The 72,089-nt window shown below is 37.4% G+C and overlaps 5 protein-coding genes across 6 annotated transcripts; 3 read left to right on the forward strand and 2 right to left on the reverse strand.

The window, feature by feature from the left end:
• Positions 1-5,018: 5,018 nt before the first annotated feature.
• Positions 5,019-7,197, forward strand: LOC145087239 (putative protein phosphatase 2C 47). Its single transcript, XM_079025159.1, has 4 exons — positions 5,019-5,698; positions 5,792-5,977; positions 6,062-6,267; positions 6,361-7,197. The coding sequence occupies exons 1-4, from the start codon at positions 5,495-5,497 to the stop codon at positions 6,914-6,916; spliced, it is 1,152 nt and encodes a 383-aa protein (XP_078881285.1). The 5' UTR covers positions 5,019-5,494; the 3' UTR covers positions 6,917-7,197.
• Positions 7,198-12,857: 5,660 nt separating this feature from the next.
• Positions 12,858-16,071, reverse strand: CHX15 (cation/hydrogen exchanger 15). The gene is made up of 3 exons (XM_079025160.1): positions 15,864-16,071; positions 14,461-15,456; positions 12,858-14,353 (listed from the first exon to the last, which is right to left on the reverse strand). The coding sequence occupies exons 1-3, from the start codon at positions 16,068-16,070 to the stop codon at positions 13,049-13,051; spliced, it is 2,508 nt and encodes an 835-aa protein (XP_078881286.1). The 5' UTR covers position 16,071; the 3' UTR covers positions 12,858-13,048.
• Positions 16,072-23,959: 7,888 nt separating this feature from the next.
• On the forward strand, positions 23,960-26,043 carry LOC145087241 (amino acid transporter AVT3C-like). The gene has a single exon (XM_079025161.1). The coding sequence runs from the start codon at positions 24,319-24,321 to the stop codon at positions 25,615-25,617; it is 1,299 nt and encodes a 432-aa protein (XP_078881287.1). The 5' UTR covers positions 23,960-24,318; the 3' UTR covers positions 25,618-26,043.
• A 3,628-nt stretch (positions 26,044-29,671) lies between these two features.
• Positions 29,672-33,971, reverse strand: LOC145087242 (uncharacterized). Its single transcript, XM_079025162.1, has 11 exons — positions 33,494-33,971; positions 32,541-33,267; positions 32,226-32,429; positions 31,864-32,138; positions 31,609-31,779; positions 31,453-31,521; positions 31,262-31,376; positions 31,090-31,158; positions 30,738-31,002; positions 30,580-30,661; positions 29,672-30,521 (listed from the first exon to the last, which is right to left on the reverse strand). Exons 1-11 carry the CDS (start codon positions 33,632-33,634, stop codon positions 29,841-29,843), a joined length of 2,799 nt encoding a protein of 932 aa, XP_078881288.1. The 5' UTR covers positions 33,635-33,971; the 3' UTR covers positions 29,672-29,840.
• Positions 33,972-54,643: 20,672 nt separating this feature from the next.
• Positions 54,644-57,214, forward strand: LOC145087243 (uncharacterized). 2 transcript variants are annotated; one of them, XM_079025164.1, is made up of 4 exons: positions 54,644-55,140; positions 55,506-56,294; positions 56,537-56,584; positions 56,696-56,879. In XM_079025164.1, exons 1-4 carry the CDS (start codon positions 54,961-54,963, stop codon positions 56,735-56,737), a joined length of 1,059 nt encoding a protein of 352 aa, XP_078881290.1. In that variant the 5' UTR covers positions 54,644-54,960; the 3' UTR covers positions 56,738-56,879. The 2 variants fall into 2 exon arrangements, with proteins under 2 accessions (XP_078881290.1, XP_078881289.1); XM_079025163.1 differs by having other exon boundaries at positions 54,645-55,140; positions 56,683-57,214.
• The last annotated feature ends 14,875 nt before the right edge of the window (positions 57,215-72,089 follow it).

The following is a 72,089-nucleotide window of genomic DNA, read 5'->3' on the forward strand; positions in this document are numbered from 1 at the left end:
GTTTAAGCTTGCCGTGAGTCTCTCGTCTAACGAAAGCTTCACAACCCCAAACCTTGATATGTGCCAACGAAGGAACCTTCCCTGTCCACATTTCGTGAGGTGTTTTGGCAACCTTCTTTGTTGAGACTAGATTAAGAATGTGGGCAGCAGTCTCTAAGGCATACCCCTAGATTGAGATCAAAAGTAAAGCTCAACTCATCATGGAACAAACCATGTTCAATAAGGTTCGATCACGCTTCTCAGCCACATCATTAAGTTGTGGTGTCCTAGGAGGTGTCAATTGTGAAACAATTCCACATTCCTTGAGGTAGTCGTGGAACTCGATACTAAGATACTCACCACCTCTATCAGATTTGAGCATCTTGATCTTCCTGCCAAATAGATTCTCGACTTCATGTTTGAACTCTTTGAACTTTTCAAAGGTTTCTGACTTATGCTTGATTAAGTAAATATATCCATATTTACTATAATCATCGATGAAAGTCACATAGAATCGATTTTCATCCTTTGTGGTGGATCTGAAGGGCCCACACACATCCGTGTGTATCAGATATATCCAACAATCCTTTACCTCTTTCACAAGAACCAGTGAAAGGTGATTAGGTCATCTTTCCAAGAAAACAAGACTCGCATGTATCATTGACCTTAAGTCAAATGATTCCAACACTCCATCCTTTTGGAGTTGGACAATGCGCTTCTTGTTGACATGTCCAATACGACAATGCCACAAGCATGCTTTGTCTAAACCATTAGACACATCAATCTGCAACACACTATTTTCTAAGTTGTCTACAACCATCACAGTTACATACACATCATCAAAAGGTAATGTTTCAAAATCTCCGGGATGTAGGCGTGCCACATCCCTATCGTGCTGAAATGTAGACGGGAACCCAACTCCTCATGAAACTTCTTCCAAAACTTGGAAGTGAACCGAACATCCCTATCGGAGACCATTGAAACTGGCACCCCATGTCGTGCCACAATCTCCGGGATGTAGGTGTCTGCTAGCTTCTCCACAGAGATATTCTATTGAATCGGGATAAAATATGCTCTCTTGGTCAATCGATCCACGATAACCCATATCGAATCAACTTCACGCGTCATTCAAGGCAACTTCATAATGAAGTCCATCGTGATCCCTTCCCATTTCCATATGGGAATATCCAATAGCTGCATCTTGTCGTGAGGTCGCTGATGCTCGGCCTTCACTTTCCTACAAGTCAATCACCTCTCCACATACCAAGCCACATCGCGCTTCATGTAGGGCCACCGGTAATCAAGTCGGAGATCTCTATACATTCTTGTTGCTCTGGGATGAATAGAGAATCTTGAATTGTGTGCCTCCTCCTTCAAAACTTGACGTGCACCACCCCGGTATGGAACCCACACCCTCCGATGAAGGGTTAATAAGCCTTGACTATCATAATCAAAGGAAGCCACCTGACCCACTATGCGGTCACTCTTCCGGTTCTCTTCCTTCAAAGCCTCAACCTGATCCTTTCGAATCTACTCTAAGAGTGGGGTAACCATTATCATCCTCAAACACAAATCCCTGATTGGGGTAGCGATCGTCTTGCAGTTGAGAGCATCGGCCACTACGTTGGCCTTCCTCGGGTGATAAAGGATCTCATAATCATAATCCTTCACCTCATCCGACCATCTATAATGCCTCATTTTTAGAATCGGTTGATCCATCAGACACCTCAGACTCTTGTGATCCGTGTAAATAGTACAACAAACCCTATAAAGGTAATGTCGTCAAATGTTGAGGGTGAAAACCACCGCCCCCAGCTCCACATCATGTGTAGGATACCGCAGTGGCCCCGACCCTAGTGTCCCCTCGACCCCGAGTTGAAAACCGTGGGCCTCTTGCCCGAACCCTCAAAACTCTGAACCTGGTATGGATTCCTATTCTTCTCCATCTCCAGATCAATCTCCCTTTCCCTAGCTTGCGTCACCATATCATCCAATGTCTTAGAATTGGATCTGCTCACAAACTGTCTAATATCGCTCCCAACATCTCGTGGTATCTAGCCCTCTTCATCTCCTTGTCCACCATATACTGCGGAATCAGTAACGCCCTCTCTCGAAACATAGCAGTGATCTCCACCACCATCTCAGTAGTCTAGCGAAGGTTCTGAAACTCCCTCACCAACTGTTGGACCTCAATCACTAGTGCAAACTCAGCCCAAAATCTCGTCACAAAATCATCCTAAGTCATCGACTCAACCGCCTCGCCTCCCAAGGCATGTCCAACCTCCCCCCCCCCCATCAGTCTCGAGCTCTGTCTTTTAAAAGACAGGATGCAGGTCTAACCTTTGTCCCCTTGGAGCAACAACTAGTACGAAAGGCATTCGTGACATCCGCTAACCAACGTCTGCTCGCAATCGAGTCCTTCTTCCCGAAGAACTCTAAGCCCCACATGCCCAGAACTCACGGAAAGTTAAAGTGCGAACTCCTATCTTCGCCACTATTTTGTTTTCATACTTTAGTTTTATTGGCATATGTAAGATTAAAAAATTAAAAAGTACCTTGACATACGATATCACCAAGTATGTCTCGTTTTATCAACATAAAATGCTACAAGGTAGTAAAACTTAAAATAATAAATATTACAAGTCTTTTATTTAACATCCAAATGATAAAATTATTATGTTTATAATTATAAAAAACGATAAAAATAACAAATGATCAATATGAATTTAATATGTAATAATGAAGATTAAAATGGTAAAAATAATCAGATAAACATTATAAAGCTTTAAAGTTAAACAAAATAAAGAAGTAAACATTGAAACATTGTTAAATAAAAATGGTTAAATGTGTTAAACTTAAAACTAAAAAAAAAATCATTTAATGGAATATAAGATGTTAATATTATTGACCGAAAAAAACATGTCACTCTAATAGTTAAAAATAGAAACAAAAAAAAAAATACACTTTGAAATCGATTATTAAAATTTGATCCCTGGATAAAGTTTTCATTGAAGATGTTCCTAATTTAGATGTTTGTTTAGGTATTGTTATGTATAGTCTCGGTACACGACCCATTATCTTAGGCACCATTGAATATTGTATTCCTATATTGGTTCGATTCATTTCTTCATGTGCTCCGGCATTTGATATAAACAATGCTTGAGCATGACATCAGTCGCACTTCCACTATCAACATATAGTCTACATATAGGTTGAGAGTTGGTGATTAAAAAGAGATTAATGATCGGGAAAATAATATAAATGTCCTATGAATTTTTTAGGGTTGATCCATTTAGTACTTAAATTATTTTCGTGGTTTTATGAGGAAACAAAGTAATTTTTATCGTGGGATTACATCATTTTGGCTAAAGTGAAGGGGTCACCAGATTACATTGACCTTTGTTGACCAATTCTCCCATATTGACTTTGAATTTTGCTTATGCGTCAATATTTTTGTTGTCTAGGTATAACCTCTTGAAACATAGGACCGCTTTATCCCTCCAACATCCAAGCTCACAAACTCCCTCTTAAACCACCATTAAACCATCCTTACACCACCCCTGCTAAGCCCAAGAACTTCAGTCGAACTCCACCCATTAAGCAACACTACTACCACCTCAGATCAACCGAACCCCACAACTGACAACCAACTCGACCCACCTGCTCCGTATACCACCCCCATCGAAACCCATTTAAACCGAAAACAATAAACACCGCTTCAACCACCAATACTGCCAACACCATCGACGAATCTTCACCTCGCCGCAACCCTCCTTATCTCACCCTCGTAAACCACCATAGCCGAATCCTACCACCTCTGGTTCCACTCACCTCAACGAACACAACAACCGAATATCTCAGCTCCATCGTTTCACCCAACCACCACCTTTATGGCTCCCTTAAACCACTGCATGTGAACCCCGAGAACATCTTTCATCACCTTCGTGAAAAACCACCACCAACACCATAGCCAAACCTCCAAACAGGAAACGACCATCTTATACCACCCGTTATGACCAGAAACAAACATCACCGTGAGTTCTACCTCCGCCAAACCAACACCGGTAACCACTACCACCTCCAGTTTAACCCAAAGCTACCACCACCAATAAAGCCACTTGTTGCATTTGTGTTTCTCACAAACCGAAACCACCACCTCGACATTCGTTTTCTCACAATCGGGCATCACCAGGCAACCACCACCCATTCTATTGTCTTTCGTTCACATAACTGAAAACATAAGGCATCGTTTTGTTTTTGAGAAAAATAGAAGAAGAAAGAAGGAAATATTTTTCCAGTGTGTGAGATCTCTTTTCGAACCAGAGAAAAGGAAGAAAATGTTGAGTGTTTTTTGTTGACTACATAAGAGATAAAGAGAGGATGATGGTAGTGAACAGTTGTTGTCTGTCATCCAAACCGACTAAAACAAGTAAATGGACTAAAATGATACGTTGTCCACAACTTAGTTCCCTCATGAAGCTACGAAAAAACGTAAGTGACTAAAATGGTCAACCTTAGAAAGTTTGTGGGTTATATGTGTCATTTTCTCTTTAATGATCATATCAACGGAAACAAGAGCAAGAAGATAGTTTCTAATTTTTTTAATCCGTAAGAAGTTTAAATTCGGTTAGAAATAAACTAGATCAAAAAAATCAATCATAACATGTTTAACAAACATACTCAAATAATTATATGATTCTTTGATGTTGTTGGAGAAAAAAAATACAAAATAGATAACTTCTTTAGTGATCCATACAAAAGAGAAATAAACATATTGCTAGACTAAAAACAAGATCAACACCTCATCTACATTTTTCTCTTGCCTTTAAACATTTCCAATTTACGAAAGTCTGGAGCTCTTGTCTGCCTCGAATACATTTCCCCAATTTTGGTAATGGGGCCTACTTTGAGGGGAAAAAAGTTCTTCATGTTGGTTGGTTACATAAATACATTCAATCCACGCGTCAGATTTCCCTTTCCCTTTCCTATAAATCCGACCTTCCATGAATGAAAAAGGGATCCAATCTTGGTACTTTACGCACATAAACGCAAAAGCGCTCTTAAAGATCCTTCGTTTTCTGCTACTTATTTTCCATAATCGATTCACCTCTCTCCACTTTATTTCTCCATTTTCTTCTTGAATTCCGCAACAGTGCATCTTCCCGTTGTCGGCTTTTTCATAATTTCGATTGACAAATCTGATTTGCTTTGATCTTCAAATAGAAAGATTGATATTGGCTAAGAATTTTATGATCTTTGGCATGTGGCTGTGCTTGACGCTTTACGAATTCCGGGAAATGGAAGGCTATGGTCTAGGATTATCTAATGAGTTCGATTCTTGGGCCTGTGTTATCTTTATGATCAAGGGTTAGTTACTTCGAGATTAAAAAAAGAAAGAAAATTGATATGCTTTAGAGACCGAAATGGGTTGTTGATGAACAATTGTCCAGATTGAATAGGAGAAGAAGACTTATTGTATGCATACGATCGATCATGGATTGAGTGCAAGGGAGAAATGGGTCCTGGGACTGATGTTTGGCCTCATTGTACCTCATTGGATAATCGACATTCAAGAGAATGTATGCCTGCTATGATAGAAGATGAAGATCCCGAGGATTTTGATCATTTAAGCGAAACAAAGTTTGCTAAGCCTCCAAGAAATGGTCCACCTGTTCGACATAGTCTCAGCGAGGCTTTATTGGTTGACACCTCTAATCTCGTGAGTAAATAATTGTTCATTGTTCATCACATTTTTTCTATCTTGATCAATCTTTTAGACTTTCTGATTATTTTTTATTTCCTCTTTTCATAGAAATCACCAAAAGGGCCGTTGTCACCACAGAATGTAAGTTGTGTGTTTTTACCTGTGTTTCGCTCAGGAAGTTGTTCTGAGATTGGTCCAAAACCATATATGGAGGATGAGTTTATCTGTGTTGATGATCTTCAACAACATTTACATGCAAAACCGGATCACCTTTTAACTGGAGCATTTTATGGGGTAATAATTAATGAAACCTTCTTTAACTTCTTGATTCCTGGAGAACATTAATGTTCAAGATGGATTTTGATCAATTTACTTCAGGTGTTTGATGGACATGGCGGCGTTGATGCTGCATCATTCACAAAAAGAAATATTCTTGAGTTTATAATCAAGGACTCTAATTTCCCAAATGGGGTACAAAAAGCTGTCAAGAATGCTTTTGCGAAAATCGATCACGAATTAGCAGATCATAGTTCTCTGGATAACTCATCTGGAACTACTGCGTTGACTGTTCTTATATTAGGAAGGTAAGAAAAACATTCAAAATCCAAATATTCCAATTCATTCACATAAAATAACACTTTTTGTACCCATTTATATATATGTTGCGATATTGACAGAAATATGATAATTGCAAATGCTGGTGATTGTCGAGCTGTTCTTGGAAAACGAGGAAGAGCAATTGAGCTTTCAGTTGACCATAAACCAAGCTGTACATCGGAGAAAATGAGGATAGAGAAACTTGGAGGTGTGATATACGATGGGTACCTCAATGGTCAACTATCAGTGGCACGTGCACTTGGAGATTGGCACATGAAAGGACCAAAAGGTTCAGATTGTCCGTTAAGTTCTGAACCGGAGTTGAAAGAGGTAACCCTAACTGAAGAAGATGAGTTTGTGATAATTGGGTGTGATGGGTTGTGGGATGTGATGAGTAGCCAATATGCTGTGGCAATTGTAAGGAAAGAACTTATGGTTCATAATGATCCTGGGAAATGTTCTAGAGAACTTGTTAGTGAGGCTCTGAAGAGAAACAGTTGTGACAACCTGACGGTTGTCATTATCTGTTTCTCATCAGAGCCTCCACCAAAGATTGAAATACCGAGATCACGAAATCGGAGGACAATATCGGTTGAAGGGTTGGATGTTTTGAAGGGTGTTTTGCATCATGTTTAAATGTTTTGAAGGGTGTTTTGCATCACGTGTGGATGTTTATGTGATTTCTTATGTAAAGGTTTAGTCCTAGGGTTTTGGCGTTTGTTGATTTCGGTTGTTTTAGGTGGAAATTAGTCAAATTTCTATGCCTAAGTAGCTTCATTTTGTTATTCTTTTATTGTGTTAATTCTACAAAAGCCTTCTTTCTTTTGCATGTTAACTTGTGATATAGTTTCTAAAGGATGTTTTATGTAAAAGATAAGAGGTTGTTTTTTCCATTAGTCATTGATACAATGGCTGAACCGATGAATATAGTGTTGTATGTATAATATTGTTTATTTTTGGATAGGATAAACTGTTTGACTCTGGGTAAATCATTAGTTAACATATCTATTTGAACATGACCAATTTTATAGTTTATACCAATCATCATACAAATCAATCCAGTTTTACACTTTGTATGGATTATCAAACAAATCTGAACCCAAAAAATAAAAATATAAACCCAAGTCTATAAAAAAAAGTAATAAAAAAATTAAACTAATTAAAGGTAAAAAGTTAGGGCACCAAACATTATCGTTTGGATGAGAACTCTTATAAAATCAAGCAACATACAAACTAGGGCTTAAAAGGTATGTATGTTGGATGAATTTTGGGTGAATTTAAAACTCCAACTTTGTTTATGAACCACAATTCATTCAAATTTGAAACAAATTGGGCCAACTTCATTTTAAAGTGTTTTATACTAAATGATCACCATTATATTATCTTGGTAGTTAATTTAAAACTCCAACTAATGAAGAGTCAAAATTCTATATATAAATTGAAATAATTACCTCAAATCTTATGATAGAAGTATGTATTCAAGTGTTTGTATCATCAAAAAATTATCATTCCTCATATTGGTTATATTGATACATCTCCCTATGATATAGTACATTAGTACTCATCATTAGAATTCATTTACTTTACTTTTTCGTCTTAATACAATCATTTGAGAGATATGTATGCTACTTAGTTTAGTTTTATACTGATGATATTATGGTTTCTAATAAAGCAAATATTAAATGTCAAATCACAAACATACTAGATTGCTTCATATAAAAGCATAGTAAGGGTGGAAGGAGTAGAAGTCTCCTAACTTACTCAATCCACTGTCACATCATTTTTTTCTCTTCTATTTCTTTAATCTTTCCTAACACACAACACATGAAAATAACATCTTTCCCAACTCACTCAAAAAAAAACATACAAAAAAACATAGGATACAAGTTCTTAAGCCCATGGTATAAGAGAGAAAGAGAGGATAAGGGATATATATATATATATATATATATAGAGAGAGAGAGAGAGAGAAATATATATATATATATATATATATATATATATATATAGATAGATAGATAGATAGATAGATAGATAGATAGATAAAGAGAAAGAGATAAAGATAGAGAGGGGATAAAAGTGGGTGGAGCAACCCATTGAATTAATTCATTTAGTGGTAACACATATGGCGGGGCAATCATCTTGGAGGTACCCCGGTTTCTCCAACCCAAAAACAAAACAAAAAAGTAACTACTTTGTGCACCTTAATGAGTAAGAATTATTGTGACAACCCCATTTTCACGGCCAGAAAAAACCGATTTTGTTTATGCTTTATAAAAATCAGAGTACCTCTTTTTAATAAAAATGTGTAGAATTTGTTCCTAGTGAAACATGATAAATACGTTATCAGGGCATTTCCGATGAAAAGTATTTTTATTCATTTTAAAACATTTGGGATGTCATCGTCAATACAAAAACATAAGCATAAACATAACTTACATTCATTATCACTAGTGATTTATATCTCCTTAATCTCTTGGTGTAATATGACTTCATATCAACACCTGTGATATAAATAAACTGAGTGGGTCAGGCTGGGAAACCTGGTGAGTACATAGAGTTTTCAACCCACAATAATATAATTATTATGTTTAATCATCAAACAGTTAACCCAATTACCCATCCCCATTATCTTCTTTACTCTTAAGGATCTACCCTCAGAATCAACTATTTCTTATTCATTCATTCCTAAGGATTATCCTAAGGAATAGGTACAAAGTCCATCGTTGTCATTGACACGGCTGTCAAGCACATCTGCAAGTTCTATCACTTAGGCGCAGCTGCCAAAATTGTGACATTCTATGTGAGGCGCAGCTGCCAATATTGTCCTTCGAGCACAGCTGCTAGGGTTATCTCATTTATTGAGAGTATCGTTTTAGAGAGTCCACTCGCAATACATGTCAATGGGTTTTTAGAGTACACCGGTGAACACATCGTTCACAACACCTACAGGCTGCGAGCCTGCTAGTGTTCCACTAGACTGTCTAGAATAATTCGTGGTTGTCATCCATACTCTGCTAGATGACGGGGCCAACATTTGGGAAGAAGGCTTCTCACATCGTCCACCTCTCACCTTTACCTCATGGTCTATATCACTTCTCAACTCATCATCCAACTCATATTTCATCTACCCATGTTTTACCCAACATATTATGTAGATATAAATACATATACAATTTAAATCATATAAAACTTGTATAAAATCGTTCATCCAGCATAGATAGTAAGTATACAGATAATATGCACATAGCACGTAATTTATATAATATTTCATATCTATGTGTAAGATGAAAGGGACCATGCACTCACTTGAAAAGGTGGTGATTCCGAACTCAGACAGCGCTTCGCTTCTTAAAAATAATTTCCTTCGACGAAACCTAGTATTATTACCACTAGAGTTTAGTCTATTATTCGTCGAGACTAATTAATAGTCTAGCTATTATTACTATTATATAAGCGTTAAACAATACTTATATAACCCATAATAGTAGCCCAAGTACTTATTATAAGTTCCTAATAATGTTACTATATTTAAATAAAAGCTATATTAAAAATAGCATAGGCGTAGCTCACTTACAGCGAGTTTTATAGAAAACCGGACTTTGCTTAGAGTAGCATTCCCGAGCCGAAAAGCTCTTCTTCTCGGAGACGTCAAGCACTCCGGGGCTTCCGCCTCGTGCTAGGGAGGTTCCCTAGGCTTTTCGGGGGGGGGGGGGGGGGGGGGGTTCGGGGCTATAGAGAGGTTCTAGAAAGAGAGAGTAAAGAGAAGAAAGAATGAGAAATGTGTGAAGAAAATGAGGGTGGGAGAGGTTCTATTTATAGGGTGAAAATGGCTGAACATGGTGCCACATGTCACCATCTAGTGGCAAGACTTGGGGAGAAAGCAATGACCAAGATTGTGTCACATCACCTATTTTCGCACAGCACACTTCCGACTTCTAAAATCTGTAACTTTCATACGACCTCCGTTTTTGACGTTCTTTATATCCACGTGTAGGTAAAAATAAGATCTACAACTTTCATTTGGAATCCGTTGGCTAATTATCGACCGATCTTAAATTTAACAGTACAAGAAGATTATACTGTTAAATGTCCGCGTAAAATTCATAACTTCTACATACGGACTCTGTTTTCGTCCGTCTTTTTACCGTTGAGTTCCTATTAATGAGATCTTCAATTCTCATTTAGGTCGCATAGGCCAAAAACCGCTCGATCTAAAATTCGAGTTTCGGGCTGTGCACTGCTAAGCCAAATCTTAGAAAATTCATAACTCCTCATACGAAGTCAGATTTGGGCGTTCTTTTTTGTATGTTCTCGGTTTAACGTATACTACAACTTTCGTTTAGATTTTTAAGGCTAAAAAGTCGTCCATCGTAAATTCATTATTTACGACTTTACATCTCCCGGTGTCGTGCTGGTTTTGCCGTAAAACTTCGACGGACCATAACTTATTCGTTATAACTCGGATTTCAACGTTATTTATATGTACGAAACCCTTGAAACGTATTTTACAAATTGGTTAAGATTATTTATTCTAAATAATTTTTTGTCCAAAAGTCGTTTTCGACCCCTGTTATCTCTAAATTGAGTAGCTCGGATCTACGGGCGTTACAATTATAGAACACTCTTGAAAGACCTATGTGTTCAAAAATCATTATAGAATAATATTTGTTAATAACATATAATCTTATAGGGTCACAGCTTATAACAAGCTGACACTTATTGATTATTTATTATAATTGAATTATTAATAAATGCTATTAACTCTTGTATTTAATTGGAAAATTATTATTTTATGAAACTAATATTTTCCAAGAGAGAAAATAGCTAATAACACATAGGGTATGATTTATATGATGTGTACATTATTTTAGACTAGTTATAGTTTATTTATATAATGTTACAAAATAAAAACACATGTTATAAAATGAGATGGCGTAAAAGACAAAAATATATTTTCTCTTTCTTTCTTCATGCCGCGAGCTAGTGGAGAGAGTAAGAGGTTTCTTGTGAAGCATAGTCTTACACTTCTATACTACTTTCAAGAGCGATGCTTTGACTTAATGGAAGTATGGTCTTAAAGTACATATGTGATAGTATATAAAGAGAAGAATGGCTAGTTGTTTTGTCTAATCTTTCTTCTCTTTCACGCATCAAAATTTGAGAGCATTTGTGCTTCTCCCTTCTTCTCTCTTGCATTGTGTAGTATAGAGTTTAAGTCTTAATAAGTACTTCTCCTTAAAACTAATTTGGTATTAGTACTTAATATAAGAAAAGACTAGCATCTTTTGTGGCTAACACTTGCTTGATGTATACATATAGATGATATTTACTTTGGGTCTCTCTTGTCATCCTCATTAACTTCCAAGCCTCCCCTTAAGGAATCAAAGTCTACAAAGGTGTTCATCTTTTCCTTTATATGATTGTTTTAATCTTTCCTTTGATTACAAGATGATCCTTGGTGTTATGATTAAAATTTTAAAATGCTTCCATTGCTAAACTCGAGTTTTTAAAACTAATTTTGAATACAAACCCAACAACTCTAACAACACACAATCTTTCATGTATTAGCAAACTTATTTTTAACATAAAATACTCTTTCATGGAGATAATTTATTTTGTATGCTCATAAAAATTTATATATAAAAAAAGGGTAATTATTTAGAGTAAATGTACTTATCATTTTATTTGACAAATATTTTGAAATAAAATTATACTATATGTAATCTTGTTTGCTATGTCATTATCTGTGTTTATGAATTCATAAAACCTATTTTCAAAAATATTTCCATTTGAGGTTACAATATTGGTTTGCAAACTTCTTTAAGCATCCTACATGTGCATATTACTTATGATGGATTGATTTGAGTGTTTCATGGGAAATTTTTAGGATTGAATCCATTTTCTTCTTCGTGAGTATTAAGCTAAAAGCCTTAGGGATGTACTTTGCTAACCCAATCCATGGAATCATGTCTCATAGTCATATGCAAGCACAAAATGGTGATTCTCTTGGAGAAGAAAAGATGAATAAGTAAGGAAAAGTGAGTACAGATTTACGTAACGGTTAAATTTAAGCATTTAATCCAAATGTTTGTCAACTAGGATTATATGTGGAAGTCACATCAGTTTTTTGTCTAGTCAAGAAGTTGAGAAACATGAAACACATGAAGCAAACTAGTCGATTAATTAAATTTGCAACAAAATTGTAAACTTAGTGACTTTTTTTTAGAATGACAAACACGTACATACATCCTATTTTACTTTTAAACTACTTATTATGTCTTCAATAAGACTTAACCTTTAACATATGACTAATGAACATTTTTCTTTCAATAGATGATATCGTTGGACTATAAACAAGACTTTATTATAAAAAACAAAAATGTCAAAATCAAAATTTATGTAAACTTTGTGTTTTTTTATGCAGTTTGTTATAATAAATATACAAAAATAATATATATTTTATAGAAAAATATGTAATCGAAAACATTCCTCTAAACAATCGAAATAACATAAATATAAAATATAAATGAAAAAATGATCATATAATATATAAATATTTATTTATTACGTCTATGGTTTGTTTTATTTAATTTGGAAGATAGTTGATAATGATCATATGATGTAAAGAATCATATGTGATTAAAAAATAAATATGTTTCCTAAATGTTAATGATTTTTACAGTCTCAAATCCTATAAACTTCTAACTTAAAAGTAAATGTAAATTAGTACTCTACTTCATTTACAACAGAAAGAAAAAATTGAAGCTATTGTGAATTCTGCATATACGTCGCCGCCCTCGGGGATGGCGACGGCCGCTGGTTCGTGTTTGGTGTATGGTTCATAAAGGCTTCATGGTGGTGTCCTGGACTATCCGGCGATAGGTTGAAATCCTCAAGACCGGTGCTCACATACTGTTGAATCACTAATACCGAAGCTGTTGCTGCAAAATCTGACGATGCTAATAAGTCACCTATTGCTCCTAACTCTGGGCATTCACTCCAATCGGTCAATCCGGCGGTCAACGGCGAAAACGTCCCTTGACCTCTCCCGACAATAAACAAATCATGAACGTCACCAACTGATCGTATCGCCCCCACCGTTTCCTCGCCGTTGTTCGCTACCGTTTCTGTGTAAACAATCGATTCTTCATTTTCAATCAAAGTCCTAAACTGGTGTATAAACTCATCGTCTTCTTGTTTTTCTCTATCACTATCTGTTACCACCGTGAGAATCCTTGGGTCGTTTTCCACCCGGCCGGAAGTACTCGGTTGTTCTATGTCAGTTCCGGCGACAAAACGCATCACGGTGAGAGTGCTCCCTGGATGGCTCGACATACGCCAAGCGAATGCTAAAGCTTCTCGGTCGTCTGGTCCACCAATGAACACCGCCGCAAGGCTATGTGAAATCTGATTTCCAGCTATCCTAGTTGCGCCGCCGAACCCTCGATCTACTAAAATGCCGACGGAGCATGGCGAGTTTGCTAAAACGTTCTGATTAATTATACGATAAGCAGGATTAGTTACTTCCATTCCACCATCCACCGTTTGTTGCTTATGAAAAGGTAGGATAATAAATGCTACATGCTTGTCCTCTGCAACACTACATATGTCTTCGTGCATAGTGGAATATGGTGAGATTGCCGTTAATGGTTGAACTGATACGAATCCAGCGTGTTGCTCGAAGTTCTCGAAGGCATTGATGATGTGATCAGACTGGGCTTGTGTTCTATTGGCTGCCGGTCGGCCGGACTTCCGACTGTTGTGGACTATGAGCATGGCGGAGGCACGACCCGTGAGTTCCACAAGGTGGAGGACGTGGACAGATAGTGGAGATTTTTGGTTTGGGTTGGAAGCATCAAGAAGATTGATGATGGAGGGAACATTTCTTGGTGTGTGGATGCAAACTAGTGTTCGAAAATCACTATCCGGTTTGGTTTTTAGTATGGTTCTACGTTTATAGGGCGCAAATCTTCTTGTGGGTTTGTAGATTATCGTCACCATCGGAGTGATTACCGCCGTCATCACCAGTGCGACGACCACCATAATTGCAAAAGATTTGTCATCCAGCACCTAAATATTCATGGCTTCATGATTTAGTAAACAAGAAGAAAAAGTAAATTGAAACTTGAGATTAAAAAAAAAGGACGATAAGTCGATAAGAAAGAGATGGAAATTGCCTTTTGATCTTTGCCAACATTAAGGACAATCATCTCAACAAGGCCTTTGGTGTTCATGAGCAATCCAAGTGTAACTCCATCGTAAAATGGCATCTGATAAAGAAGAGCAACGAGCAAAGTTCCGGCGACTTTTCCGGCACAGGCAAGTATTATGACAAGCGCCAAAATACCCCATGTGTCAGCGCCATTAATCGCACCAATAGAAGTTTTAAGCCCACTGAGAGCGAAAAAAAGAGGCAACAAAAGCCCTGATACGAAATCCTCCAATCTTTCAATGAGTGTAACCCCTAAAGGTCCATTCGGTATCACCAACCCAAAAATGAAAGCTCCGAACACCGAGTGGGTACCAATTGCATCTGTTATGAAGCCAGAGATCATAACTCCAGTCAAGATTAAACAAATGTAGAACTCACTAACACTTTCACCTTCTGGGGTCTTTTGTATCACCCAAAAGATCAATGGACGAACCACAAAGATACAAACCAAGATAAACCCTGCACTCGATAAAATCACCCAAACGGTAGTTAAATTTACACGCTCATTTTCGGCTAACGCGATAGCCACTGCTAGTAGAATCCATGCACACATATCGTTTATGAGGGCTGATGACATTGCGATCCGACCAAGTTCTGTGTTAATTAACTTGAGCTCTGCCAAAATTCTTGCAAGCACCGGAAATGCTGTGACAGAGAGGGCTACTCCCAGGAACAAGATGAAAGTGCCTTGTTTGACGAACTGTGTTCCTCGATGTAAGAGGAAGGAGAATGAGATTCCAATAAGGAATGGGAGAATCATGCCGGCGACTGCAATTAAGATGGCTTTCCGGCCAGTGCGTCGGATTACTGCAATATCCATTTCTACTCCGACTAGAAAGAGGAAGTAAAGAAGGCCGATGTTTGCCATTGTTTCAAGAATCATAACGCTTCTTAGTGGAAATATTGCGTTGGCAAAGATTGAAAAACGTCCCAACACTGATGGACCTAATATCACTCCACCCTGCACGTTCCATGAGCAAAATCATCAAAAACATAATCAAATCCATCCTCAAAATTTGTACAACGTCAAGTATTTTATTCTCTTGTTACTTCATTTTGCCATATACATTTAGAAGAAAATAAACATTTGCTATAAGGAGTATGATCAAGTCAAGAAGTGACAAAATGTATGATAATTATGTAACTACACATGAAAATCCGTTTACATAAAAAAATATATTCTTTTAAGAGCATAAAATGTATATTTATTTTGAGATTGTTTCAAATTGTGATAAGTATTTAATTAAATTGGTTCACAATTTCTCTATCCAATCCATTCTTGATATTTTGAAATTTAGATTATCATTTCTTCTTAAAGATCGGGATTTTGAGGAATTTTTATAAAAAAAAAAACAAAGAAACACTTACAAGGATCTCAGAGATGACACGAGGCTGGCGAAAGGGTTTTAAGAGGAAAACGAGAATACGAGTGGTAACAACAACGAGCGATAGTTGTAAAACAAAAAGAGGAAGCGAATAATCGAGAGGATTATCTCCTTGCCAAATCCCATGGGACGTGATCATCAATGGAGCATAACAAACGATGGTATCTTGCGTGACATTGTGTGGCGGCATTTTTCTTTAACAATTTCTTACGAAATTCCAGATGCATGCATGGATTCAAATTAATCCCTAATTTTTATATTAACAGTGCATGCATAAACACGATAGAGAAAGAGATATGGGTATGAAAAATCTTTGAATCAATTTGACGAAATTACGGTGGGAGAGAGGAGTTGCAAGCTACCCGAAATTTCATAAATGCAAAACAATGGATAAATGAAACATGAATCCACTTCCATTCATTTCCGTTGGTTCTAATTTATGCTTCTTTTATGATGCTCAAAATTATAAAAATCTACACTTTCTATTTTAAATTATTCAAATTTCTTTTATATATATATATATATATATATATATATATATATATATATATATATATATATATATATATATATATATATATATATGTGTGTGTGTGTGTTTTAGGATTCGAATAGGATTAAAAGAGTTATTTACATATTTTATAAGTATTTATTACTTATTAAAAATATTAAAAATATGTGTTTACGAAATAAAAAATTACTACATAAAAAAGAAAACATAATAATTATATTATTTTGTCCTTGCTATATAATTTCAAATACTAACTGTCACATAAATTTTCTTGTGAAAAATAGAACATTTGATTAAAACGACAAATTGCATATATAATTTTATAAAATATATTTTAAAAATCTTTGAAAAAAATTTAAAAATTAAAAAATATTAGTGATGATGGGTTTTATGTTAAATAAATGTTCAGATAAAATCAAAAGAAAAAAAAAGACTTAACAGTTAAAATATCATATTTTACAAATTAATTTTATTACAAAATAAACTAGTAGATTCATGAATCGTATATCGTGAAGTTGCGGTGACGCATTTCCCAATAAGTGAGCTCGTTAAGGGCTTGTGACACACGTTTACTTTGCATGACCGTGTTTTCCTTCTAATCGATATCAAAAACTCACAAATCACAACTCATGAGTTTTTGAGCTATATTTTTTAATGACTAAGTCACATACCCTTTATGCATTTGTTAAAAATAAAACTAGTTGGTGTTGGAAGTCTAATCCTGAAAACTGTGGGCTATACAACTGCCTATCGAGCCTTGTCCAGGATGTAAGTTCAATCCAGTTGCTTCCTGGATCGGACCATACGTACTGCTCTATTGCCCCTGATGGAATTTATTGCGTTTCGGCACTAAGGCAGTTAATAGAACACAAACATGTCAACACTCATTCTCATAACTTGATCAGTTGGAGTAAATTAATCCCCATAAAGGTGTTGTGCTTCGTTTGGAGGGCAATGCAATACCTTGTGCTTTGGCACTCATCAGCAGGAATATCCCTATTGATTACGTTTTTTGTGGCTTATGTGTAAATCAGCAGGAAGATGCAGATCATATTCTCATCTCCTGTCCGTTTGTGAGCTTGGTTCGGAGAAAAATTCTAAGATGGTGCGGGACTGATGATATGACAGTCAAAACAGTAAGTGAGTTCATTGATCTTACTTCTAATTGGGGAAATTGTGCAAAACGAAGAAAAAGATTCACTACTATCTGTTACTGCATGTTATGGGTGCTGTGGAAATCAAGGAACAACAGATTATTCCAAAGGTCTGTTTGTTTCCCTAATCAAGCGGTCGAGGATACTAAGTCATTAGTTTATTTATGGATCAAATGTAGGGGTAAAAATGGAATTTGTAGTTGGGAGAGCCGGAGAGTTTCCCCTTTTATTTTTCTTGATATGTAATTGACTGTAAATCATTGGCCCTCGTCTAGTTTCTTGCTAGTGGGGGTCCATCAATAAAATATTCTTGGCCGTTTCCAAAAAAACAATTTGCCAATGAATATTAGTATAACCTCTTATACCTTAGATCAAAGGCTCTTTAAATATTACTTTTAAACAAACTTTTCATGATTTGTCTGATAGTCGATCAATGGATCAAGATATAGATATGAGTCTCTTTAAATACTACTATTACAAAATCCATTTTCATTTATTTCGTATATGAAAGATTGTCTTAAAAAAAGGTCAATGGTGAAAATGAGGACGTTAAGTTGTGGAACGTGGAGAAAAGAAAAATATAAAATATCACTAAATGTTTATTTTGTAGCCATATCCAAGCAAGTTGAATGATGATTTTATCAAGAATGTTACCAGTTTTAGAAAAGCAATGTAAATTTTGCGAATATTGTGATCATTTTGTTTAGTAACCTCTAAAATAGTTTTCTATAAACACATAATTTTAGTATTTTAGTGAATAACTTAAAAAAATATTTAACAAATAACAATTGTGGTTTGTGAATGTTTAAAAAATGTTGGTGAATCGTGGTGGTTGGTGTTGGCGATCGTCAGAGACATCATCATAGAGAAACGAGCAAAAGATGAAAATCACGTGCATAATTTATTTTCTTATATCAATATTAATTAGGTGTGAGACCAGTGTATTACACGATTTTATTAAAAATAAAAGTATAATATCAAGATGAAATAAAAGTTTTTTTTGGATAAGATTACGGTACAAGAGGATTTTTGTATGCGATATGTATGATTGAACTAGAACATAAACCGTGTAATTGAAACCATGTTAAATCGAAATCCATATAAAAATTGGTCTTGAATTATTTTGAAAACAATTTTCTTGATATTGAAATGTCAACATCAAAGATGTAATATTAGTGAATGTGCCTTAAGTTTAGGAGATTTAAAGAGTATGAAAGAAATAAATTTGGGATGGTTACTTAACACATTTAATAGAATTAATATTTTACATATATAATGGACGTATTAGTTAATGGAATTGATTAATTAATAAAAGTGAAAATACAACATAGGGTGTGTTTGGCACGGAGCTTTTGGAAGCGTTTGGGAGCTTCTAGCTTTTAGCTTTTGACAAAACGCTCTAGTTTAAACAAAAAGTTTCGTTTGGCAGTACGAACGTTTAGCTTTTAGTTTTAACAAAACGCTCCGATTCTAAAAGCTACTTCATGTAGCGTTTAACAAAACTCTCTTGAGCTTTTGAAATAAATTTCCATAATTACCCTTAAAAATATATTTATATATTTATTTATTTTTAATCAATTGTCCTTATATGTAATTTTATATATTTTCAAAGTTTCCAGCTACTTTTGTCAAACATTCATATAACAAATAAAAGTTACAGCTTTCCGCTACCAGCTACCTGCTACACGCTACCTGCTACCAGCTAACAGCTACTTTTGCCAAACACGCCCATAATGTCATGTAGAATTTAAGTAATTTTAAAATCTTACATAATAGCATGTGGAAAAAGTCTCAAGGAGGTGATATGTGTCAAAAATGATTTTGATTTAGTAGGATAAATTATACAGAATTACAAAATGATCCTTATGGTTTAACAAATATTACAAATTCAGTCACTGCTAACTTTTTTAAAAAACATGATCCATGTGGCTCCAAAACTTTGCATAAATGACCATTTTTGCTCACACCATGAGTTTTCATCCGTTAATCCTATCACATGCCTCACATGGGGAAGTTATATAGTCTTTTCAAGTTTGGATCTCTCCAATAATTAGTAGTGGAATTTTCATCGTTAAGCCCTTTTTGCCTGATGTCTATTTGTATCTTCAAGTTGTTTATATATACTTATTAATAATCACCATAACAAAAACAAATGATTGGTTTCACTTTCATCTTTGATAAGTTTCAGTAAATATATTCGGGTTTTGAATTACTTGAGATTTCTAAGGTTTTTATTTAACTAGATTATGACCCGCGTTAAACGCGGGGAACACATAAATAAAATACAAATTTATATAGATATTACAAAATAATTATAAAAAAACAGGGTTATTGATATGATTGAAATGTATAGAAATTACACTAAAATAGGTAAATATATATAACGTTGAAGGACCTCTTTATAGACAATACTTTTTGTTTTATTATTTCAATGACCTTACTTGTCGCATATAAGTATCTTCAAACATTTTTTACTTGTGACACGGAAAACAACTATACGGCCAACCATGCGTGAAAATGGGTCTAAACAAGTATAATCCAACATTTGACAATGTACTTTCAAAATATATTGTTATTTTATAGCTATATTGCGAAATATATCTGTTTATTTCAAAAAATAGCAACTTATTTATGTTCCTTCAAAATGAACCACATAAAACCCCCCACAAAGAAACTATAACCAATAAATCTGCAACGAAGCTAATCATCCCCTTCCAATTCATCTCTAATATCAGGTCTTTTTTCCTTAATTTGAGTTGTTGTCACTATCATCGACAATGTTAAGATTCATTGATGACTTCTTTTTTATTTTAGGGATAACTATGACATAAATCATTTATCAGGTCCATCATTTATGTTTATATCTTCGTTTTTTTGTTGATTTTGATATGCCTTCTTCGGTTTACCACCATCTTTTTTTTAGAATCCTTTTTTTATGAAATAACATTTGTTTGTGAAATTCGTTCTATGGTTTTTAGTATGTGTAGGTACGTTGATTTTTTTGAAGTAAAGAAAGTAGGGCTTTTGTTCGATGTTGGTTCCTAGGTTTGGTTCTTATTTTTTGTGATTTCTCATAATCCATCGCGTTTTATTTTCCATCTTTATCTACAATCTTTAAGTATAGAACATTTTATTCATATATTCATTCACTATAGAGTTTAATAAAGGAAAAGAGAAACACCCCCTTAGTTTTATTTACTTCGCAGATCATCGAGCCTCCATGCAAAGCTTACAACATAATGAAAAAAACAAAAAACCCTTATGAGGTAAATGCCAATTACGATTCTACCCATTTTCCTTTTGTAAAAATTGTCTCACTTCAATACTTCAAAACATCTGTTTTTGTGTTTAAACATATTATTGATAGCATGAAAGATCCAAGCATTGTTGCATTTTGGTTAATCACAATGCCTCAAATTATGGGAGGATTTAAATATGATGATGAGGTCAAACATAAAATATGATGGTAATACAAGGTTCATCTTCTTCTTATTTATTTATTTACTTATTTTTTAATTCAACTTTATTACAAAATTAAATAGCTTTTTTTATTGATATTAGAGTTTCTTATTTAGAAAAATATGCGATATGATCAGCTTCTTGATGCTATAGCAATGAGAAAACTTGGATGAGCAGGAAGTGAGATAAATTTATAATTTATTAACTTTAATGAGTAATTAATTAATTACAATTTTGTTATAGAATTTGAAATACAACAGAGATTATATCAATGGATCCTGAATGTGCAAGAAATGATCTAGTAGTAGCAAAGAGCATTCGTTACTATTAAGCAAAGAGCAAATTAGAGGCAGAAGTGATGAAGTTCTATCCACCACCATGACCTCAAAATTGTGTGTGTGTGTGGGGGGGGGGGGGGGATCAGTATAAACAAAAGTTTTTTCATTTATTTTTAGTAATTTACATATTTGGTCCCTTTGTTTAGTTGTCAGTTTTGGTCCCTAAAAGAATCAGGTTGTAGTTTTTGGACCTTGTTTCACTGTTTCATAAAACTTTTATGATTGCCTAAGTTAACAGCCTAACTGTTAGTTTTTTTTTTTAATTACCATTTTGCCTTAGAACCAAAACTAAAAACCATATAGCATAACAACAAAATTTATATTTTTCTTTTTTTTTCTTTTTTTTTTTTACTTAAGTTTAGAGTAAATTACATTTTTGGTCCTTGAGTATACCTGATTTTTTTTTTCAGAAGATTCTGAGGGGTGTTTTTGGTGTTTCAGGGTCAAATGCTGACTCTAGTTGAGTACACACTTCTATTATACCGTGCATTCTTACCTGCCCATCTATGGTACCGATTCTTTTTGAACAAAGAATACAGGAGCCTATTTTCATCATTCACAAGATGCTTATATTTAACTTTAAAGCTCACATCAATTGTTGAGAAGATATATTTGCTTTCATGTCTTTTGTACAACCCGTCTGTTATATTATGTCATGTCATCTCTTGTCTTGTCTATTGATTTTTTACAAAGGTATACACACACATGTAACATCATAATTTCTTTATATATAACATCCAATTTTAACATTGAGTTTACTGTTTTTGAAAATAGGATCATAGTTACCGATTAAAAAGATGGAACCAAGAACCAAATACAACATAAAAAAAAAAAAAAAACAAGATTATACATCCAAATTATAATTATTCAACAAAGAAACATACGAATGAGTAAACACATATAAATTTGAAAACAATATCAAACTTATATATTAAAAGGATTTAACGAAGAAGTACATACATTTATTCGACTAATCCGACTGATGGGAAGGTTGAAGTTTTTTTGCATTTGTTTTCTGCAGAGGAATTATCACATAATGTTTGTGTAAATCGACTATTAAAAAGGTTTGAAATATATATACAAGTCAATATGATGAAAATTAGCAGGTAATCAATTGAAATCTCATTTAAACTTAAAATATAAGATATTATGCTTCAAAGTGTATAGGTTCATAATAACATCCGAAACTTTTGAAATTTGAAATTAATAGTTTATGAGATTTCAGCATATAATATATTTGGAAAGCAATTTTGAATGGAAATAGAGTCTAATTTTAAGGTTTACATTAATAAGGAACCAATTTTGTAGTTGTAAGTTTGGAAAGAATTCAAGTATCATTTTCATTCAATTCGTACATTTAATTTCCTAATATAATGGGTTGACTTCTTATTTGATCAATGTGACGTAACCAAATTGATCTAAGGGTGTAAAACCTATAAAGAAAACACAATCAACGGCTCAGATTGTTTTAGATGATGTCATAAGTTTTTTTTTTTAATAATATTTAGAGATTCTTATATGGAAAATTCAAATGATGAAAGTATGAGAAACAATGTGTTTGCTTCGTTTGACAGCAATACAAGAAGCTTGAATTCTAGTAATTCGGTAGTCCTTCAAAAGAATGTTATTCTTCCCCTCCTCGTCATCTTGGGTGGCCTATTAGAAAAAGCACAGTTGTTCGGAAAATGTGGCGATGTTTTGTCATGCGTAATGAGGCAATTGAGAACCTAGGTTTAGAGGTTTTGTCTTATTTAGATTTCTTAATGGATAAAGTTTTATCCAAAAGGAACTTAGAGGGTATTAGATCTAAGCTTCAGAGCTCTTGAGATGGAAGGAAAAAAAACCTAATCTATTAAACTGTTAAGACCTAGTTCCAACGACGTGACATTTTGTCGTCATGACGTGCCTACTAGGGGATGCCCGACTATTTTGTTGCTTTTCTTCCACCACGTGGAAAATGGGAGGCCATGACGTGGTGACCTGCTGAAGTGGATTTTAACCGTTGATTTTTTACCATGGTTGACTTTTGGTCAAATTTGAAGAAGTGTTGAGCTATAGTTTGAAATTTAGTTTGTGATTGGTTTAGGAGGTTAGTGTAATCTACTCCTAAATATATACATTTGTCAAAAATAAAACTTGACCCTCAACAATTTGCGATGGATGACATTGTATAACAAAAGAAGAAAATGATTTAAAAGATTGATGTTTACAGGAAATATTAGATAGTTTCATTAACACAAAGTTATGGTACGTTGATCAATGGATAGTAGTTCCAGATAATGATCTTTCAAGTTCAGGCTCAGGCTTTTTTCGGAAACAACCTCAACGCCATTAAGAAAAGTGTAGTTGTCGGTGTCACGTTTCCCTTCCAATGGCCTTCAAGAGGACACCATGAAACAGTTGACTCACAAACCCGAAAAGATAAGGATTAAATGATAAAAAATTATGATGTGAACAAAAATGATATTTTTTAAGTTTTGGAAACCATAGGATCATCTTCACTATTTTGTCTTAATATTACTCTATCAATTTTAGTACTATTTTGCATTTTAAACAATAGTATAATAGAAGATACCATGATCTTCATCAAAAGTTATAAATATTTGATTTATAAATAATAACTGTAAATGAGTTGTTATCATCATCACTCATCAGATCTCCACCTGAACAATATTTGATTTGAGGGAACAAAAGTGGCCTTTCACGACTGAAACCATTGTTGAACGCCAAATATCTTTTTCCGTTTGTATTTTAGTGCTCCTTTCCCCCAATTTATATCGTGTGTAGTTTGAAGAGACGTGTGTGAATTCTAGTGCTGTGTAGATAGATATAAATATCGCAGACCTCCGTCTCTACAGATCTGAAAACTCCATTGTTCAAGATTCAAGCAACCTGAACCTCCCCACTAATCTCTTACAAATTACAATCATTGAAGCTCAATCACTGTGTGTTTCTGTTTGTAAGCCTCGAAAGATCATGGTATTTCAAAACGATAACAAGAATTCAGAAGCAAGTTCATCATCCCATGTGTTGAATCTCCCAAGAGAAACATCCCCACTTCTCAATTCAAAATCCCTACATCAATCCTCCCAATTCAAGACTTTCGCTAATGTTTTCATTGCCATCGTCGGCGCCGGCGTCCTCGGCCTCCCTTACACCTTCAAACGCACTGGATACGCCACCGGAACCCTCACTGTATTCGCCGTCGCGTACTTCACCCAACACTGTATGATGCTGCTCGTCAAAACCCGACGGAAACTCGAATCACTCAACGGATTCTCCAAAATCAATTCCTTCGGAGACCTCGGCTTCGTCGTCGCCGGCCCCATCGGCCGGTCATCCGTAGACATAATGATCGTCCTTTCTCAAGCTGGATTCTGCGTAAGTTACCTCATTTTCGTCTCCAACACCCTGGTTAACATCTTCAATTTCACATCACCATCAAATCCCACAACCCCCAACATTCTAGGGTTATCAGCCAAAACATTTTACATCTGGGCATGTTTTCCCTTCCAATTAGGGTTAAACTCAATTCCAACATTAACCCATTTAGCCCCTTTAAGCATATTCGCAGACGTAGTAGATCTCGGAGCCATGGGTGTGGTTATGGTGGAAGAAGTGATCATCTACCTGAATTCTAGCCCAGTTTTGCAAGCATTTGGTGGGTTTTCTGCGTTCTTTTACGGAATCGGAGTGGCAGTTTACTCTTTCGAAGGGATTGGAATGGTATTACCAATAGAAACAGAGATGGAAAACAAGAACAAGTTTGGTAAAGTGTTGGGTATAACAATAGCTTTCATTGCTATAATGTTTGCATCTTTTGGTATATTTGGTTACTTCGCATTTGGTGATGAAACAAAAGACATAATCACTACAAATTTAGGGCAAGGGTGGTTAAGCTCCGTGGTTCAATTGGGTCTTTGTTTGAATCTGTTCTTCACTTTTCCTATAATGATGAACCCTGTTTATGAAGTTTTCGAGAGGATGTTTTGTGAAGGGAGGTATAGTTTATGGGTGAGATGGGTTACTGTTTTAGTGGTGAGTTTAGTGGCTCTTTGTGTGCCTAATTTTGCTGATTTCTTGTCTTTAGTGGGTAGTAGTGTTTGCATTGTGTTAGGGTTTGTGTTGCCTGCTTTGTTTCATTTAATGGTGTATAGAAACGAGTTGGGTTGGATTGGGTGGGTCAAAGATGGAGCCCTTGTTGTTTTTGGTGCACTTTTGGCTATTAGTGGTACATGGAGTTCTTTGTTAGAGATTCTTGGAGCTAAAGCTTAAAGGAGAAAATTGTCATTTCATCATTAAGTCAACAAAGTAGTCAAAAGATGAGGCGATGAGATTTTTGAATGAAGATTGAAGGAGCAAGTGAAATGGTGTGTGTATGTTTTTGTGGATATGTATGGGGTTATATACATACAATAATGTCCTTTGGTTTGATCTTGGTTCATGATTGTGAATCATTTGAGTCATGATTGAGAGATGATACCAATGCAATGCAATGTCATGTTTGAATGATTGGTTGCATGAAGGTAAAGTTTGTATTTTGTTACATTACTTACATATAGCAATTTTATATTATAATGTGTTTGTTGTTCAGGTTCTTTGTTATGGGAGGTGTTTGTTTTGTATTGGCATGTATTCTTCTGCGCAATAATTGCATTTTCATGTATTAATTGCAAGTTTTTAAGCAATTTTTTGGTGATATATGTACTTGTGTATTGTTGTTATTACTATGAACTATTGATGTCATTGATTATGATTGTCGATATATGTGTTTTTATCAAGTTAATGTCATGTCGTACTTGCTATGGTTCTATATGCCAAATCAAGAAAAGCAATTTAGATAATGGTGCAAAAAACCTGGTATAGATGAATACTCTGAAGGGTTTTTTCGTAATTTGTTTATGCCCACAATATAGCATACTGCATACCAACGTCTTTGCAACATACATATCGTGCATTTAAGTTCTTGTGAGCACATTTATACTGTGAGGCATGAGTCTTAGGCGGTGAATTTGAGAAATAAAGGCAATGAAGTGATGTCAACAAATTGTATTGTCTTAGGTGGTGTTTGTTTTTTATTTGTAACATCTTTTGTCTGCGACAAACAAACCGTACACAATATTAGTCTTCGCAGATTGTTTGTTTTTTAGAAGACTGCAAACATAAAAAGGTTTGTGTATCCTCTTCTTGGCGTAAATATAGACCATAATCATATAACATTTTTAGACATTTTCTAGCTTAAAAATATTTTTTTTCATTGTGCACCTAAAATTAAATTATTCATCGCAAATCATAAACAACGGTTAAAATGATTAATATTTTTTGTTTGAATGTTCTTTCCGTAAGAATCATCAATGAACTACAACTAAATACAATAATTCATTTGTTGGTAAATAATACAAAACCAATTACAATTCAATTTATTTGTAAGGAAAATCTTCAGAAAAATCCTAAAACTTTGAGTCAGTTCATGAGGTAATCTTAAATTAAATTTCATTAATGAAAAAGGACATGAAAACAGTTATTGTAATCATTTTTTATCTATTTTTACCTTTTCAAGCAGTTACTGTTGAGATGGAATGACAAATATACTGTTGAGTTGAGATGACATCTGAGGTGACATTTTATTCTTTTACAAAGTAAAAAATCAGAATTTTTTTTTTGGAGAAAATAAGGGGAGGGGGGCTCAAACCCTTGACCTCCCACTCACAAACGCAACAACTTACTATGTGAACTAGAAGTAATTATTATTTTGTTTTCTTCATATTTTACCATGGTCAGAAAACTTATATGGTGAACATTAGCATATTGTGAATTGTGACTATGATATGTTAACAACTCGCAAGTGCAAACATTAATATGTGATTTAACGGGAACACAAAGTGAAAAGTTGATAGTTAAAAGAACAAAATATGGGCAACCCATATTTATCTCATTTATGACCACAAAATGCTAAGCACAAATATGACCAAAATGTAAGAAACTAAAAGAAGCATTTAAAAAAGTGGATTCGAGTGGTGGACAAATTAAGTAAAGCCCCATGGAGTTGTATTAAAAGGAACGTTGAAACGTGTTGAAGAAAAATGTGACATTATATTATGTTTGATATTTCTTAATGGATGCTATTCATATTAGGTCATTACAAATTAAAGTATTAAACCGTTGATTAATCTTAATATCGAAAAAGGTTTTGATTTTTTTTTAATTTTTTTTCTTTTTGTTGTCATTTCTTCTCAAATTATTATTATTATTATTATATATATATATATATATATATATATATATATATATATATATATATATATATATATATATATAATTTTTTTGTTGTACCAAGAATTGTTCAAATTTATATACTCGTTCAAATAATTGACACACATTCGAATAATTGACATACATTTAAATAATATTAATTCTTTTTTCCAATAATAATGAGAATTAGTTAACAATTGACATGCGTTCTAAACTTCGATGACCATTTATGTGAAATTCTATTCTAATAAAAGAATAGTTTTAATATCCTTTTGACATGTGTCATCATATTAAACCTCCTAATTAATGTATATTTTATTCTTTTTTTGTAATGTGGCACCCTATTAGGCCTCCTAATTAATGTATGTCACTTGTCAACCTATTAATTTCCTATTTCAAATTTCAAATTTCAAATTTTAAATTTCACACTTTAACTATATTAAATTTATAAAATTAAAATAAAACTAATACAAATTATAAGGTGATATAAATTCACATATTTATTTAAATTAACGATTATAATTTTATATAATTAAAAAATATCTCTTAATTAATAATTTATTTAAAAAAATTGTTTAATCATTTTGAGTTTTCACTATGAAAATTTAATTAATTTTATAACCGTGATTTCCACATGTTATAAACTAGTTAGTTAATAAGTGAGTATGGTACGTTTTTCATAATTATATCAAGTACCATTTATGCGAACGACATTGAAAAGGAATCAAATCTCACTAGTTTTTAATTGACGGATGACATTCAAAATGAATCAAATTTCACTAGTTTATAATTAACGGATGACATTCAAATAAATCAAAATTCATCTTATAAAATAAAATGAATTGAATGGCAATACAAATCATTCAGTAAATTTATCATTCATTAAACTACGATAAGAAGATTTTCATCAAACCAAATACACGTTTAAAACTGTGTATATACAATGGATAGTTTTCACACTAACCATGTATTATGTTTTATGGATGGCTTTCATATATTTTTCGGATGTTATATGTCTGTAAGGCTTACCAAATATTATACTTGATTTTTTTTCATTTGTTAGGTGTTTAGCAATCGTGAAAATTTAATAAAGATGATGCAAAATGTCGAATGGTCTCTTGGGTACATGGTTGTTATTAAAAGAACAAAGCCAAAACTAAGTGGCTATGTATTGATAGTTATTTTAATGTGTTATCAGGGTGGTGTGTTTAGAGTTATAGAGACATCCACGAGAGATATGCGAACAAGAAAAACAAATTGCTCATTTGAATTGTTTGTTTGTTACTATAAGATTGATGATGTTTGGAGGTTAAAAATTAAAAATGATCAAGATAATTATGAACCTGCAGTATATATGGAGGGTCATCCATTTATAAGACAGCTGACCCAATATGAATCACAAATTGTTGCAAAATTTAGAAAAAACAATGTCCTCCCACGTAACATTCTATCGATGTTGAATAGTCAAAATGATAATAATACATCTACAATAAAGACAATTTCCAATGTGGAAAGTGGAAAACAAAGTTCGAATATCAAATGTTGATTGTATTCGAAGTTAAAACATCGAAACAATAGACAATATGTCAAAGATTTGTGGGTTTTTTTATTATTTATATTATTGTTATTTATAAATCAAATAATAATGATAATGAATAATGAATAAATCAAATAATTTAAAGAATATTGATAAAAGAAATAAAAAAGTTAAATTAATAATCAAGAGATACATATACAATAATCCTTGTTTAATTTATAATATGAACATTCAAGATTTTTTGTAACCCTACTATAGATACAATAGAGGTTTACTGTAGATACAATAAAATACGAGAGAGATGATGGAAAGCGATACTCATTTTTATTCATCGTACCAATCAAACCAAAAGGAACCGTAGGAAACAAAATATAAATGCCAAATATGTAGGGTTGGCTTAACACTTTGAAACTGAAATTTACGACTTTACCCCCAAACTAAATAAGAAAAATATCAATTATCATCCGGCTTGTTCTTCATACTCTCGAGGCTCAACCCTTTCAACCCAACAATTACGATTTTACCCCAAAGCTAAATAAGGAAAAATAAAATGCAGAAATCTTCATACATCATTAAATGGGACTACGAATTAGCAGTGTAGGTAGGCTTATTTTTTTATACATGTCCTACATTATTCAATCCATCAACTTTAATTTACATATGTAATTATCTATCTATACATAGAAACAAAGAATCAATGTGCAAAAAACTAAAATGCCTTCCAACCATCTACAGAATCTCTTCTTGGTGTTTCACTCTTCAACTGGTTGTTTGATCCAAAAGGATCTGCATCATCAAAAGATGGGAATCCATGACTGGAATCAGCAGTGCTTCGCATGGAATCAAACCTCGAGAATGATTCACGAGGCTGGAATAGCGAATGGCCGAAATCGGAATCAGCAATGCTGTTCATGGAATCAAATCTTGTAAACTTTTGAGTAGGGAAGAATCCCTGATCCACTTCGGAATCCTGTGCCGTGCTACGGAATGAATCGAATCTTGAAAATGAGTCGATTCTGATTCCATTGTCACGAGTAGTAGTGCTGCTGAAGGAATCGAATCTAGAGAAGTTATTGAACGAATGATCATCAAACATGGGTGTACTCGGAACGGAATCTGCGAAAACGGGATTGGAAATGGAATTGCGACGAGGAGAACCGGCGTTACTGTAAGCAGGTGTGCTTGGAACGGAATCAGCAAAAGCTGAAAATGGGGATTGGTTATGGAACAAATTGTTTCCAGGAGGGGAACCGGAATAGCTATATGCCGGAGTGCTTGGAATGGAATCAAACTTTGGGAGCTCTGTTCTTATGGGATTTAAACCCCGACCCCAGTTATCAGAAGAAGAATCAAATAACATATTATTCCCATCACTCTCTTCCTCCAAATCCTGCAAAAAAGAAAATCAGCATTTTTGGATAAACAAGTAGCAATAAGCAATCAGATACCTTATGGTTTGTAGCAGTAAAATCCCAACCAGCTTCTGAATCATAATTACTGTCAAATGTAGGCTTGTCTGCCTCAGATTCACTGCATCAGTAAAAACATACAAATATTTAATAAAACTTTATATATAAAAACCATAGTGACACTAATATTACCTCACCTCTTTACAGCATGAGGTGACATATCTTCAGGTGGGAAATCTTGGAATATCTTAATGCTACCAGGGCTATCAGGTGGTGATTTTACAATTTTACCCTTATCTTGATCGATTGATTCGTTGTCTGATTTCTTGTCCTTGACTCCTGTGGTTGAAGATGAACTCTCATTTTGGAAGGCAGGCTTGTTTTGAACTGGCAAGGACTTTTGTTTTGGAGGAGCTAGAACATTTTGCACATCAAGTGTGAGATCTTTCACAAATGTAAATCCTGCAAATTCCATAGATTCATCAGAATGTAAAATATAAGGGTATTAATGTCATTAACCGAATTCTGTTTAGGTGGTATTTGGTTTACCTTCATCATCAAAGTTATCCCAGTTTTCATCCCAATCAGCTGCTCCTTCTTGAATGCCACCTTGCCAACCTGAACCATATTTTAAAAAGAAAAAATTAAATTAAATTAACTTGAAGATTTGAACAAAATTTTAAAAGATATATATAGATAGATATTCTGGACATGAGATTACCAAAGGGAAGCTCAAGCAACAATGATGGTTTCCCACGCAATCCATACATCTTGCAGCGTTCATTTAGGGTTTTTATTTGTTCCTCAAGATCCGATTGAATGCGATCAACTAAAACCTACAAATTGTATTATTACAAATGGTTATGACTTAAAAAAAGTTACATAAAAGGTAGCAAAATGCACAAATGATACCTGAATATCATCAGGTTTTCCACCCTGATCTAGCTTCACTATTGCTCGGTAAATCTCCATCTTTTTTTCCTAAAGAATACAACTCACATTTAATCTCATCGCCCAAGATTTTATAAAAATGGAGTATTCTTTTTTTAAAATTTGTAAAAGTAAAACCTGAATGTCACGAAAAGTGGCCTCCTCAATAGTCAATTTAGAAGCTACATCACCAGCCTGTTTGTATTTGTCTTCATATTTCTTTGACAGTGATTCAACCTCTTTCCTATCAGAAATTACCCTTTCTGTAATCTCATTTAATCGATTATCACACCTGCTCTTGTACAAAACCTAACATTGAAGAACAGAAAATAAATATGATATAACAATTTTAAAAGATTAAAAGTTAACACACTATGAAAAGAGAGAACTTACAATTTCCTGCATCTTGTTTCTGTAAAACTCGGTCTTTTGTCTAGCTTCAAGTATCTCTTTTTCAAGTTCACCAACCTTTTTATCTGCTTCAGTTGCCTCTTGAAACTTTGAATTCAATGAACTTTGTTCTTCATTGCTAAGTTGATCCACTAGATGCTTTTCCAATACAGGAACTTTAGGCTTTTGGTGTTTAGGCTGCAAATCTTTATCTATAGGAACTGGAACTGGACGAGGTGGCTTTGTTGCAGCATGAGTGACCTGTTGTTGGTTGACACCTGGCATAAATAGAACATGAGTATATGAATCTTGAATTTGGAAACATGACAGGTGTCAGATATATTAGTATCTATCTATCTATCTACCTGGAGCATGTCTCCAAACTTGAGTTGCTAAAGGCAATGGTGTGATTGGTGTCCCCTCAAACAGAATGCCAGATGGAAGTGTTTTAGGAAGAGAGTGGCCTTCTCTGTGTCTCTCCATGAGGAAGAGAGCAATACAAAATTCATTCAATGAAAGCATGCTGTCATTGTCTTGATCAGATAAGTCCCATACCTGTTTTAGGATATCTGAAACCCAAGAATAAGTATAAGATGAAGATGAAGATTTGAAGCAAATTGAGAAACTATCAATTGTCAAGTGTCGATAAATTTGTTAAAAGAAAATGATGCAGTGATTACCTCTTGGCAATTCCCAACCCAAGAACAGAGTTCGGGCCTGTTCACCTGTGATTTTTCCATCTCTATCTGTATCAACTTTCACAAAAATCTTGGTGTACTTTTGGACATTGGATTGTGTCATTTTTGGCCATGGTTGAGTAGAAGGAAGGTTTCCACTTCTAACAGGAATTCGCTGATTGTTAGGCTGTAAATGCTGGTTGTGATTATGAACAACATTTGGTTGTTGGGCAACATTGTGGTTCCCCTGAGATGAAGCTGAAGAATTATCACCAAATGTTGAGCTAGTTGCAAATCCATTTCCTGCAACAGGGCTAGAATCTTTAACTTCTGTAGAAAAAATAGGACCATTTGGTCTGGATGCAACCATGTCTTCCCTTGGTTGTCCATGACTCATGTTAGTAAGTTGTGTCACATGTGGATGTGGCCTCATGTTTTGATTTTGGTGAGATGGATAACCCTGTGGAACTCTATGAGAAGCTGGTGGAACACTTGCAGGTATCTGTAGTGCAGGTGGACCTGGATTTGAGCTTGACTGAGGTGCAGGTAAGGCTGCAAGATTGATCTGAGGTGGAGGAATTTTAGCAGAAGCAGGTCCATATAATGCTGCCTTCACTATGTCTGAAGTAAGCTCCCTCTTACTTTGTGCAACTGTTACAAGTTTGAGAGCATTGTAAAACTCAGGTCGTCCAAGGTAACCAGTTCGGTTTTGATCAGCATGTGTCCATATCTACAACAAGAACTTTGGGTAAATAGAGAGAAACGAGCAAATTAACCCTAAATTCACATCATACAAATACATATTGACGTAAAAACCACAATCCATCGACGGATGATCGCATATTTACACTCATATATCTTATATATTATTTATTCAAGTTCAAATGCATTAGGGGTGTAGCAAAATTCTAACAGCACAACATGCAGAACTAGCGGAAAAACACAAAGATGGTAACCTGGGCGAGAATCCGCGTAGGTAAACCAGAGGCTTGAAAGAAGGAAACAGCTTCGACGCCACTAATCCGACCGTCGTGATCCGAATCTGCTCGTTTGAAGTACAATTCGAATTGATCCATATTCGGTGTCCCACCCGCCATTTATTCCACCGACCACCAATCAATTGTGGTCAGAACCAACGAATTGATATAATCGAATTAGATGATCTAAGAGAAGTGTAAGAATAACCGGCATGAACTAATCAAATTCATTACATGTAGCGAACATGATTTGTTTCGGAATCATATGTAGAACAGAAGATCTGCAGCAAAGGGTTTAGGGATCGTGGAATCGAGAGGATTGTATCAGAGACTTTTTTGGTCTCGGAGTGAAGAGAGTTGGATCATCGAGCGAGAAGGGGCTTGAAGGTAATTAGTCTGTTTATGGGATGGAGGCTGCCGCCAGCCGCTGCAACCACCGCGAGTCAGTTTGAGTTTTTGACAAAATAATTAATAAATCTTATATAAAATTTTAACAATATATATATATATATATATATATATATATATATATATATATATATATATATATATATATATATATATATATATATAGAGGCTTTAGTTAATCTTCCAAAGTATATTTATCACACCATTTTTCATTAGATACAGGGAAATCTGTGAAAAAGTCCCAATATTTTAGGTCAGTTTACGATTTAGTCCCAAATTAAATTTTGTTTACAAAAAAGGACAGATTACCGGCTAAAACTTCGGATTGACCCTTCGTGGCCGGTTTCACAAATTTAGCCGGTATCTCGTCTTTTTTCGTTAATTAATCCAAATTTTGGGGCTTTTTCATTAATTAATCAAAATTTTAGGGCTTTTTCATTATTTATTACCAATAAACCAAAATATTTGGACTTTTCAGAAAATTACCTTTAAACTAATATATATTATATGATCTAATTTAATATGTACTATTCCATGTCTTCTTGCTTATGCTCTTCTAGGCTGACCGTGTGTTTTTATCGGTGTCGTCAAACCCAACAACAAAAATCTCACTCACAAGCCTCGTTAACTCCATCGATTTTCCAAAATTATCCATTCACAACTATATGATCATCTTTCAATCTCCAAATAAAGAACAGAGAAAATCCTTGTTGATTACGTGAATGTCCCTATTACCTAAACATGACTTAAACCGTGGTTCCAACACTTGGATGTTCCTATTACCTAACCATGACTTGAACCTATACACTAATGGCGTTGTCCATAGTGTTGTTAACAATAGAAGAGGAATCTCACATGTTCAACCACTGATACATTGACTCAAGTCTTACTTGACCCTTGTTTCCTTACAACACTATAGAAGCCCCAACATAAGATGACTCCCACATGGTTCATCATTTATTGGTTTTTTTTGTTAAAAAGTAAAGCATTTTGGAAGCCCCAAATAAACTAAAAAATAATAATGACAACAATTGTCATTATTACATTTTAGTCTATTTGGGGCTTCCAGAATGCATTACTTTTTGGCAAGACAAAAACCAATAAATGATGAAGTTTTTGATAAAGATCGGAACACAATCTTATTGATGGATCCAAGAGCTTCTTCTCGTCCCAAGCTTTTTTCTCCTCAATCTTCTTCCAAAAAATGCACTACAATATGCAATATTAGCCCCTCTTATAGCTCAATTAGGGTTTCTCTCAGAGTGTTAAGATGATAAGGGAGGCGGAAATGAAGACTTAAGGTCCTTTAAATAGGACACAAACCCTGAAAATTAGGGTTTTCACACTCAGCTCCTACTCGTCGAGTTGGGGTCCTCCAACTCGTCGAGTAGACTCTAGAAATTACGCGACCATTAACACTCTCTACTCGGCGAGTTAGGGCCTCCAACTCGTCAAGTTGATAAGACAACAAGAATATAAATTAATTAAATATTATACCTGGGAGTCAGGATGTTACACCTATTGTAAGGAAACAATGGTCAAGTAAGACTTGAGCCAAGGTATCAGTGGTTAAACCATGTGGGATTCGTATTTTGTTGTTAACAAAACTAGGATAATGCCATTAGTGTATGGGTTCGAAATAAGGTTCGAGTCATGGTTAGGTAATAGGAACATCTGAGTGTTGGAACCGTAGCTCGTAGGTATACCAAATTAATATTTTAATAGTTTATGATGGATAGCTTGTTGACATTTTTTTTACAATTAGAGTTAACATTCTTCATGGTTTTTAGTACATAATATCGAGTTGATTTTTTTTTACCTATGTTGAGTTTTTTAATCTTAATGGTTCATTCTTCATGGTTTTCAAGCCCTATTGTAAGGAAACAAGGGTCATGTAAGACTTGAGCCAAGGTATCAGTGGTTAAACCATGTGGGATTCGTATTTTGTTGTGAACAACACTATGGACAATGCGAATAGTGTATGGGTTCGAAATAGGATTCAAGTCATGGTTAGTTAATAGGAACATCCAAGTGTTGGAACCACAGTTTAAGTCATGGTTAGGTAATAGGGACATCCACGTAATCGGCAAGAATTTTCTCCGTTCTTTATTTGGAGATTGAAAGATGATCATAGAGTTGTGAATGGATAATTTTGGAAAATCGATGAAGTTAACGAGGCTTGTGAGTGAGATTTTTGTTGTTGGGTTTGACGACATCGATAAAAACACACGGTCAGCCTAGAAGAACATAAGAAAGAAGGCATGGAATAATACATATTAAATTATATCATATAATATATATTAGTTTAAAGGTAATCTTCATAAAAGTCCAAATATTTTGGTTTATTGGTAATAAATAATGAAAAAGCCCTAAAATTTTGATTAATTAATGAAAAAGCCCCAAAATTTGGATTAATTAACGAAAAAAGACGAGATAGCGGCTAAATCTGTGAAACTGGCCACGAAGGATTAATCCGAAGTTTTAGCCGGTAATCTGTCATTTTTTGTAAACAAAATTTAATTTGGGACTAAATCGTAAACTGGCCTAAAATATTGGGACTTTTTCGCAGATTTCCCTTAGATATATTTAAAGATTTTTTGTGACAATAGTCAAATTCGGGTCAAGTCTAAGCCGGACAAAGTCAACGAGTCAAACCGGTCAACTCTATTAAACCTTGTATATTAGGGTTTGTATTATGTAATTTCTGTATAACTCACTATCTTAATGAGAAAACATCACTTGGAAAGTTCGTGTGTTTAAATTTCTTTAACCTTAGTGCTAAACAATGAACAAGAACCATAAAACAATGTAGCATACTCATAGGGAGTGTGTAAGATCCTAAAACATGGCATAACGGGGCTTACGGACCTTGCATTACGAAGCCGGACACTCACATTCGTCACACACGAAACCGCTCTCAATCGTTTTCACTCTATCTCTTCTTTTCGAGAATCTCTCCCAAATCTCTCTAAGTATGTGAAATCTCTCCCAAATATCTCTTTGTATGTGAAATCTCTCCAAGAATGTCAAATCTCTCCCAAATCTCTCTAATAATATGAAATCTCTCCCAAATATCTCTCCGAATGAGAAATCTCTCCAAGAATGTCAAATCTCTCCCAAATCTCTCTAAGAATATGAAATCTCTCCTAAATATCTCTCCGAATGAGAAATCTCTCCAAGAATGTCAAATCTCTCCCAAATCTCTCCAAGAATATCAAATCTCTCCCAAATCTCTCTAAGTATGTGAAATCTCTCCCAAATATCTCTCTGTATGTGAAATCTCTCCAAAAATGTGAAATCTCTCCCAAATATCTCTCTGTATGTGAAATCTCTCCAAGTATGTCAAATCTCTCCCCAATCTCTCTGAGTATGTGGAATCTCTCTCAAATCTCTCTCGAAATCTCTCCCAACTTTCCATAATCACTCGGGGCATCCCGACCCTCGAATTTGGCGAAAACAGCCCAAAAACGGAAGTCTAAGCGAAAAACGGACTTAAGGAGCCGAAACCCCTCATAGGAACCGAAACCCCTCATAGGAACCGAAAGTCCCCTTAGGAACCGAACCCTCCTGATGAGGAAGGCTGTCGAACCGAACCTCACTCAAAGAACCGAACCGAACCGAACCTCGCATGCCTCACCCGAACCCGAACGTTCGGTCCATTTCGGGTCAAGGTTCCCTCGGTCTAGTTCGTTTCTGTCTTGCTTCGGACCGAGCCTTCGGACTGACCCCTCGCCCTTCGCTTCTCGCTTCTGGTTCGCACCTTTCGCTTCCGACTCGGCACCAGCAAGGACCGAACCTCGGCCTACGGACCGAACCTCGGCCTAGGACCGAGAGGTCTCGCTGGGAATGCTTTTTCTCCCGGTTTTCGACTAAATTCGCATTTTAGGCCTGTTTTTAATTATTTTAACATGGGATTTTCACCCAAAACTTTATTCTAACATATAAGGACCCTCAACTATTAATTAATCACATTTTTAAGGATAAAACCTTATCCAAAAGAGAGTGGGTGAAGTACAAAGGTAGAGTGTTGACTTTACTTATTTCTATGACACAAGCAACCACTCCCATACCCACTCCATGTCACTATTCACCACCAGCCCATCCCTAGTCACTTCATAGGTCCTTTCTCATTATTTTCAACTATTCCCACGTTCTTAGGGCTGGAACATCCATCCTCTCTCCTCACACTTCATTCATTCTCTCATTTTTTTTTTACCAAGAACCACACTCCAAACTCTCTCATCTTTTTCTCTCTAATTCGAGAATTTCAAGGCATACTCCAAGACTTTTCTCCTACAATTAGTAAGTATCATCATCTTTCTTATGATTATTACACATCCTCCCACTCAAAATCATAGATTGCTTACACAAACATCATCACATTCTTGTTAGATCTTCGAATCTTCAAGTGATTCTTCAAGTGTTCTTGGGTTGAACACTTCTCTTCTTCAACACTTACCTACTGAAATCACTCAAGGTGAGTTCATACCTCTACATTTTTATGTTTTCTTAAGTTTTTAGGGGGGGGGGGGGGGGAATACAAGTTAAAACACCAAGAACATAACTAAATTTTTCTAACAGCTTTCATAAGAAAAGTTGGACTCCATTCACGGACTGTTTTGGACAACTTAAACATTTTTGTTTGAAAAACTGTTTTAGGTGTAAGTAGTTCCAGTTCTTAGCTTTAAAATGACTACTTGCACATCTCCATACGATTTTTCTACATTTTATGGTTATTTTTACAAAACTGCCTATCATTTCAAACACCAATCCGGACCAGTCTATGATTATGGACTTTTTCACCCAAGTTGGAGGTCATTAAAAATCATGAAAAAATTATGAGTAAACTAGACACATTTTGGGAACTCTCAGAATTTACGGATATAGTTTTCAACTTCGTATGATTTTTCTATGACTTACCTAAAACAGCGCATAAAGGTTAAAGTTAATTAACAACATATAAATTTCATAACACTTTGTATTATGTTGAGCAAAGTGTATAACAATAAGTTGTAAATATTGAATGTGTTTCCTTGTTAGTTTATCATCATAAACTGAAACTTAGTCATTCATGGTAAGATTATTCATTCATTTAGAACTCGAATATTAAGACATAATAAGCATGATTTATGGATTATAACACTAATGCATTTTCATAAAAGAGTTCTTATACATTACAAACATTTTGGATAAACTATTATGGGTATAGTTTATGATGCATTTCCAAATGCATACATTTCAGAAGGGTACATTTATACAAAAGGGAAACTTTCATTATGTTAAGTGTAAATCCGTTAATAACTTTGTGAGACATTCTCTTCGCATAAATCATAAGTCCTGTATTGTAACCAGAGTCTCCTGGAGGGAGAGCGTGATAGTTGTATATAGATCTATATTGGGCTTGACAAACCCACACCAGAGCTGCTTGCAACAGCTAGACCGGCAGGTCTGTGGTGACAAGTGTCATTTCAGTTCTACGACGCCCGAAGAACGTCGTTTTCAGGCCACCTAGGTCGTAGTATGGTTATAATAACTCACGGAAAGTATTAACAAACTAAAGAATTTACGAGAATTTCATTAATATCATACGCGTTTATATTGAAATAAACTCACGTTATTTTCTGTAAATAAGGAAGATTACTCATACGTTTCAGTCTTTGGATACAAGACTATAGTATTCATTTTAAGGAAAATATCGGATTTTTCTAGAACAACTGTACAATTGCGAGACAAGCTTTTTCATAATTATATACAAAAAAAACTTATGAACTCACCAACCATTGTGTTGACACTTTTTCAAACTACTTGTATTCTCAGGAAATCGTTAAACAAGTAACAAAGTACTTTTGAGGATGGGACGTTGAGGCGTCAAACTTATCATATTTTGTCAACATATTGTAATTGATTTTGAAACATGTAATTCATACAATGATGTAACTCTTTCAATTATATATATGTTGGTTGTGTTTACTTTCATCACTATCGCCATTGTTGTTATGATACTACATATGAAGTCCTCCACCCCCGGACGTTTCCGCCATCTTTGGTTTGGGGGTGTGACAGATTGGTATCAGAGCACGGTTTATAGTGAATTAAGTATATCAAACAACATAGGATATACAAACTATAAACACATTTGGGACTGAGAGTTTCTGATTTTAAAACATTCTAACGGGTCATACTTTCAGAAAACGAATAGATCTTGTTTAAAAGTATACCTACATGCATTACATACTTGCGTGGTGTCATAACTAGAAGAACATAAACTAAAAGAAGAGGAGTTGAACGCTACGAGTATGCCTTGGTACGAGTAATCAGTTCTGGGAAGGATATAGCCTGATCAACTATATCTGTCCAAGAGGTGACATACTCTTATCGAGGGATAGTCGTAGGGGGCAACAAATCTAATAACCTAACTTCACCCTACAAAGAATGCTATAAGAACCAAATCTAAACATTTAAAATACTATAGGAGTATTTGTATGTTGCTATATCGCAATATTATTAATATCTACCGCTATCTGCTTCTTACACCCCTATTCTCGCGCAGACGACATGGCAGGATTTCACCTACCAGGAGACCCATACTTTCCCAACCAGGGAAATGCTGGCTGGATTGAGGAAGAGCCCGAAGAGCTGATTGAAGAGGATCCCGAAGAGGATCCCGAAGAAGAACCCGAAGAAGAAGAAGAAGAAGAGGAGGTAGACGAAGAAGAAGAAGAAGAGGAGGTAGACGACGACGAAGAAGAAGAGGAAGACGACGAGGTGGACATGGATGAGGATGAAGGTGAAGAGGAGCCAGAGGAGGAAGTCTTCAACCCTCCTTACATCGCGAGGGTACCTGCAAACCGTTGGGGGCACAACGGGCCTGAGCCCCGTTGGGCAACCATGATCGAGAGGTGGAGCCGGCAACAACGCCAGAGGTCACCCTATGGCGACCAACGAGGTTACTATGACCTCGGTCACGGGGGACCGGCTGACAGAGCTCTCCCCGTTATGACCCAGCACATCACGAACTTGGGGAACCAGAGTAGGGAAATGGCAGACCAGGTTCGAAATCTCCACGCTATTACGGCAGCTACTGATGCATGCACCCGGGATTTGGAGAGGGACTTCTATCTAGTGGACCAACTCATCGAGGACCTTACCGCTGCTCGAGCGGAGGTAAGGGAATACCAGGAGAGGCACGCAGCTCTCGAGGAGAGAGTGATCGCGGCCGAACGCCGGATTGCGGAGCTTCAAGGAGCCTCGACCTCATCCCAGGGCCACCATGGACCAGATACTACCCGCCACGAGTAGTGTTCGCGCTACTTATATTTTGTTATAAATCTAGAATTTCGAGTATGCGTTGGTGCTACTCTTTATTGCGAATAGGTTGACCTCGCGACTAAGTGATCACACTAGTCAAAGGGGCTTTTGTACTGCCAAAACTTTATCTTTTATTGTAATGAAATGTAGACCCTTGTGAGGTCAAATTCCTCAAAACAATATGTACTAACAAATTATCAATGAATGTGGCATGTATTTTACTTCCTTGGATGCTGACACAAACCAAACACATGACTCTGCTCGGGTCAACACTATTAAATTCATAAGTTTAATTGCATAAACTTTTCTATGAATTACCTTCTAAATTAATAAACTCGGACAAAATACAATTGAGATGAAACAAGTAACGCTCGACTCGTTATCACCATTGAAGTCTTACCGAAAAGTCTTTTCTTTTTTTTTTTTATGTCAGAACCATGCCACCAAGGAAAAGACCAAGACCTTACGGAAACTCAGCACCACCCCCTCCGCCACCACCTCCGGAGTTTGATCCTGTGATGTTTCAGGCTGCAGTAACAGCAGCCGTGGCGGCAACAATGTCGCAAATGGGTACAAATGGTTCCGGCGGTTCCGGATCCGGGAATACTAATTCGAATCAGGGGGACAGCACGGGGCGTACTAAGGAGTGTTCTTACAAAGACTTCACGAATGGCAAACCCGATCCTTTCGACGGAAGCGGGGGCGTCATAGCGCTGATGCAATGGTTCGAAAGGACCGAAGCAGTCTTCGAAATCTGTGCTTGTCCCGAAGCGAGCAAAGTCAAGTATGCGGCATTCACTTTCACAAGAAAAGCTCTTACTTGGTGGAATGGCCGAGTTAAGTCACTTACTCCTGCAGTGGCTAACTCCATAGGCTGGGAAAACTTAAAAGCGTTGATGTTAAAGGAGTATTGCCCGAGGGGAGAAATACAAAAACTCGAAGAGGAACTCTGGAATCTCAAGATGTCGGGGACGGATCTCGAAGCTTATACCGCCCGATTTAATAACCTAGCACTCCTCTGTCCTGCAATGGTCACTCCGGAGGAGAAAAAGGTAGAACGATACCTTTGGGGGCTATCATCCCAGATTCATGATAGTGTTCTGGCCTCGAAACCTACTACCTTTGAGAGTGCCAAGGAATTGGCACAACAACTTATCGATCATAGGGCCAGTCGTGGCACCATGGTCGCCACCACCGACCAAACGAAAGGAGGGAACAACAAGAGGAAGTTCTGGAACAGTAAAAAGAAACAACCGGTGCAGGACCCCACAAAGAAGCAACAGACTGTTGCTGTCCGTGCATCCACTACTGCTACCGCTCCAGCGCCACCAAAGCAATATGCTGGAAATCTCCCCAAGTGCAACAAGTGCAACTACCACCACAAGGGGGCTTGTCGGGAAATGCACTGCAAAAACTGCGACAAGAAAGGGCATACCGCTCGTTTCTGTAAAGCGCCAGCACGACCGAACAACCAAGTTGCCAATGCGGGGGCAAGCCAAACCTGCTATGAATGTGGTGAAGCAGGACACTTCAGGAGAAACTGCCCCAAGGCACAAGCTCCTAATGTTGGTGGTGTAGGGAGAGTCCTGACGATGGGACACGGAGAAGCAGTCAAGGATCCCTCGGTGGTTTCTGGTACGTTTCCCCTCAATAACACATATGCATGCGTACTATTTGATAGTGGAGCAGAGAGGAGTTTTGTGAGCCATGAATTCAAACAATTACTAAAACAAACCCCTCATTCATTAAAAGATACATACGTAGTAGAAATGGCTAATGGGAAAGAAGAGCACACTAATGATATATACTCAGGGTGTACCCTCACTCTAGACAACCATTCGTTTAAAGTAGACCTGATGCCGGTCACAATAAAATGCTTTGACATAATCATCGGTATGGATTGGTTAAGTTCCCACCGTGCCGACATTCTATGTTACGAAAGGGCCGTTCGCCTTAATCTGCCAAATGGCGAAACCCTCTTCATCTATGGCGACAAACCCAATTCAAATTTGCAAATCATCTCTTGCGTCAAGGCCCAAAAGTATCCCCGAAAGGAATACCATGCATTTCTAGCCCACGTAGTAGATACGAAACAAGAGGTGAGGGATATCAACGACATTCCTGAAGTGTGCAACTACCCCGATGTATTCCCCGAAGATCTTCCAGGTGTACCCCTCGCACGACAAGTCGAATTCCGGATCGACTTAATCCCAGGAGCTACCCCCGTCGCCAAGGCTCCATACCGCTTAGCACCGGCAGAAATGCAAGAACTTTCCAGCCAGTTAAATGAACTGTTGAGCAAAGGATTCATCAGGCCAAGCTTCTCACCCTGGGGAGCACCGATCCTGTTTGTAAAGAAGAAGGACGGATCTTTTCGCATGTGCATAGACTACCGGGAGCTAAACAAACTCACTATCAAGAACCGATATCCCCTACCCCGAATCGATGACCTCTTCGACCAACTCCAAGGAGCAAGCTACTTTTCAAAAATCGACCTGAGGTCGGGTTATCATCAACTACGAGTTCAAGAAGAGGATATTACCAAGACTGCGTTTAGAACTCGCTACGGGCACTATGAGTTTGTGGTAATGCCCTTCGGATTAACGAACGCACCGGCAGTATTTATGGACCTGATGAATCGAGTGTGTCGACCCTACTTAGACAAATTCGTGATTGTATTCATCGACGATATTTTAATCTACTCCCGAAGCGAGGAAGAGCACCGTCAACATCTCCGGCTAATCTTGGAAACACTGAGGGCTGAGAAGCTTTACGCCAAATTCTCTAAGTGCGAATTCTGGATCAGAGAAGTGAATTTTCTTGGCCATGTGGTTAGCGAGAAGGGGATACACGTGGATCCCTCAAAAATCAAAGCTATCGAAAACTGGTCAGCACCTACAACGCCGACAGAAATTCGACAATTTTTAGGGTTCGCCGGCTACTACTGAAGATTCATACAAAACTTCTCCAAGATCGCCAAACCACTCACCACCTTGACTCAGAAAGGTGTGGTATTTAAGTGGGGAGATAAACAAGAAGCCGCTTTCCAGACATTAAAACAAGCCCTATGCAGCGCACCAGTTTTGTCTCTTCCAGAAGGAACCGATGACTTTGTGGTATATTGTGATGCCTCAAAACAAGGCCTCGGATGTGTGCTCATGCAGAGAGGGAAAGTCATCGCTTACGCATCAAGGCAACTTAAGACACACGAAGTTAATTACACTACCCATGACCTTGAACTGGGGGCGGTAGTGTTCGCCTTAAAGATCTGGAGGCACTACCTCTACGGTACAAAATGCACCATCTTCACCGATCACAAAAGTCTTCAGCATATCCTCAATCAAAAAGAGCTCAATATGCGGCAACGGAGATGGGTTGAACTGCTAAACGACTACGAGTGCGAAATTCGCTACCACCCGGGCAAGGCCAATGTAGTGGCTGATGCCCTAAGCAGGAAGGAATATTCGGGCCACCGAGTAAGATCCTTAACCATGACCATCCATTCCCACCTGGCCACGCAAATCAGGGAAGCTCAACTAGAAGCCTTGAAACCAGAGAATGTGGCAGGTGAGGCATTAAGGGGAATGGATAAGAACTTAGAAGTCAAGGATGACGGAACTCGTTATCTCAGTAACCGAATCTGGACACCGAAGTTCGGTGGGATCCGAGACGTGGTCATGAATGAAGCACACAAGACTCGATAATCCATCCATCCAGGGTCAGACAAGATGTATCTAGACCTCAAAAAGTTATACTGGTGGCCGAATATGAAAGTCGAGATTGCTACTTATGTGGGCAAGTGTCTGACTTGCGCCAAGGTCAAGGTGGAATACCAGAAACCCTCAGGACTACTACAACAGCCTGATATACCGGAATGGAAATGGGAACGGATAACCATGGACTTCATAACCAAGCTGCCTAAGACTTCAGGCGGGTTTGACACTATATGGGTAATCGTAGACAGATTGTCCAAGTCTGCGCACTTCCTGCCAATAAAGGAAACCGACAAGATGGAGAAGTTAACCAGGACATACATCAAGGAGATTGTGCGACTGCATGGTGTACCAATATCCATTATCTCCGACCGAGATAGTAGATTCACTTCGCAATTTTGGCAGTCCCTGCAGAAATCCTTGGGAACTAGGCTAGACATGAGTACGGCCTACCATCCACAAACCGACGGGCAAAGCGAGCGCACTATACAAACATTAGAAGACATGTTGAGAGCCTGTGTGATAGATTTTGGTAAAGCATGGGATACCCATTTGCCGCTGATTGAATTCTCCTACAATAACAGCTATCACACTAGCATTAAGGTTGCTCCATTCGAGGCTCTTTACGGTCGCAAGTGCAGATCACCCCGATGTTGGGCTGAAGTGGGGGATACTCAGATAGCTAGGGGGCAAGTCCCTAATAGCACCCTCACTGGTCCTGAAATCATAAGGGAGACCACAGAAAAGATTGTTCAAATCCGAGAAAGGCTGAAGGCCTCCCGAGATCGGCAAAAGAGTTACGCGGATAAGCGACGCAAACCTTTGGAATTCCAGGTTGGTGATCGAGTGCTACTAAAAGTTTCCCCTTGGAAAGGAATGATACGTTTCGGTAAACATGGGAAACTAAACCCGAGGTACATCGGACCGTTCGAAATCCTCGCCAGGATTGGTCCTGTGGCGTACAAACTCCGATTACCTTAAGAACTTAATAACATACACCCCACATTTCACGTATCCAACTTAAAGAAGTGTCTGTCTGACAAGACACTTGTAATACCTCTCGACGAGATCGAAGTTAACGAAAATCTCCACTTCGTAGAGGAGCCAGTTGAGATTATGGATCGGGAGGTCAAAAGAACGAAACAAAGTCGTATTCCCATCGTGAAGGTTCGATGGAACGCTAAACGAGGACCTGAGGTCACCTGGGAGCGCGAAGACCAAATGAAACAAAAGTACCCGCATCTTTTCCTAAACTCTTGAAGTCCCGGACAAAGCGTAAATTTCGGGACAAAATTCCCTCTAACGGGGGGATGATGTGACAATAGTCAAATTCGGGTCAAGTCTAAGCCGGACAAAGTCAACGAGTCAAACCGGTCAACTCTATTAAACCTTGTATATTAGGGTTTGTATTATGTAATTTCTGTATAACTCACTATCTTAATGAGAAAACATCACTTGGAAAGTTCGTGTGTTTAAATTTCTTTAACCTTAGTGCTAAACAATGAACAAGAACCATAAAACAATGTTGCATACTCATAGGGAGTGTGTAAGATCCTAAAACATGGCATAACGGGGCTTACGGACCTTGCATTGCGAAGCCAGATACTCACATTCGTCACATACGAAACCGCTCTCAATCGTTTTCACTCTATCTCTTCTTATCGAGAATCTCTCCCAAATCTCTCTAAGTATGTGAAATCTCTCCCAAATATCTCTTTGTATGTGAAATCTCTCCAAGAATGTCAAATCTCTCCCAAATCTCTCTAAGAATATGAAATCTCTCCCAAATATCTCTCCGAATGAGAAATCTCTCCAAGAATGTCAAATCTCACCCAAATCTCTCTAAGAATATGAAATCTCTCCTAAATATCTCTCCGAATGAGAAATCTCTCCAAGAATGTCAAATCTCTCCCAAATCTCTCCAAGAATATCAAATCTCTCCCAAATCTCTCTAAGTATGTGAAATCTCTCCCAAATATCTCTCTGTATGTGAAATCTCTCCAAGAATGTGAAATCTCTCCCAAATATCTCTCTGTATGTGATATCTCTCCAAGTATGTCAAATCTCTCCCAAATCTCTCTGAGTATGTGGAATTAGGGTTGTTCACTATTCAGATAAAACCGAATTATCCAATTGGACAATTTGGATTGCACTATTTGGTTCGGATATTCGGATTTTTGGATTGGTTTTCAACAAAACCGAATTATTATTTTGGATTTCGGATTGGTTTTTGTTTACAAATTAAGAACCGAATAGTCCAAAAAAACCGAATAAACATTTATTATTTATCTATTTATAATATATATTTATAATTATTTATTAATTTTGTATTTTATTTTTTCAAATATGTTCAAAACGTTTCACCCGATAAAAAAATATTAATATGCATTTTCTTTTGAAAGTTTTATATCTATAAAATATTTTACTATAATATATTTTCTTATTAGTTGTTTATAAATTTCAAATCAGAACTAAATTATTTGTTTTTGCTTCTTGTGTAAAGTTAGGTAATATTATAATTATATGTCGTTTTAAAATGTTTCGGTTTTTGAAAACCGAATTATAAAAACCGATCCAACCGAATTGTACTTGGATCGGATCGGATCGGATTTGAATTTAGTTTGGACAATTCGGATCAATGTTTTGAAAACCGAAATCAATTTGGATTTACTTGATTGGATCGGATCAAACTGATCCATCCAAACGAACACCCCTATGTGGAATCTCTCTCAAATCTCTCTCGAAATCTCTCCCAACTTTCCATAATCACTCGGGGCATCCCGACCCTCGAATTTGGCGAAAACAGCCCAAAAACGGAAGTCTAAGCGAAAAACGGACTTAAGGAGCCGAAACCCCTCATAGGAACCGAAACCCCTCATAGGAACCGAAAGTCCCCTTAGGAACCGAACCCTCCTGATGAGGAAGGCTGTCGAACCGAACCTCACTCAAAGAACCGAACCGAACCGAACCTCGCATGCCTCACCCGAACCCGAACGTTCGGTCCATTTCGGGTCAAGGTTCCCTCGGTCTAGTTCGTTTCTGTCTTGCTTCGGACCGAGCCTTCGGACTGACCCCTCGCCCTTCGCTTCTCGCTTCTGGTTCGCACCTTTCGCTTCCGACTCGGCACCAGCAAGGACCGAACCTCGGCCTAGGACCGAGAGGTCTCGCTGGGAATGCTTTTTCTCCCGGTTTTCGACTAAATTCGCATTTTAGGCCTGTTTTTAATTATTTTAACATGGGATTTTCACCCAAAACTTTATTCTAACATATAAGGACCCTCAACTATTAATTAATCACATTTTTAAGGATAAAACCTTATCCAAAAGAGAGTGGGTGAAGTACAAAGGTAGAGTGTTGACTTTACTTATTTCTATGACACAAGCAACCACTCCCATACCCACTCCATGTCACTATTCACCACCAGCCCATCCCTAGTCACTTCATAGGTCCTTTCTCATTATTTTCAACTATTCCCACGTTCTTAGGGCTGGAACATCCATCCTCTCTCCTCACACTTCATTCATTCTCTCATTTTTTTTTTACCAAGAACCACACTCCAAACTCTCTCATCTTTTTCTCTCTAATTCGAGAATTTCAAGGCATACTCCAAGACTTTTCTCCTACAATTAGTAAGTATCATCATCTTTCTTATGATTATTACACATCCTCCCACTCAAAATCATAGATTGCTTACACAAACATCATCACATTCTTGTTAGATCTTCGAATCTTCAAGTGATTCTTCAAGTGTTCTTGGGTTGAACACTTCTCTTCTTCAACACTTACCTACTGAAATCACTCAAGGTGAGTTCATACCTCTACATTTTTATGTTTTCTTAAGTTTTTAGGGGGGGGGGGGGGGGGGGAATACAAGTTAAAACACCAAGAACATAACTAAATTTTTCTAACAGCTTTCATAAGAAAAGTTGGACTCCATTCACGGACTGTTTTGGACAACTTAAACATTTTTGTTTGAAAAACTGTTTTAGGTGTAAGTAGTTCCAGTTCTTAGCTTTAAAATGACTACTTGCACATCTCCATACGATTTTTCTACATTTTATGGTTATTTTTTACAAAACTGCCTATCATTTCAAACACCAATCCGGACCAGTCTATGATTATGGACTTTTTCACCCAAGTTGGAGGTCATTAAAAATCATGAAAAAATTATGAGTAAACTAGACACATTTTGGGAACTCTCAGAATTTACGGATATAGTTTTCAACTTCGTATGATTTTTCTATGACTTACCTAAAACAGCGCATAAAGGTTAAAGTTAATTAACAACATATAAATTTCATAACACTTTTGTATTATGTTGAGCAAAGTGTATAACAATAAGTTGTAAATATTGAATGTGTTTCCTTGTTAGTTTATCATCATAAACTGAAACTTAGTCATTCATGGTAAGATTATTCATTCATTTAGAACTCGAATATTAAGACATAATAAGCATGATTTATGGATTATAACACTAATGCATTTTCATAAAAGAGTTCTTATACATTACAAACATTTTGGATAAACTATTATGGGTATAGTTTATGATGCATTTCCAAATGCATACATTTCAGAAGGGTACATTTATACAAAAGGGAAACTTTCATTATGTTAAGTGTAAATCCGTTAATAACTTTGTGAGACATTCTCTTCGCATAAATCATAAGTCCTGTATTGTAACCAGAGTCTCCTGGAGGGAGAGCGTGATAGTTGTATATAGATCTATATTGGGCTTGACAAACCCACACCAGAGCTGCTTGCAACAGCTAGACCGGCAGGTCTGTGGTGACAAGTGTCATTTCAGTTCTACGACGCCCGAAGAACGTCGTTTTCAGGCCACCTAGGTCGTAGTATGGTTATAATAACTCACGGAAAGTATTAACAAACTAAAGAATTTACGAGAATTTCATTAATATCATACGCGTTTATATTGAAATAAACTCACGTTATTTTCTGTAAATAAGGAAGATTACTCATACGTTTCAGTCTTTGGATACAAGACTATAGTATTCATTTTAAGGAAAATATCGGATTTTTCTAGAACAACTATACAATTGCAAGACAAGCTTTTTCATAATTATATACAAAAAAAAAACTTATGAACTCACCAACCATTGTGTTGACACTTTTTCAAACTACTTGTATTCTCAGGAAATCGCTAAACAGGTAACAAAGTACTTTTGAGGATGGGACGTTGGGGCGTCAAACTTATCATATTTTGTCAACATATTGTAATTGATTTTGAAACATGTAATTCATACAATGATGTAACTCTTTCAATTATATATATAGTAGATCATTAAACTTAGTATTTGATTTTTCATTATACCGCTTAGGTGGATTCCAATTTCCAACAAGGAAAGTTTTTTGAAAAATTCTTAAAGTTGTCTCTAACTTTAATAAGAAGGTTTTATACGTTTTGGGGTGCCAAATCAAACCTCAAACATTTGGCCTTGTTGATTTTTTTTTTTTTTTTTTTTTTTTTTTTTTTTTTGGTGTGAGTGGAGCTCTACTTTTGATTTTCATCAACAAATCAACAATCATTCAATGAAATATTCTCAATCCTAAACCTTTATCTTGTCATGATGATTGATGAAAAGAAATAGCGAAAGCAACCCTAAACTCTTTATTCTTGATTTATAGTATATAGCATCTAATAAATAAAAATGTATATGTACTTACATGTCAATTTTTTAGACTTTATATTTAAATTTCAAATTTCAATTTTTTAGAGTTTATATTTAAATTTCAAATTTATTTATAAGGTGACACATTCTATTAGATTTTTTTCTTACTTATTCCCTTTTTATTTAATTCTATTAATCATTTTTTAAAATTGTAAATTAAATTTAATCGATTTCAACTGCATCCATTGGTTTTAGCAATGATTTTAGCTCACCATGCAATTAAATTTGAATTTTCAAGAAATCTTTTTTTTTTCAGATTTTTTTACATTCCAATTATTTTTTAAATACAACTTATTCTATATTTTTTGACTTTTATATATGTGCCACATATCATTTTTCTAAAGTCTATATTTAAATTTAGCTATATTTATAAGGTGACATATGACATCCTAACATATTTTCTTTTAGACTACATGGTATGGGCAAAGGCGGGAGACCCTACTTTTCCGAGTTGGCACCCAAAAAGTGCTGGTATAACGGCTTGAACATTGTCCCCAAAGCGTGTTATTAGGCGTTACGTCATGAGCCGTTATCGTGACAACGGGAGGCAACGTTAAACAATGGCTTGCAAATGGTCATAACTCAGACCATTGAGGAACGGTCAAAACGTAATATATATATATATATATATATATATATATATATATATATATATATATATATATATATATATATATATATATCAATTTCACTCACATACAAATACACATATTCACTCTATTTTTTACCTACACAATATAATTCAGACACAGAGAGAACTCCGATATAGAAATTGTAGGGGTGTGAGGGTTTGAATTATACAAAGACCTCTATATATAGTCAAGAAAAGCCAAGCGTATCGCGCCTACAAGGGTGTCTGTCGTGCCTTATAGTCTTGCTGGCTCCACCCTCCTTCTGCCACATGCCGCGTATGGAATTGTCCACCTAAGCCTCTTCTATGAGATGTCACGTGTCACCTTTCTATGGTGCCACGTGGCTCTCTCTCTCTCTCTCTCTCTCTCTCTCTCTCTCGGTGCACGTCATTATGTGCGTCGTGCACTTCGCGTGCCCGATTTAATAACACATGGTGTTAAAACTTAATTGTTTTTTATTTCAACCTTGAGTTACAATTTGTCTTATTTTTTAAACATGTATACCTAATTCGTTTGAAGTCGGAATTATATGAATTTTTCAACATATATATTAGTGTTTGTACTTCATTTTGGACTATATAAACACCTTATTTGGTTATATATCGATATCAAAGTTGATTTTTTTTTTGTTTCAATATTAAGTTTTAACATATCTCATTTTTTAAACATGCATCACTCCCTTGTTTGAAGTCAGAATGACATGATTGTTTTTTAACATGCACTTTACTAATTGTAATTCATTTTAAATTATATAAACAAAAAATTTGGTTACATATTGATTAAGTTACATGCCCCAAAACACAAGGTATCCAAGTTTTACCAGCTCCAACCGGATAAATAATCGGAAAACCGGGACCAACACCAGAACTAACTAACCGGTCTAATTTTCAATCCACTTGATTCACTAAACTGTTCCTATCCGGTTCGATCAAGATGTTCATCCTTATTTATACATTTGAAAAGCTTACAAATATTAATTGTGAGTACTTATAGACAAAATAAAGTTAGATCTTTAGTGCATCTCACGTCTCTAAAGGGTGTGTGATGTGAGCGGCCCTAGATGGCCCACATCATGAGGGGTCCATTTTTTTACATACACATATATATCGGTTTAAGGGGTCGTTTGATAGTTGCTAATTGTGTTAGAAGTTGACTAGGTTAGAAGCTGACTGGATTAGAAGCTCTAACTGAGTTATCTTTTGACTAAAACTTGTTGTTTGATTTTGAATCTAACTGACTGTGTAAAATGACTATATTACCCCCAAACAATATATTTTTATAATAATTTATTTATTAGTAAAAGATCAAATATATTAAAAATAAATTACAAATATCATGTTATTAGATAATGTGTTATTAAGAAATATAACAATTAGACAATTTAATCAATTTGATTCGTAAAAATATCAAACTGAGATCATTAATTTAATCAATATTTCACATCTCAATCCAATTAAACCTAACATAATTTCCATATAAATAGTCTAAAATCTAAAAGGTATATAATAATTAAAGTGTTAAACTAAAGCAAAAGCTTGGTTAAAGACTTAAAGACACACATATGACACCAAAATCATCTCTTTGATTTTGCAGGCCAAACACCCAAATATCTACTTTTATCCTTATTGTTTCTCTCTCCCCAAATCATCGATTCTACTCGCAGTTGTCACCGATGTTGATCTTCTAATTACTTAAAGATCTACATCTCTCCTTTTTTGAATTAGGATTTCTTTTTGTTCATCGCCAATTCACACCATCAAATCCCAATTCATAGAAAAAAAACAAAACTTGGGTCTTTAGTTTTAGTTTTCGTACATTGGAAATCGATTTCAGATAATTGATGTATCGATTTCAAGCATATAAAGAAATCAATTTCAAATAATCAAATTTACTGAAAGACAAGAATTGCTAACATGTCGATTAGGTCAAAACGGGAAAAATCATACCACTTCTGGAGGAGGAGTGATCTGGGAGATCGGAAGGAACGAGGTGGGACGTTGAAAGAGTGACGTTGGTAAAGGGTAAAACACGTTTTTTTCATCATTCTGCCCCAGTCAACCATGTTTTTCCTTTGGACTAAATCAACACAAAAACGAGGACCGAATCAGCATTTTGGACCGAGTCCAAGACTACAGTAGAAAAACAAACGCACGGACAGGAGATTTTTGACTGAGTCCAAGCATTAAACCCAGTCAGAAGGTGCATCAAACAACCCCTAAGTTTAATGTGTCTGTATAGGCCTATATATCATATTGTCCTTCATTCCTTTTGATTGTTTTTTATAAAACTTACCGACTTATGGTAGAATTTTTTTTTTGCTTATATATGAAAAGGATTATATTTAACAATGGTCAAATTTTATTATTTTAGGGAGACCCTCAAAATCAACAAAACGTTTATATAGTAGCTACTTTTTTTCAAACATATTTTAAGTTCATCTCGACATGACGATCCGTCAGAAAGCGGTTTTCCAGTGCTTACGTGCACCACATGCCCATGATTTTCTTCTTGCTATCCCCATAGATGGGATTGGCCAACATATGTCTCTATGGAGTATCGTACTGTCCTCAAATATCGACTCATGATTCCAATATTCCCAGTTGACGAGATATGTCCGGTGTGTCGCAAGGCATGTTTGGACTCCTTTGGAGAGCATGCAGTTCACTGTAAAGAACTCCCGAGGTTCAAATACAGGCACGATATGGTCAGAGATGTTTTGTTCGATATATTTAAGTGTGCAGGAGTTTCCGCTAAGAAAGAGACACCTGTGAATTTCTTGACTGACCCGACAGAAGGAAGGTCAACCCTTAGACCGGCTAACATTTTGATTTTTGGATGGGTCGGAGGGAAACATGCATGTGTGGACCTTATAGGGGTATCCCCTCTCGTGGGCTTGAGGGCGGGGGGTTTCACGGAAGGACTGACTACTTTAAAAGCTGCTACCAGCAAAGTCGACAAACATGAGAAATCGTGAATGAAAAATCAACACGTGCTCATACCATTTGCGTTTGATACCGGATGCGGTAGAGCTTCTTAATAGAGTACAACGGATTATGCATTACAATGGTATATTCCCTAGTTCTATGAATGTGGTCTTTAAAAGATTGAGCTTTGCTATACAAAAAGGCTTAGCGGTGCAACTTGTTGTCCGTTTGTCGTCTCACTTGTTGTACGATGATAATTAAATCCAAGAGACTTAACGTGCTCGGAAAATAATTGAAGTTTAAAATTTGATTATTATTATAAACTCCACAATATTTATTTGAATACGTTTTCTGATCGGAAAACCAATTAAAAACATATTCTTTTATATGTAGTTTTCTCCTTATTTTGTCGACATTTCAATTTTCAAATATATGATAAATTATCTTTTGTTTTGTGTAAGCAAGATTTAGATTTTGGAGGGGCAAGTTTGGAAAGGTAATCCAGCTCCATCAACCCTACCCATCAACCAAACTTCAAAAAGGCAAGACCTTTGAGAGAACCAAAGAATTTAAGAACGAGCAAAAAGTGGAGAGAGCATTGGATGGATGGATTGAATTTGAAGGCCACTACTTTCCCAAAATTTCTGCCAATTCAATTCAACAAAAGGGAACTACAATTATTTGAATTGCTTCTAAAGGAACATAGGATCAGAGATCAATCGGTTAATCAATCAAATCAAACAATCCAACAATCAATTAAATAATCAATCAATCATGTCGTGCTCTTCGTCGTCGGCGTCTGAAGAAGATGAAGACATGGATTGCTACAGGAAAGGAGGATACCACGCGGTGAGAGTAGGTGATTCATTCGCCGGAGGTCGGTTCATCGCTCAACGGAAGCTCGGCTGGGGCCAGTTCTCCACCGTTTGGCTTGCTTACGATACCCAAACATCAGTAAGTTTGTTTTTCCCCCATTTTTCTAGGTTTGAATTTTGATCACTTCCATTTTCAACTTCTAATTCTCGAGATCCGTGATCCAGATGTAATTTTCCACCTAATGATCGTATTCGCCAATAACTGAATTCATTTCCATATATTAAAAAAAAAAAAAACAAATCCTGTCTTCAATGCTAACAAATGCAGATCATTTCTTCAAATGCGTACATTTCTAATTACTTGTTATGGAAACTACATTACACACTTCGATCGTTTCTATATGATTTACTTATTACCTTCCTCGATTAGCCAAATTAAGCCAATGCAGATCTTCCCCTACAGATTTAATATCTTCTTATGTTGTTAATCTGATTCTCTCCTAGAAATTCGTTGCACTGAAGCTCCAAAAAAGCGCACCAGAATTCGTGCAAGCAGCTGTCCACGAAATCGAGGTTCTTTCCACCATAACTGAAAACGATCCCCAAAACGAAAAATGCGTTGTTCAATTAGTGGATCACTTCAAACACAGAGGCCCAAACGGACAACATCTATGCATGGTTCTTGAGTTTCTTGGCGACAGCATACTCCACCTCATTCGTTACAATCGTTACAAAGGCCTCAACTTGAATATTGTAAAAGAAATCTGCAAATGCATACTAACAGGACTCGATTATCTACACAGAGAGCTTCGTATCCTACACACAGACCTAAAACCCGAAAACATCCTTCTCTTATCCACTGTAAATCCCTCAAAAGACCCAATCAGATCAAAAGCCACCCCGATTCTTGAACGCCCTGAAGGAAGTTTGACCGGTGGGGCGGCGGTCAACGCGATTGAGAAGAAGCTGAAACAGCGGGCAAGAAGGGCAGTGGCGAAAATTGCAGCAGAAAGGCGTGGGGCGATTGGGGCAACGCCAGCTGTCAAACCTGAAAGATGCCTTGATGGGATTGATTTCAGGTGTAAGATTGTGGATTTGGGAAACGCGTGTTGGGCTGATAAACCGATTGCTGAAGAAATTCAAACAAGACAATATCGAGCTCCTGAAGTTATATTACAATCCGGTTATTCGTATCCTTCTGACATGTGGTCGTTTGCTTGCACTGCTTTTGAGCTTGCTACTGGTGAAATGATGTTTGCCCCTAAGCCTGGACAAGGTTTTAGTGAAGATGAGGTATTTTTTTATATAATAGTTTGAATACAAGATATATATAAATTTAAGGGATGTTTGATAGTTGTTGATCTGATTGAGTCAAAACCTGAGTAATTAAGAAACATATAGGAGAAACAAGAGAAATATAGTATCAAACAGAAATATAGTATCAAACAGTCTGAATCTGACCGAGTAAAAGACATATCAAACAGCCCTTACTCTAAAAAAGATAGCATTAAATGGGATGATATGATATGATGCAGGACCATCTTGCATTAATGATGGAACTTTTAGGAAAGATGCCGCGGAAGGTGATATATTATTGCTGTTTTTTATTTATTATTAATGAAAAAATATATTAATGATACGTTTTTTTTTGGGTTTTTGGTTTGGTTTTAAATGAAAATAGGTATCGGTTTCAGGGACAAAATCAAAAGACTATTTTGACAGACATGGTGATTTGAAAAGGATCCGAAGACTAAAACATTCATCAATAAGTCGTTTACTGATTGAGAAATTTAAGTTTAAGGAAAATGATGCGCGTGAATTTGCGGAGTTTTTGAATCCGATTCTTGATTTTGCACCGGAGAATCGGCCGACGGCGGAGCAGTGTTTGCAGCACCCTTGGCTCCGGCAAACTGCCGCCAAGACGGAGGCCTGAAAATGGTTGAGTTTGGGAGGATGAAGGTGGGGGAGGAAAGAAGGGATTGAAAGGTGTTTTTTGTTGCAGCTTATTATCCCTCTCCTTTCTCATCTATCTTTTGTTTACATATTTTGATTTTTGATTTTTTTTTGTTTTATATTTTTTTATATTTTGTGAATTGGAATAATACTTGATTATGTTTTGATTTAACTATATAATGTAATATAGATGATGATGATAGTTACAGAAATTTGATTGCGGTTTGGGTTTGTTAACCCCTACCGCCGATTTAAATCGATATACTGATGTGTTTTCATTATATTGACTTATGGGCAATGTTATGTAACTAGGGGTTATACCCGTGCAATGCAATGATTAAATAAAAAATATCAATGTGCTTTTCGAGTTATATTATGCAATTTGATTAAAATGTTGATTGTAGTTGGAATTATGGGTTTGAGATTATTTTATTAATTTATGTGAAAATTGTGTAGAATTCTATATGGGTAAATAAAAAATGGTCGAACTTTATAAGAGCATAATTAGTTTCAAAATCATGATATATATTACAAAGAATTTATTGTTCAATTGTGATTTATTGGGATAAATTACAAAGAAGTTATGGTTCAACTTGGTGAATATATTGGAATATATTACAAATAGTTTATCGTTCAACTTCGTGATTTATGACGATTATAACGTTAAAATTAGTTTCAAAATTGGATGATATTTATTATTTAGGATATCATATTCAATGGAAAATAACTCGCTTCTGGTCCCACTTGTAGCTTGATCGGGACTTCTTTCTCTCTTGCTTGAATGCCAACCAACTTCTAACCATGGTTAGTAGCTCTATATTTTTACCCGTTTGAAATACCTCATTTAAAGATGATATAAGTGGGAAGTCGACCTCCGCCATTTGGAGCTGCACAACCATTTATGTTCAAGATAACAAGAACAGGCAAAAGAAGTAATTTACAAAACCAACCCAACAAGCCACTATAATTATGCATTAGTAAACCGTATACTTCTTACAAGGCTTGTCGAGCTTCTTCATGTGATAGACATCACAAAAGTAGTCTGTTGAACTTTAGTCGATAAAAGGCATTGAAAAAGTATATGATTCCTTGTGTGTCGGAGATATAAAGCGAGTGCACCAGAAAAAGAACGGAAAGTGGAATTGGGTCGATCTATTCTATGTAAGCATAACTACACACTCATATGTTCTTAGCTGACAGATAGGAGCATTCAGTGGAACCAACGAACTCACTCATGTAACTTGTCTAGCAATTGTAAGAGCAGTAACAACAATCAGGAAAGTTTAGCAACACTTGCTTAGAGGTCTAGCAACACTGACCGGAAACCATGTGACACTTAATGCTTCAACACCCCTTGATGGTTGCTAAGTCAGCTTAACCCGAATGGTGAGCAAAATTTGTCTTATCTCAAGCATGTGAGAAATCCTATCCAATCTAGCAGCAGGGTGGAGAGTGAGACTAGCCATTAATTCGAGTATTGTAGGGCCGATTCTAACTCTATGAATTCGAACTCTTTGGTATTTTTCGTTTCTTCAAATGATATATGATGGGTCGATCATTTGCTTCATTGGTACCAACAGTGGCAGCTGCAAAATCTGCTATTGGGTTTCTGCCGAATAAAAACATGCATTAAACTAAATTATAATCCATGTGGCTTTAGATGTTCTTAAAACTTCATATTTCTATGGTATGATGTATGAAAACGTACTTTATTATGATATAATGAAAAACTGTAACTTATAACGATATAAAAAAACTGGTTTTAAGATCGAAAATATGTTATGTCTATTGAGACAAATTGATATAATTATATAGATAAAAATGAGACTCTCTCAATGATATATCATTGTATAAACAAAGTAGTGCATAATGAAAGTTATCAACTAAGTTGCTTGAATTAATTATAAAAGGAAAACAAAATACTACAGTTTTTTAAAATCACTTACTTGTTGTTGGTGATTTTAGTGTCATTAATACATTTAGTGTATCCAAAATTCTATTCGAGATATAATTCATTTGGTTATATTTCGAAACAAGAGGTGTGAAATGCACTCTCGAATAACTAATAAGGACTCGAGAACACGAGGTTCTGCCCCTGGTGGAGTTACAAGATGCATCGCTCCTTGCAGGTCCAAGGGGGATATACCTTTGTGGGGGCCAACCGAATTTTCTTGCCAAAATCCAATGTTTGTGCCAATTACAAAGGGGTGTGTTTCCATTAAAACGATCATCTTTAGGGGTGTGAATGAGCCGAGCTCAGTAGGTTGGGGCTCGTCTTGTTTAAAATTCATGGGGCTCGAGCTCGAGCTCGGCTTGTTTTGAACTTAGTTTTCAAAGCTTAAGTTTGGCTCGAGCTCGCCTTCGTTAATAGTCAAATATCAAGCTCCTTTGTTGTAACACCATGAATTTCAAAATAATTTTTCGCAAATTATAAAAACATTTCTCATTTAATTTTCATAAAAACATTAAGTTTAAATCCCAATTCACATCATACAAAATCCCAAGATCACATATATATCAAAAATCTCATGCGTGTGTACAGATCAAGCCCGCGCCTTCCCACGGTCATCGCTAGTACCTGAAACAACAACACTAACACTGTAAGCACAAAGCTTAGTGAGTTCCCCAAAATACCACATAAACATATATTAGCCACTCGAGGCTATAACTCTATGGGTCCGTGCACCCAAGCTCTGGGAACCCTCAGGTTCTAACTCTGGGAACCTTCCGGTTCCAACTCTATAAACATGCACAACATAAATCACATAGACATCATGCAGTACAACACATAGCATACACATAACATACACATACTCTGACACATAACTCTGATTACCTACTCAAGGTAAAGTATAGTGAGAAGACTCACCTCGTGTATCTCGATAACTCGCGAATCCTGGAAATCACTCGTGCTCGATCCTCCGAGCTATAATCCTCCTATAACATTAGATGTCTCTAATTAACACTTTTACCACTAAGGTTGACTACCCCTATCAAGTCAACACTGGTCAACTCTGGTCAATGGTCAACGGTCAACTTTGACCGGACTCGGCGAGTGCACTAGGGCGACTCGGCGAGTCTATACGTATTCACCAACTCTCTAGGATTCCCTTTTTGACACGTCGAGTACACCCCTGACTCGACGGGTTCCACCTGGCATGAATCGCGGGGCCACCACGACTCAACTCGCCGAGTCTTAAGAACAACTCGGCGAGTCCCAGCTCGACTCAGTCCATCTGTCAACCCTCGCTAACTCTCCCTGACTCACTGAGTCAACTCATAACTCGGTTGGACCACTCACTGAGTGGTCAAGGACAATCTTCATGCTACTCGCCGAGTCTGTTCTTCAGACTCGGCGAGTCCATGCCATGCATCTACTCAAACTAGCTTCTGAGGTCAGATCCGCACCATCCACTCATAGATTTGGCCCTCCTAAGCTTATTTACCACGTAAAGTCTATATCTTGGTGCTCATAACACACCTACAAGGCTCTTTTTGGAGAAATAACCTCTAAAATGGCAACCCTAGCCTCTAACCCAAAAGAGAGGGCATAAAACATGACATTAGGGACTCTCTGGACCTGCTAAGGTCCAGATCTAAGCACCATATCCCCATGGGACCTCTCACACTTCCAATACAAAGCAAATAAGGCATGAAGAAACCCTAGATTTGACCAAATCAGCAAAAATACGGAAATAAGCTCTGAATGATACCTCAAGAAGCCTCCTCTGATGAAATGAAAGAAGATCCAAGCTCCCCAACTCCTCTAGCTTGACTTTCCTCTTCCTTTCTTGCAAAAACACACAAATTTGGTGAACAATAGCCTCTTATCTCACTCACACGAATCCCTCAGCTGCTTTGGTGCTCTCAAGATAAAGGTAGCCGCAATGAAGGGCCATAAGGTCCTTTAAATAGGGCTTAGGACCGGGAATTTAGGGTTTCATTAAACAGCGAGGACTCGCCGAGTCCATTCCTTGGACTCGTCAAGTCCGGGCGCGAACCCGCGTCCTGAACCGCGATCCTACTCGGCGAGTTTGAGCTCCAACTCGCCGAGTCCCCTCACAAAACTCCAAAAATATAAGCATAAAAGATACCTGGAGATCCGGGCTGTTACAATTCTCCCCCACTAGAACTAGACTTCGCCCTCGAAGTCTCGCTCTGCAAATAGCTCCGGATGCTGCTCACGCATCTCACGCTCCGGCTCCCAGGTCATCTCTGATCCCTTCCGATGCTGCCACTGAACCAACAACAGGGGTACTTCCTTGTTCCTCAAAACCTTGATTTTCCGATCTCTAATGGCCACTGGTCTCTCGGCATAATTCAGGCTAGCATCCACCTGAATATCCTCTAATGGAACCACTGCCGACTCATCGGCTATACACTTCCTCAGCTGCGACACATGAAAAGTGTCGTGAATCTGCCCCAACTCTGCTGGCAAATCCAAACGATAGGCGACCCGGCCTACCCTCACGATCACACGGAATGGACCAATATACCGGGGCCCCAACTTGCCCCTCTTCCTGAATCGAACCACTCCTTTCCAAGGAGAGACCTTCAGGAGAACAAAGTCGCCGACCTGAAACTCAAGCTTGGACCGGCGCCTGTCTGCATACCTCTTCTGTCGGCTCTGAGCGGTCAACAACCGCTGTCTGACCTGTTGAATCTGCTATGTCGTCTGAAGCACGATCTCTGTATTGCGCATCACCCGCTGACCGACCTCTCCCCAACAAATAGGGGTCCGACACCTCCTCCCATACAACAGCTCAAAGGGTGGCATACCAATGCTCGGATGATGGTTGTTGTTGTAGGAAAACTCTGCCAAGGGTAAATACGCATCTTAGCTACCCCCGAAATCCAACACACATGCCCGGAGCATGTCCTCAAGCGTCTGAATCGTCCGCTCACTCTGACCGTCTGTCTGGGGATGATATGCGGTACTTGATGTGCACAAAAGTACCCACTAATTTTAATATTTATAACCTAACAAACTTAACTATCTATGCACTTATAGGCAGTGTACCTAGTCAGATTACAGTATAGCTTGGGTAAGTCGGGTGTCGATCACAGGGAACGGTGTTCTAATTAATTTACTTACTATTAAATTAACCTAATTTATTAACAAATTTAATAAAGGGTTTTATCTGATTTTACAAGATCAGATGAACTTAAATCCAATTCAATAAGTAAAAACACACACTCTTGTTTAGATTGAATCCACTTTTCCCTTATGGCTAGCTAACAATTACGGATTACTAAGTTGGTTTTTAATTATATTAGTAATTTAGTTCTATCTTACCAATATTTAACTAATTCATGTCAAACCATGTATGTTCACACATAATTAAATACAGAACCAATTATAGTTGTACATATGCTATATAAGATTTGTTGTGTAAACGCAATTATGATCACAATTCTCGTTCTCTAGCACAGCTAAACTTTATTTATTCTAATTATTAACTAAGATTGGTCAATCCTAGCATCTAACAATTCAATGTTCACTAAATTATTAGGTAAACAGGTTCATGCGGTTTAATGGTCACTAAGCTACACAGAACATGTAATTAAACAATTAGATAAACAAATATTAACATGCTAGGTCATACAAATCAAACACAAGCAAATTTTCACCAACTAAGCTTAATCCATAATCATATAACTATTCATAAGTTCAAAGCTTCATCTAGCTAAACAAGAGTAGCTAGATTCAGCTGCTCATCATAGTAATTAAACTAACACAGCTAAAACTAATGAAAGACATGTTCTAAAAATAAACCTTTACTTCTTTTGGTGTTGAAAACCCTCTTCCAGAGCCTTTCTTTCGTTCTTATTCGTCTTCTGGAACTCTTTTTCTTCTGCCAAAAGTCTCCCCTTTCGTAATAATCATCAGAACTTATATAATGCTTAAAAACTCGCGCCACGTCGTGGCCAGATCTCGCCACATCGTGGGCTTCAAGAAATCCGTATTCTTCAAGGAAATCCTCCGCGTCGCGATGCTTATCTTCTGGAACACCCATGCCACGTCGTGGGCTTCATCGCCACGTCGTGAATTTAGCTCTTATCGTGAATTTATTATTTTCTTGTCTTCCAAGCCTCCCATGTTCCCCCTTTTGTCACCTTTGGTCCCTTTCTTCGAAAATCCTTTGTATTGACTGAAAATAACAATTTAAACTCATAAGTATCATTATTCTAAACATATTATCAATTTATTAATAAAAATGTACTTAAATACTACCTAAAAATAAGTGTAAATATGGCAATATCAGTACTAAAATGCAGTCTAGTACCCAACTCCTCATGAAATTTTTTCCAGAATCTGGAAGTGAAGCGCACATCACGGTCTGAAACAATCGAGATCGGCACCCCATGCCGAGATACCACTTCCCTCACATACACCTCAGCCAATTTCTCTGCTGAAGAACTCTTACTGATGGCAAGGAAGTGAGCGCTCTTTGTCAACCTGTCCACAATCACCCAAATTGCGTCAACTCCCCTGGCAGTCCTCGGCAATTTGGTGATGAAATCCATAGTGATCTGTTCCCACTTCCACTCGGGAACCTCCAACGGCTGTAACTTGCCATGTGGCCTCTGATGCTCGGCCTTAACCCTACGACAGGTCAAGCACCTCTCAACAAACCACGCAACATCCCTCTTCATACAGGGCCACCAATACTCCTTTCTCAAATCCAAATACATCTTCGTGGCCCCCGGATGGATCGAAAATTTCGACCGATGAGCCTCCTCCATCAAAATGGTACGCGTTCCTCCCACAAACAGTACCCAGATACGCCCCTGAAAAGTCATAAGCCCCCGACCATCGGTAACGAACTCTGAAACCAAACCAACAACCCGTTCCCTCTTCTGCATCTCAGGTTGCACAGCCTCGGCCTGTGCCCCGCGAATGGCGTCCAATACCGGAGCCATCACGGTCAATCTCAAACATACATCTCGCAGTGGAGTGCTCTCCGCCCTGCGGCTCAACGCATCAGCTACCACATTAGCCTTGCCTGGGTGGTATAGGATCTCACAATCATAATCCTTGACCACATCCAACCACCTTCTCTGTCGCATATTTAGGTTGGGCTAATCCATCAAATACTTCAAACTCTTATGGTCCGTGTATATCGTACACCGAACCCCATACAAATAGTGACGCCAAATCTTGAGGGCGAACACCCCTGCCCCCAACTCTAGATCATGGGTGGGATATCTCGACTCATGAGGCTTCAGCTGCCTTGATGCATACGCTATCACATGCCCCCTCTGCATCAGCACCGCTCCCAATCCCAAAATCGATGCATCACAGTATACCACAAAGTCCTCCATCCCTTCCGGGAGAGCTAACACCGGAGCTTCGCACAACCTCTGACGAAGTGTCTCAAAGGAGGCCTGCTGCTCGGGGCCCCATGAAAAAGCAACACCCTTCCGGTTCAATCTGGTGAGTGGCACTACGATCTTAGAGAAATCCCTGATAAACCTCCGATAATACCCTGCCAACCCTAGAAAACTCCTGATCTCGGAGGGTGACTTCGGCACCTCCCAACTCATCACTGCCTCAACCTTGGCCGGATCGACCAATATCCCTTTCTGATTAACGAGATGTCCTAAGAACTGGACCTCCCGCAACCAGAAATCACACTTGGAGAATTTGGCATAAAGCCTCTCCGATCTCAGAACTCCGAGAACCTCCCGCAAATGCTCCTCATGCTGCTCTCTAGATCTCGAATATACCAGAATATCATCGATAAATACAATCACTGACCGATCCAGCATTGGCCTACATACTTGGTTCATGAGATCCATGAACACTGCCGGGGCATTGGTGAGCCCGAAAGGCATCACCACAAACTCGTAATGCCCATAATGCGTCCTGAACGCTGTCTTCTGGACGTCCTCATCCCGCACCCTCACCTGATGATACCTAGACCTCAAATCGATCTTGGAGAACCAAGATGCTCCCTGCAACTGATCAAACAGATCGTCGATCCTCGGAAACGGGTAACGGTTCTTGACCGTCAGCTTGTTCAACTCCCGGTAATCAATACACATCCGGTGTGAACCATCCTTCTTTTTGACGAACAGGATAGGTGCTCCCCACGGCGAGCTGCTCGGCCGAATAAACCCCTTCCCCAGCAGCTCCTGAAGCTGCGAGGATAACTCTTGCATCTCTGGAGGTGCAAGGCGATAAGGCACCTTGGCGATAGGCACGGCCCCCGGAACCAAATCTATGCCAAACTCCACTTGCCTCACAGGAGGCACACCCGACAACTCCTCGGGAAACACATCCGGAAACTCACGCACCACCGGGACCTCCTCAACTGAAATCGGCCTCTTGGAATCCACCCGTGCATCCATCACATACGCCACAAAACCCTTACAGCCCTGCTGTAGACATTGCCTCGCTCTGGCGGCCGAACAAAACGCTGATCCTGAACGTGTACGCTCGCCGTACACCGAAAGAACTCCCCCACTAGGGTCTCGTATGGTCACCAGCTGACGCTCGCAGTCGATAACCGCACCAAATCTGCTCAACCAGTCCATGCCCACAATGACACAGACATCACCCATCGCAATAGGAACCAGATCAATCGGGAACTCAACACCAAAAATCTCGACTACGCAACCTCGGAGAACCTCCGTGGCATATATCACTCTCTCATCAGCTATGGAAACTCTTAGAGGCCGACTCAACGCCTCACTACTAACACTGAGATGCTGACTAAAAGCCAAAGATACAAAAGACCGACTCGCACCCGAGTCAAATAACACCAAGGCAGGTACAAAATTCACAAGAAAAGTACCTACGCATAACATAACATAAGCATAATATCTCATCATCAAAATAAATATATGAAAGAATATATACTAGCCACGACATCGGGCGCTGCGCGGACCTCCTCCGCGGTCAGCTGAAAAGCTCTCCCTCGTGCCCTCGGCGCCTCGGCCTTCACCGGCCGACTCTCTGTAGCTCTGATGGCGGCATGGGCAGATCCCTGAGGTGCTCCCTGAGATGACCCTCGCAACTACGGACACTCTGCCTTCTGATGTCCAGTCTGATTGCAGTGGAAGCACACTGCAAACCCCTTAGGGCAATCCTTGGCCATATGCCCCTCCTTGCCACATTTGTAGCAAGATCCCGCTCTGAAGACTCCATCGTGACCTTTGCCACACTTCCCATAAGTGCGGCCCTTCTGGCTCCCTGGTTTGGGATCAGCGGGCTTGGCCCGCTTGGCTACCGGCTGAGATTGTGCCGGTCGCCGATCCCTCCCCTGAGACTCCGCCTCCTCCCTGTCCTGAGTCTCTAGCTCAATCTCCCTCTTCTGGGCATTTTCCTAAAGCTCAGCAAATGTCCGGTACGAGGAGTTCGTCGCGAACTCCCGAATATCCCGCCTCAAAATGCTCAAATAACGGCTCATACGTGCCTGCTCAGTGGACACGTGCTCAGGGCAGAACATCGCCCTCTCATGGAACATCCTGGTAATCGCTGTAACTGACTCAGTACCCTGCTTGAGGGTCAGAAACTCCTGTGCCAAACGCTCCCTCTCCACCTGGGGAACGTACTCATCTCGGAACATGACAGTGAACCTCTCCCAGGTCACTGCCGCAAGCTCAGTAGGCGTATAATGCGCCATCACAAACTTCCACCAGTCCTTCGCTCCCAAGCGAAGCTGGTTCAGCGCGAACCGAACCTTCAGATGCTCAGGAGATGAGCAAGTGAAGAAGCACCCCTCTATATCAGATATCCATCTCATAGCTGCCACCGGACCCTGGGTCCCATCAAACTCTGGTGGTTTTGTGTAGCTGAACTCCCGGAACAGCAACGCATCACCACCTTGCGGCCTCGCGGCAGCAATCGCTGCGGTGGCCGCTGCCACAGCAGCCTCAGAAAGAGCGGCATAACGCTCGTTGAAGGTCTCAATCAGCGTGGTCTTAATAGACCCGAACATCTCTGGTATCTCTGCCCTGATGGCCGCAGCCACCTCCTCGTGGATGATCCGGCGGATCTCCTCATCACTGGTATCACTGCTCTCAGGCATCAAACGTGTCCTCACCATGATCTACCTCTAAAATACAACATACGAAAAATTAGAACCCCTTCGAGCATACTCACACTCGACAACTCATTCCTCCTTGATCCTTGGTATTCCAAAGATTCTTACTTGGGCTGTACACCGCTCCGGTGCTTTCAGTAGTACGGGCCCAATACTACTGTCCACACCGTATCAAAATACATCCCAAGTCCTCCTCTTCGGATCCCAAATTCCAAGTACTCTATCATGCGTAGATCACTCTCTAATAGATCTCTCACAAGCCCCTCGCTGCTACCTACTCACTCTCAAACATCTCATAGCAGCTCACCTCTTCCTAGGCTAAGGCATCACAAATCAGGCCACTCTAGTCCTAATAGGAATACCTAGTCTACTCTAGCATGCGGATACATCATATCAATATCAATAGCACATAACATGAAGGTATTTTGGGAAATCATCGTTCGGGCGCGGACTGATCGTACACACAACTTTGCTCTGCGTTTCTTTTCAAAATCTTTTACTCTTTTTGAAAATACTTCTCAAATCCTCAGTTTGAGTTCAAATACGCCCGAAGGTGTACTCGAATCCCTCAAACCAAGGCTCTGATACCAACTTGTAACACCATTAATTTCAAAATAATTTTTCGCAAATTATAAAAACATTTCTCATTTAATTTTCATAAAAACATTAAGTTTAAATCCCAATTCACATCATACAAAATCCCAAGATCACATATATATATCAAAAATCCCATGCGTGTGTACAGATCAAGCCGGCGCCTTCCCACGGTCATCGCTAGTACCTGAAACAACAACACTAACACTGTAAGCACAAAGCTTAGTGAGTTCCCCAAAATACCACATAAACATATATTAGCCACTCGAGGCTATAACTCTATGGGTCCGTGCACCCAAGCTCTGGGAGCCCTCAGGTTCTAACTCTGGGAACCTTCCGGTTCCAACTCTATAAACATGCACAACATAAATCACATAGACATCATGCAGTACAACACATAGCATACACATAACATACACATACTCTGACACATAACTCTGATTACCTACTCAAGGTAAAGTATAGTTAGAAGACTCATCTCGTGTATCTTGATAACTCGCGAATCCTAGAAATCACTCGTGCTCGATCCTCCGAGCTATAATCCTCCTATAACATCAGATGTCTCTAATTAACAGTTTTACCACTAAGGTTGACTACCCTTATCAAGTCAACACTGGTCAACTCTGGTCAACGGTCAACGGTCAACTTTGACCGGACTCGGCGAGTGCACTAGGGCGACTCGGCGAGTCCATACGTATTCACCAACTCTCTAGGATTCCTTTTTTGACATGTCGAGTACACCCCTGACTCGATGGGTTCCACCTGGCATGAATCGCGGGGCCACCACGACTCAACTCGCCGAGTCTCAAGAACAACTCGGCGAGTCCCAGCTCGACTCAGTCCATCTGTCAACCCTCACTAACTCTCCCTGACTCACTGAGTCAACTCATAACTCGGCTGGACCACTCACTGAGTGGTCAAGGACAATCTTCATGCTACTCGCCGAGTCTGTTCTTCAGACTCGGCGAGTCCATGCCATGCATCTACTCAAACTAGCTTCTGAGGTCAGATCCGCACCATCCACTCATAGATCTGGCCCTCCTAAGCTTATTTACCACGTAAAGTCTATATCTTGGTGCTCATAACACACCTACAAGGCTCTTTTTGGAGAAATAACCTCTAAAATGGCAACCCTAGCCTCTAACCCAAAAGAGAGGGCATAAAGCATGACATTAGGGACTCTCTGGACCTGCTAAGGTCGAGATCTAAGCACCATATCCCCATGGGACCTCTCACACTTCAAATACAAAGCAAATAAGGCATGAAGAAACCCTAGATTTGACCAAATCAGCAAAAATACGGAAATAAGCTCTGAATGATACCTCAAGAAGCCTCCTCTGATGAAATGAAAGAAGATCCAAGCTCCCCAACTCCTCTAGCTTGACTTTCCTCTTCCTTTCTTGCAAAAACACACAAATTTAGTGAACAATAGCCTCTTATCTCACTCACACGAATCCCTCAGCTGCTTTGGTGCTCTCAAGATAAAGGTAGCCGCAATGAAGGGCCATAAGGTCCTTTAAATAGGGCTTAGGACCGGGAATTTAGGGTTTCATTAAACAGCGAGGACTCGCCGAGTCCATTCCTTGGACTCGTCGAGTCCGGGCGCGAATCCGCGTCCTGAACCGCGATCCTACTCGGCGAGTTTGAGCTCCAACTCGCCGAGTCCCCTCACAAAACTCCAAAAATATAAGCATAAAAGATACCTGGAGATCCGGGCTGTTACATTTGTGTTTTTAAGCACATTCAAAAGCTCGTTTATAACTTTTTGATAAATAATATTTAATTATTTAATTATTCATATATATAATATTAAAAATACAATTTATATTATATTAGTATGTATAGGCTTGTTTAGGTTAGAAATCATAGATTTTGGAAAATGTTTTATATACACGATCCTTGAATTATCTAAGTAAAAGGGTAGTGAGACTAGATGGGTGAGGTTTGTATTTATAAAGGATAATGTTTTTGCTTAGAGGATGGCGTTGGATCGGCTTCCTATGAAAGCTAATCTCGGTAATTGAGGTTTTGATATTTCTTTTGTTGTGTCCGTCGTGTGATGGGGGTATGGATTCAATCTACCAATTACCTTGCACTTGTCATGTTGCTTCAAACGTTATGAGTCGCTTCATTCGTTGGTGGGATGTGTGAATTCCAATTCTTCTTTCTTATGGAGATTGGCTAGCTTGATTTAAGTCTATTAGGATGCACACAACTTTTAAGGAGTTTCTAGAGGATATGTTCTATGTTATGTGGTGGTATATCTTATGTTTTCGTAATAAACTTAATTTTGGTAAATTCTCACCCAAAAAAGGTCTTGTTATTTATAGTATAGTTTTCAAGTTTTTTTTTACGGTGTTATCCTAGGATGAAGAGTCTAGTATAATTGGGAATGTTGGCTTCAGTTCCTTACGTTAATTATTATTATGTAACTTTTTTTAATTTTTATTTTTTGTATAATCAAAATTGCTAGTTATTACTATTAAAAAAATATAGATTGATGTTTGAAACTCAAATTATAAGGTTTATATGGTAGATCATAGTTGCAGAATTCACCTCTTCTTCTTTTTTGTTTTTTGTTTTTTGTTTTTTAAAGTAAAATGTTTTTAGCTAATAATTTTTGACCATTAACTAATGGATTTGTTCTATATATTTATTGTTTAAATGGTTTAAACAAACCAATAATAATTTAAAAGTCATAAAATCTACTTATGATATATGCTTATTGTACAAAGCTCATTTAAAATATTAATTACACAAAAGGGTGCATTCATGATTTGTTAACATAAATAGAGAAAATTGTTACAAATTGTGGCGTTTTTTTTAGAAAAATGGTTTTTATTATAAAAAATGTAAAAGTCATAAAGAACTAAAAAAGGTAAATTTGTAAAAACATATGCAAACAAAATTGTAAAAAAAAAAGTTGTGGAAACATGGGTAATAAATACAAAAAAAGTATGATACTTCAACCAAAATCGAAACTAAATTATAAAAACTAGGTTAAAATTGTGAAAAGGAAAAGTTCAAATAACAGCTTCATCATCATTTTACAAAAATACTGAAGATTTGAAGATGCAGTGGTTCAAATCCACCACCTGCGAAACCTTTTTACAGAAGACCCACAAGCTAAGGCTAACCGGTATTGAGACAAAAACACATGTAGAAATCCAATGTGGATGTGGGTTCCATTAGTGAACTCCGCCCCAAAGTATACTAGGTGTCTTATGGAGTGGGTGGTCACAAAACTTCTTGGAAGGAATGTGTTTATCCATCTCTTCTTTTTCTCTTTTTCTCGCTCTTCTTCACTAGTGAGCATCATTTCCTTGTGAAATGGTCGTGGAATGATTTTACGATGAGTTGGATTGCATTTCATGCGTGAGGATACTCCATAGCCCAAGCTAACTTCAATTTTGGTTAAAACTTGCCGAATAAGTAATAACATTTGTAACAATTACCGACACGGTTATTATTCACATGTTGGTAATAGTAAGTATTAGATAATATAATAATTATGTGTTATTTTGGATAATCTTATTTACCTGATGATGATGTATTTCCAAAAAAGTTTGTAATAAAAAAAATATTTGGTTATTAAATTATTATCTAATGGATAATTCAATAATGAATCCTACTAGGTGATCATATAAACATACATAGTAAATTACTAAAATTGTACAAATTGATTTTATAAATTTGGATGCTTGGTCCCTACTTTTTGTTTTGCATCAGACCATCCTCCAAGTTCATTTTTGTTACATGCTAAATATGTTCATCAATTTGTCGTCGAATGTGTATGTTAGTAAGCCTCACATGCCATACATGCCAAGGGTAAAATTTGTCTTTTTTTTTTTTAATTTTTTTTTATTCATGATGGCAACGGGAAAAAAACAAAAGTTTGTTCCCCATCCTCTATCATTGCTCTCATTTTACGTCAATGTGTAAGAGTTGAAAATCCACGTTGTTTTACTAGCTGCAATGCTTCTCCGATCACCAACAATGTCTAACATGACTTCACATCTCAAAATTACGTATCACAGAGAAAAGATATTATTGCGAAAGCTTACCTGTCATTTATGTCAGTGACGCTAATGGTCATTTTCTTATAATATTTAAGATAAAAGTGACTCTTTTTGTAGCACCTAGTTCCTGGTACGTAAATCTTATTTGAGTATTCTTTTTTTGTAGCCTTGGACTCGGCGAGTCATAGGTCCGACTCGCCGAGTAGATACGGGACCCGGGACACGTTTAAGTTGGCGACTCGGCGAGTCCATATCCTGGACTCGGCGAGTCACCGCTGTTGGATGAAACCCTAAGTTTCAGGGGTTTGTACCCTATTTAAACGTCTTATCCGCCCCAGGCCAGCCCCCATTCACCCTCAGAGCTCCCAACCCTCGTTCTAAGCTTGTTCATTAAGAGTTTGAAGAAATTTTTGTGTGTTCTTGAAGGTTTTGAAGCAAAAGGGGAGTAGATCAAGAGGAAGGGAAGGAAT

The sequence above is a fragment of the Lactuca serriola genome, chromosome 2 (genome assembly GCF_051521515.1).
Source record: "Lactuca serriola cultivar US96UC23 chromosome 2, Lser_US96UC23_V15, whole genome shotgun sequence".
NCBI lineage: Eukaryota > Viridiplantae > Streptophyta > Magnoliopsida > Asterales > Asteraceae > Lactuca > Lactuca serriola.

Bases quoted from the DNA above. Each gene is read 5' to 3' on its own strand.
- LOC145087239 (XM_079025159.1), top strand. From the start codon at position 5,495: ATGGGTCCTGGGACTGATGTTTGGCCTCATTGTACCTCATTGGATAAT. The intron at 5,978-6,061 runs GTAATAATTAAT...AATTTACTTCAG, and splicing joins TAACTGGAGCATTTTATGGG to GTGTTTGATGGACATGGCGG. The intron at 6,268-6,360 runs GTAAGAAAAACA...CGATATTGACAG, and splicing joins ACTGTTCTTATATTAGGAAG to AAATATGATAATTGCAAATG.
- CHX15 (XM_079025160.1), bottom strand. From the start codon at position 16,070: ATGCCGCCACACAATGTCACGCAAGATACCATCGTTTGTTATGCTCCA. The intron at 15,457-15,863 runs GTAAGTGTTTCT...TGGAACGTGCAG, and splicing joins GTGTCATCTCTGAGATCCTT to GGTGGAGTGATATTAGGTCC. The intron at 14,354-14,460 runs GCAATTTCCATC...ATGAATATTTAG, and splicing joins ATGTTGGCAAAGATCAAAAG to GTGCTGGATGACAAATCTTT.
- LOC145087241 (XM_079025161.1), top strand. From the start codon at position 24,319: ATGGTATTTCAAAACGATAACAAGAATTCAGAAGCAAGTTCATCATCC.
- LOC145087242 (XM_079025162.1), bottom strand. From the start codon at position 33,634: ATGGCGGGTGGGACACCGAATATGGATCAATTCGAATTGTACTTCAAA. The intron at 31,159-31,261 runs GTAATCTCATGT...AATATGGTTCAG, and splicing joins GTTGCTTGAGCTTCCCTTTG to GTTGGCAAGGTGGCATTCAA. The intron at 31,003-31,089 runs GTAAACCAAATA...TGGAATTTGCAG, and splicing joins GGATAACTTTGATGATGAAG to GATTTACATTTGTGAAAGAT.
- LOC145087243 (XM_079025163.1), top strand. From the start codon at position 54,961: ATGTCGTGCTCTTCGTCGTCGGCGTCTGAAGAAGATGAAGACATGGAT. The intron at 55,141-55,505 runs GTAAGTTTGTTT...ATTCTCTCCTAG, and splicing joins CTTACGATACCCAAACATCA to AAATTCGTTGCACTGAAGCT. The intron at 56,585-56,682 runs GTGATATATTAT...AAATGAAAATAG, and splicing joins TAGGAAAGATGCCGCGGAAG to GTATCGGTTTCAGGGACAAA.